This window comes from Crassostrea angulata, unplaced genomic scaffold (genome assembly GCF_025612915.1).
Source record: "Crassostrea angulata isolate pt1a10 unplaced genomic scaffold, ASM2561291v2 HiC_scaffold_140, whole genome shotgun sequence".
NCBI lineage: Eukaryota > Metazoa > Mollusca > Bivalvia > Ostreida > Ostreidae > Magallana > Magallana angulata.
The window spans coordinates 227,160-293,761 of NW_026441695.1; the positions used below are offsets into that span (position 1 = coordinate 227,160).

At 35.1% G+C, this 66,602-nt stretch overlaps 2 protein-coding genes and 2 pseudogenes across 3 annotated transcripts; 3 read left to right on the forward strand and 1 right to left on the reverse strand.

The window, feature by feature from the left end:
* The first annotated feature begins 2,472 nt into the window (after positions 1-2,472).
* Positions 2,473-5,028, forward strand: LOC128169482 (uncharacterized). The gene is made up of 6 exons (XM_052835618.1): positions 2,473-2,533; positions 2,654-3,000; positions 3,053-3,235; positions 3,371-3,553; positions 4,081-4,302; positions 4,987-5,028. The coding sequence occupies exons 1-6, from the start codon at positions 2,473-2,475 to the stop codon at positions 5,026-5,028; spliced, it is 1,038 nt and encodes a 345-aa protein (XP_052691578.1).
* Positions 5,029-16,714: 11,686 nt separating this feature from the next.
* LOC128169471 (uncharacterized) lies at positions 16,715-24,208 on the reverse strand. 2 transcript variants are annotated; one of them, XR_008241542.1, is made up of 3 exons: positions 24,106-24,208; positions 17,057-23,894; positions 16,715-16,829 (listed from the first exon to the last, which is right to left on the reverse strand). XR_008241542.1 is itself a non-coding variant. In XM_052835604.1 (2 exons), exon 2 carries the CDS (start codon positions 22,044-22,046, stop codon positions 17,259-17,261), a length of 4,788 nt encoding a protein of 1,595 aa, XP_052691564.1. In that variant the 5' UTR covers positions 22,047-23,894; positions 24,106-24,208; the 3' UTR covers positions 16,844-17,258. The 2 variants fall into 2 exon arrangements, 1 of the variants encoding a protein (XP_052691564.1); XM_052835604.1 differs by lacking the exon at positions 16,715-16,829 and having other exon boundaries at positions 16,844-23,894.
* Positions 24,209-26,407: 2,199 nt separating this feature from the next.
* On the forward strand, positions 26,408-29,623 carry LOC128169484 (P2X purinoceptor 7-like; annotated as a pseudogene).
* A 193-nt stretch (positions 29,624-29,816) lies between these two features.
* Positions 29,817-37,249, forward strand: LOC128169483 (uncharacterized; annotated as a pseudogene).
* The last annotated feature ends 29,353 nt before the right edge of the window (positions 37,250-66,602 follow it).

Genomic DNA, 66,602 nt, shown 5'->3' on the forward strand with positions numbered 1-66,602 from the left:
TGGGCGCTTATCGTAGTTCAGGGTCAAAAGGTCAAGGTCACGAGGTCAAGGTCACTCTTTAAGCGGATACGACTGCTTCGTAAGCCCAGGAGTCTCTCCGACAAGACAGCGTTCCCCATTTCTGAATGACCTTGACCTGTTCGGCATGCGAAAAGGTAGACAAGGTCATCGCAAGTGGTTCCGTGTCCCTTCAATCAGTATGACACTTTTTTTAACAAGTTTAACACTACACTGAATTTTAAGTTTAATTTCTTGTTATACATTTTTTCATTGTTTGTTTATATAAAATATTCATCAAAGAACTAAGATGTAATCAAACTGTAAATTGCAAATTGCCCCATTTGAAATTAGCGATGACAAATATTTATAATGACTTTTGTTTTAAGATTTGAAAAAAAATCAGGAAATGGTTTTTTTTCGTTCAGTCATTAAATGGCCAAAAAATAAGTACGCACACTAAATTTATAAAATCTGTAAGTTTATGTTAGTACATGTGTATTTAACTTAGAGTGTTAATTCAAATTTATTGATATTTACAGCTGCTGTAGCTCGATATTATGAGTCTGTGGCTCAAAAGGAGCACAAAGAAAAAACGGGAAAAATTTAGCAGCACAAGGCAAAAATGCTCCACTACAGCAGGAGAATGAGGGTAAATATTATGATGTTAATGCATGAATTGATATTCCATAGCATTTTTTTTTATTCAACAATGTTCACATTCAAAGATATTGCTCAGTTTATGCACTTATATATGATGATTTTTTCTCTTTTTTTATGCTTATAGAAATTGCAATGGAGAATGGGAATGGTCGAGAAAAAGACGGGATGGGACGAAGCAAAAAAACGACGCATCTCATATGCTGTAGAGCTAAGTTATATGTCCTCGGAGGAGGAAACTAATTCTGATGATGAAACATTTCTTAAGACCATACCATTGATTTGGAGGTCCGAAGAATATACCAAAATATTAGAATAACTGGACTCAAAATATGAAAGGTCAATGTCCAACAGATCAAAACGACAGATGGAGGTCCGAAGAATATACCAAAATATTAGAGGAACTGGACACAAAATATGAAAGGTCAATGTCCAACAGATCAAAATGACAGATGTTTTTTGCAGTGATTGGGAAGGACCCGCGCCACGCGCCATAGTCGCATTTAAGTGAAAAATGGCGCATTTAATTAATCATCCTATGCGCCGAAGTGCGCATTCAAATTTTTCATCGGTAACATGAGTTATAGCGATGTCCGCTCGAAATATACTTTGTATGACTTACCTAATTGTCGTATTTTCATTCGTTTTAAAACATCAAATCTCATTGGTTAAAATCGAAATAAACAACCAATACAGTCTCCTCTCATTTATGCGTGATCTTAATCTTAAACAAGGTCAGTCGCAACGTTGGTGGACCATGCCCCCAAAGAAAAAGTTAAAAATAGAATTAGATTTGAAAAAGCCACAGCTTAAAAGTTTCTACGCTGTCATAGAAAAGACGAAGCGGAATAGACTCAACATGGAACAGAAAGTAGTAAAGAAAAAAAAAGATACGAAAGAAGAAAGACATTTTCAAGAAAGGTGGCTCAGAATTTGGTCGTGGTTAGAATTTAGAGACAAAAAGATGTTTTGTTCTATGTGCATAAAGTATAAAAAAAATCGAATGCGTTCACGAGTGGATGTCAAACTTTAAAAACGTCTTCTATGTATAGACATGAAGCATCTGACGATCACAAGAACTGCTCCCAAGAACAGTCATTAAATCAAAATATGGCGCATGCCATAAAAAAAGCTACGAGGCACAGGATAATGCAATTATTAAAGCATTGAAAGTTGTTTATTGGCATGATTCTGAAAAAATACCATTATCAAAGTATGATAGATTTCTAAACAGTTGGACATACCTGGTATGGAGCCTTTGTCTATAGGAGGTTCAAACGGAGTAAATTACTGTTTTTACTACGCAGCAAATGAATTGTTAAATGCCCTGTGCACAACAATTGATGAAGAAATTAAGGTAGTCCATCCATAACTATTGTATTTCATATCTAATAGATTGCAAGATCGATTATTAAAATCCTAGTGTGGTTTAAAGAGATTTATGTAATAATAAAGATCTTCAAAATGTTTAAAAATTTCGAATTTTAACAACTTTATGCCATCTTGAAGTTAACATTGAAGTCTATGGAAAAATGCATTATTAAATATATCTTTATAATATATATAATTTTCTCACAAATCTCTTGGTAATTAAATAAAATTTAATTATTTACCATAAATATTTTTGATAATTGAATTTTTTAAATTTTTGCAAGGGCAGACAACTCTTTAAAAAAGTTCCAAGTGCAAAAAGTTCATTTAACCGACTGCATACATATTCCCGAGTTTGGTTTATGTCAGTCTCATAATTATTTTAGAATAGATATTCAAAATAGTTAAAATCTATAAAAATTGTTAAATTCACCTTAGTTATGGATGGACTACCTTAATTCGCTCATTGCCAAGTCCCCATACATTTCAGTACTATGTGATGAGAGTACAGATATATCAAACACAGCTCAAATGACTATTAACTTTTGTCTGATTAATCCCTAAACTGGGGCAGTCAAGAACGTTTTCATTAATGACATTGACTATGAAGATGGTACTGGTGAAGGACTGTGTGGAGAAATCATTAAAGTGCTTGAATCAAGAAACATTAACACAGGGAAAGTAGTAGGTTTGGGTACAGTTGGAGCCTCTGTGATGACTGGAAAGGACAAAGGAGTATATGGCAGACTCAAGGCATTAAACCCACATTTAATTAACATCCACTGCTTGGCCCACATACTACCATTATGCACATCTCAAGCAGCAACTGGCCTTAAACCATTGAAAAATTACCAAGAATGGATGTGCAACCTATTTTATTACATCAAGAGATCTGTCCAGAGAGAAAAACAGTTGCACAAAGTTCAAAGCCTCTTGGACCACCCGACTTTGAAGTACAGGGAGGTACACTCAGTACGTTGAATGTCATTTTATGAAGCATTAGAAGCAGTGTTTAGAACATTAGATCCCTTACTCACTTTACCTTCACAGCAGAGGTCTAGAGGATCCAACCGCAAAGGGTTTGTTAAAGTCCCTGGCCACAACAGAGTTCTTTTACATAACTCACATGATGATGGATGTCATTCCTATTGTCTCAAAACTATACCTTACCTTTCAAAGCGAGCAACTTGATGTGGCAAAAGCAAAGGTATGATGTTGTCTACATTTCGCCAAAATACAGCTATATTTACCAATCAATGTATACTTTTTAAAATACAGATGATTATGAAATGTCATTATAATTTTACATAAAGTTATTTATTTTGATTTCAATATCCTTTAGGTATCACTCAACCTTTGCATCACTGATCTGGAGGCTTACAAGAATGAGCAAGTCTTGTACAAGACACATGTGGAAGAGTACTTCGAGACTGTTGTCCAACATGAGCAGGATGGCCATTACTACTTTAAGGAACACAGACTGCTGAACACCAATGCCAATTTAAAGGCACTGAGGAGTTCCTTTGTTAACAAACGAATTGAAAACATTAAAAGCAGGTAAAGTAACATAAAAAAATAAAAATTACATTTTCACATTTTACTTCATTATAGGGTAAATATAAAAACATCTCATCAAAAAAGATATTTTTTAAATTCTATAAACAAATATGAAATACATTGATCATAATTGTTAATAATATTAAATTTACAAAATGAATATTATTTTATTTTGTTCTATAATTTTTAAAATTTTACATACAGATTTCCTGAAAAGAGTCTCCTTGATTTTTTCTATGTTTTGTCAATGCGAACCATAAACTTTGAAAACCTTAACACTTATGGAATGAGGAAATACTGAAACTGGTGTCTTTCTATGTAGAGAAACAGGTATATGACTGCAATCAATCTTATTTATTAATCTTCTTGGGATTTTAATCAAAATCATAAATTAAATATGAAAAAGGCATTGTAATAAATGCAACTAAAATTAAGTCTATTATTTGTAAATATAATATGAAGTTTTCTTGATCTTCTCTTGAATTTTGTCTTCAGTATCATAAGGGTTCCACATCAGACCTCATTCTCGACAAGGATACTGTCCTACGCCAGTGGTCAGAGGCTAAAACTATTGTTAAGGAGGCTCGATACCCTGTTGACAACATGGAGGCTTTGTGGGGCCTGCTGATAAAGCACCATGCTGAAGATATACCTGAACTGTTAAAGCTTGCACTTATAGCTCTAGTCCTCCCATTACATACAGCTGGTTGTGAGAGGGTCTTTAGTCAGCAAAACATCATAGTTAATAAACTTAGAAACAGACTGTCTCCTGCACAAAGTGAAAAATATCTGAAAATTCGACTGGAAGGGAAAGGGGTTACTGTTCATGACATTCACCGTTCATTGATATCTTTTCACAAACAGAAAAAACAATTGATCAAATCAAGTGTTTAATTTCAATAAAACGTGGTTAAACAGTGTTGTTTATCATATATTTTATAATTTCATATATAATATTAATACACCAGTGATGTCAATAAAGCCAAGCCTACTGATAAAACATTGATTCCTATTCCAGTCTGAAGAATCAGTAGGTAGGGAAAGTTAACAGTTCGGTGGATTGGTAAAACTGAATGTAGGGCCAGTTGTGGACCCTAAGACACTTTTAACCCAATGTAATCTAAGATGAATTAAGGATGACGTTTACTCAGAATGAAAAAAAATAATCCACTGATGATAATGAAAAACCATTGTGTGGTATAGACCTTACATGGTAGTGTAATTCTTCACTTTCAAAAAAGTAGGTCAATGGCCATTGAATATTTTTTGAAAATTTAAGAAAAATCCTTAAAAATTTTACACTATGATTGAGACTACTGGCACAACATATGTTGTTTTATGTACAGTTTTTTACAAACATGTTCTGTATCTTTTTTCTGTATTCTGTACTACCTCTTTTAGGAAATTCAGCCCTTGGAGGCAAATGTATCAGGAACAGTGTAGGCCCTTAGTTTAACAGAAACTTCCTGGGAAGTCTGCCTCAAAGAAGACAACAAAGAACAATAAAGAGACATTGTTATTAAAAAAGACACGATGCAAAATGCATTAAGGTATCCACTTCCTCAATGTTCTTGTATCAAGAATTTCTTGAGAAGTATTCTATTGAAATCTGTAGACAAAACACACTTAAATAATACAAAGATAATGGGAGGTCAGTGTTCATCCCTCTGAGTTATGGTCAATTACATTTGACTTTTTGCACCTAAAATGCGATTTCAGCCTGATTAGGATTTGTTGTCAGAATTTTTGATTAAGCAAACTCTTTTCTCAAAATGTTGTTTTTAATTACATGTGTGTACAATGGTCACACTGAATAGAGGGATTACGAAAAAGAATTTGCATGAAGCTGCATAAATGTTTGTATGACCTTTTTGCACTTAAAATAGACAATTTTTATAATAGTTACAATTTGATTTGAAATAAAAACATTTTGAATATCAAGAATTTGAGAAGATTAATCCATTTTGTTTACATATGTATGCAGTATCATTTTGACAAAATAAAACATGGGGGTCAGTGATTTCAAATTTTAGATCCATGGCTTTAAAGGTAAAATTATTGCAAAATTTGGCTTAAAAAAATTCAGACATTTTCTATATATTTGCATGATTTTATGCTAAACGTCTATCATTCTCTCAAAATTTAGTATAGTACAAGTCATAGAGAACCTATAGAACATGTCACAAACCTATCAAAGGTTAAACATGAGAATAATGAATAAAGTATAATAAAAAGAAAAGTATATTGAACATTCATAGAATTGCTTGTTTCTGTCAATTTCGACTAAAAAACCTTCCGCACGAGAAAATAGTTCCCCACAAAACTTGTTCGTTTCTTGAATTCAAATGGATTTTCTTTTCGAATGTTGTGTAATTATGAAATGATGATTTTTTGTGAGGTTTAAATTAATAAAATCATATTCATTTAAAATATAATGAACATCTGCGCAATGAAATCAAAACATGAGGAGTGATATACCTTAAGCCATATTGACAAAGCCTGCCTTCTGACAGAAGAGGAGTTAGAAAACGTACTTATCAACAGAATTCCATTCAAACTTCTAGCTGTCATGATGGGATCAAGAATTCTTAATCTGCAACTTTGAATTTTACCAGCACAGCAGATTCCACATCCACAATTTGAGAAAATGGAATGAACATCTTTCTATTTGGTTTCAAAATTTTTTGATCAACTGATATTTTATGAAATTCTGACAGATTCAGGTAATTATTGGAAGAAACTGAAAAATTAATTGTTATTTCCTATAACAACTGTAAAAAATAATAAATATGTCACCTTATCATTCACAAAAATCCAAAATTATCATTTCTTAGCTACAGACTCTGTTATAACTTTTCATCTGCATGGCTGAAAATTGAAAGAAAACATATTTTGAACCTATACCTTTCATGTGTAGTTTTTTAAAAATATGTTTACTGACTGTGTGCGCGTTTACAAGTAAAAGTACATTTTCATAGGTAGTATCAAGTCTTCACACTTACTTGTAGTACAGAGCTTTAAACTACTTCCTTTAATAAACATGTATCATAGATATATCTAAAATTATTATACTTTAAACAGGGAAGCTTATGTTTAGTTTACTCTTCATGTTAACAACCAGACAATCTTGCATGTCATTAATTGTCATTGTGATGTTTCTAAATGTAACTTGAGATTTGAAGTATTTGTTATTAATAGTCAACTACTATAGAAAATGGCTATACTTCTAAGTATTGTTGAGTTGATAATATGTGTATTCTTTGTACCAATAATTTGTTGAACTGTACATACCTGTAAATATAGGTTTTGTATACATTTATGTAAATAGTATTTTGTCATTCATTTCTCATTTTCCATTGATATTATCCTTATTTTTTATTATTATTTGGTTATGCAGAAAACAAACTTCTCAGTCTGATATATATCAGAAAAAGTCCAATTTTACTTTCAAAATACCAATAACAAAAAGCCTAAAACTCATTTTGTTGTACACTATGATAAAAAAAATGCATGACAAGGTTATGTCCAAGTCTATTTTAATCATTTTTCAATGTTTAGCATTTCAATTTTACAGTATTGTTAGGTATTTTACTTGCAAGAACACTTTATGTGTACTTTGAATATGTCTTTTGTTGCATTCCCAAATGTGTTAAAATTATGCACAACATAGAAACTGTACAAGTTATTGTTTAAAGAGGAATGATAAAACTCAGCTTGTAAATGCCATGAATATAAACATGCCAACTTCTGTTTACTTTAACTTTAATATATAATTATTGGACACTACTTCTCAGTTTCATAATGTAACATTTATAATTTCCCCTCTTCCGTTGCTGCCAAAATCTCACTTTTCTTTTACATAATTTACCAAGACGTAGTTCTTCTTGTCACTGACTGATGAAAAATCATCTTATGAAGAGATGTATTCTATTAGAATTGTCATTTAAATTCCATATCTGATTTCTAAATTACATAAAAATTACTTTTCACCATTTTTCAAAAAAGTTTTACCACATGTATATGTTGTAAAAAATAACTCATTGTTCAAACAATTTTGATAAGTTAAATTATTACTTCAAAATAATTTGTACAAGGTCTAATTTGAAACATCTGCAAATAAACGTTATCTTTCCTCATTTTGAGTCATTTATTGTTGGATGTATTTGCAAAATTCTACCACACCTTTGGTAATTTTTATATGGTTTTAAGAACTATTTTATTATTGTTGACACTAGTTATTTAGCTTTGCTGCAAAATAACCTTCAATGGCGCCAATAACTGTATAACAAAACAAAATAGAATAGTGTTATTAAAGGTGGTATAACACACCTAAAAAAAATGTCGCTCAAACTGGTAATAATCTAATATAATATGAAGTGAATTATGATGATGAACTGTATGTTACACAAAAAGCAAAAACAATATGCAATTTTGCAAACGTATAACAACAATATAATATGCAAGCATTAGACCCCAAAAAACATTCAAAACGTCGAACACAAGTTCCACATGAGAAATTAAGTTTCATAAAATCAAAGGCTTTTTATATACCATGTTTCAGGCAAGTATCAATGCAAGTCGTGTTCAGCTTTAATTCACATCATCTTCAGAAAGTAACATATATGTAAAGAAATCTTGCCTTCGATACTTTAAACTGACATTCATTAAACATAAACCAAAATTTCAATAAGGCTCATTTCCGCCTACGCTTGCACACAGTAAATTTTCTTAGAACCAAGCTAGGTTAGCGCTTATCAATACTTTCAGTACTTTGATTGATAATGCTATTATTTTGAAAATATTATCTCTGAACTGCAAACTGCAAAGAAAATTGAATTTCCCATTCATTTTGTGATTGGCTGCTATTTATACCTGGGCCCCGGCCTTTTACGGTTTTTTTCGTTTATCGTATCGTGTTAATCGTTGTATGTCTTTTTATCAGCAAGATTACGAGTCAATCAATGCGCCGTATACGGACATTTATCAAACAAAAAATGTTAATTCATATCCAGCATTTTATCCTGATAGTAAATTCTCAATTTTTTTTAGATAAAATTAACCAGTAGTACATGTAAATTATCTCTGTAAGCAGTGAAAATAAAAGTAAACTATCGAAGTTCTTAGGAACAAGGTTACACATTTACCTGTACATCGAATATATTAAATCGTACGCGGACTGTATACCTGTGTAAACATTAACTTGTTTGTAACATAATTCGTTTTGCATGCATCATTGTTTATAGGAACAAAAGTAAATATTATATAATTAATATTTACTTTAAACAAAAGTATTATTTTTTAATTAAACCCGCTATATTTTCCGTGTGATATTTGATCTCGGGTTAAAATGTTCCCGGCGATCGTCTTTGGTGGCAGGGGATAGTTTGGAAGGAAAGACCCGGTCAAAATTTTGAAATAAAGGGAAAACCTGAGGTTTGGCTGGTTATTTGAGGGGTATAAATTGCTAGAATATTTATTGCATTCATTTTGTGGATAGAGGAGCTCATGTCAATTTCATTGATAAATGACACTTTACAAGCTTTTCTTTTAAAACGATTGGTGAGCTAGCGCCGTAGCCAACCTAAAACACAGAAGCAGATTTCTAAAACATTGGTTTACATTCCTGAGTCGATTATTTAAAGCTGAACACCGCTCGTAAATAGGCACTGTCCGCCATATTTCTCTTTAATCACTGCTGTCCCTACAACCCTTATATAAGGGACAGACCTTTAAACAGTTCAAGGTACTTCGCTGTAGAGGTCTCACCTTTGTGGAGGTACATTTTGCCTCGCCGTGTTACCCTGTCGCGATGAAATTATCAAATTTTACGCACTTTTTGAAGCCAGGAGCATACTAACATCAAATAAATTGGTCAATGCATTATTTACAAACAGAAAATGAACATAAGATAAGAAAAAAAATGCATAAAATCTAAAGACCACGAAAGGAATTCTACATGTCGGCCACGAGGTTCAGGTGTGCAATCGGGTGTAACGAAATCGAAGGGTTTATATACCAGGTATATGTGTGACGGTGCGTATTTACGAGCGGTGTTCAGCTTTAACAATAAGAAGGCACAGTGGTGTACTGGAATTGTGCTGGAGTGGGGTCTCAATTTAGAATTGTGAATCTATAGTGGGCTTCAACGATAGTAGCTCATTGACTGCGCCTTAATCATTAAATACAGAAATCTATTTCTGACGTTGTCAAATGTTGCATCGAATTCTCGCAGTAACTCCGTACTTGCGTACGAATTAACAAAGATGTAGCGCCGACAATGTAATGCACTGCGTATAATAATTATTCTTAAATGGTAAAACGTATTAAATTAAATCGATATGTATACTCGAATCTGATTTGCTACAGGATGCAAGGTAGGATAGAACTCAACTTTTATATTTCTATCATGTATCGTGCATCCTATCCTATCCTATCCTTGCCAACTTTCAGGACAGCAGCACTGTATTCCCGTCAAATAGGAAGGCAATAGCCTTATGGCTTTGGTCTCGTTGATAGAATGTAGGGCAATGTATGTCATAAATGTTGTCCACCATTCTAAAACAGGAGTACTGCCATCAAATTTGTCCATTTGTGGCACTAGGGTACTAGGTGCTGGCTCCCAAACCTGCCTTGGTGTAGCTACCGGTTGAGCATGTTGAGGTTTCCTGTCAATTTGCTTCTCCAATTCTCTTCTCCGGCGATATTCTGCGTCCCTGGATGCTTTTAAGGTATCCTGCTGTCTCCGCAGGGCCTCTACTTCATTGACTGAAGCTGTGGCTTCAGTGACCCCTTGTTCTGGTTGTTCCTCCTGTTGTGTGCCTTGCTGAGAAGAACTTCTCAATTCCATGTTTGATGGGCCTGGCATGGTAGCAGTGATGATTTGATATTGATAATGAATCTGGAATCTGGGGAAAAGGCTCGGATAGTATAGCTACCCGGATTCTCCACCAGTCACACCATTTTGTTATTTGTCTTGTTATTTTGATTATAGACAAAGCCTTCGGCAGTTTCTCAACCCAATGGATAATTTAAAAGAAGGCAGGAATAAATCAAACGTCCGGCTTGTTTTATTCAATGATGAAAATTGACATAAAACAAGCTCTAAAGAGCGACTCAAGGCTTTACAAATTTACCAATGTTATTAAAAATTTCATTCCATCATTAATTTAAACATGTTAAAGGCATTTTAATTTATGAAAAGAAATTAAACAACAAATCATAAAATCAATATCTTGATATCACTTTTCTAATTCTTTTTCATGTAACATATGCTCGGCTGTCTCCGTTAATCTTCGACAGGTAAGAGATGACACCAGGTCACGTGCTTTTTCATGTGACAGATGCTCGGCTGTCTCCGTTTATCTCCAACAGTTAAGAGATGATACCAGGTCACGTGATAGCTTGATGATGCGCCCTCTAAATATAGACCGACTCTCTGCTTGTCTGAGCCGATGGTTGAACGAGACTATAATGAACTCTGGCGTAGGAATACATACGACTGCAAAAATCTAAATTGTTTGTACTATTTAAAATCTGACTATTTCTTAGGTATTTATCTGCAGTTGAAACTATCACGCCATGGCGTCAACTATTTAAAATCTGACTATTTCTTAGGTATTTATCTGCAGTTGAAACTATCAGGCCATGGCGTCAACTAAGCAAAGAGATGACGTCACGATACAAATGAAACGCTGCGCGAAAGCGTGCGTACTTGTTCTGTACTCGACCTCGTTAGTATGAAAAATCCCGATAGTTCCGAATGCCAACTCGAAGCGAGTGAAAACGTTGATGGAGAAAGTGTTGAATTCTTCATTAATATAAATTAAATTTTTAGATGAAAGGTATTTCTCCAAAATCGTTTCGGAGCGATTATGCAATTTTTTTGCTGCACTACGGGTATATGATCAAATGATGGGAGGTATTTTAACTGTGGTGTAGGCTTGTCCCGAGCCACAGTTAAATTATTCTAACTAAGCAAAGTGTAGTGAAATTAATAACACTATTGTAGACTTAAAGCTTTATTATGTAAATGGCAACAAACGATGTGTCGATGTACCTATTTCGTAAATGTCCGGTATCATATACAATGTAAATCCGTGCACGCACGGGTCCAAATCTAGTCATTTAAAAATTTTAATTCAAATAAGAGTATGCCCTTGTATTATTGAAATTTTATATGACCTCCAATCGGGAGAATTATCAACACATATCACGTGACCATCAATTCAGGGGACCACACCAAGTGTCATACAAAGTAGAATTTACTGTAATGTTTTATTTGATATCACATTTATATCATAATAAATAACTTTACATAAAGATTTTGTAATAATAGATGCATCGTTTTATGAACGTTGAAATCCGCTGATATTTTCATAGCAATCCTTAACAGTGCTGCGAAGCTTTTCAACCTTACGAAAGATAAAAAATATTCCAACCTAGGTCTTAAGGCAATTCAACATTTAACGAAATGTTTTGCTGATGCTGTCAAGGGGAGCTCAAGTGTCGACTGCTTACCTGGTAAATTGAATATCTAAATTGCAAATTTTTCATGGAAGAAAATGCTTTTAAAAAGCGAATGTAATTTGTAGTTCTATGATTAACCATTTCTGGAGAATGCTGATATAATATGATATAACTTGTATTTTGTTTGATCTTGCAGTTATGTCATTAATCCATCCACTTACAAACCCAAAAGTTTGCCATCTGATCAATACATGACAGGCAAATTTTTCAGAGTTGCTGCTGCCGTTGCTCAGAAAAAATTATTGGTCTTCAAACACTGCCAAGGGTTTGTATATGTTTCCTTGACAGTGATATTTTTTAATTGCACGTCATTAACAACAATAATAACAATACATTCAAACCTTTCTATAACAAATTCAGGTATATAATAAATAATGTTGTCTTTAGCATATATATATATATATATATATATATATATATATATATATATATATATATGCATTAATGATTATCGCCTTATGATTGAGCCTGCTCGTAATTAAATCCTCATTGTCACCAGTGACACAAGTTTGAAAGTGTTAAAGAGTGTCCCACATCCTTTTATTTGTTTAACTATTTAGTACTGTGATTTCATTAATATTCAAGGGTATCAATATTCATTGATATAGTAAAAATCACATTTTCAAGGATATGTAAATTTGTGGCCAATGACCCCATCAATACAAAATGTTATAAGAAATTGCATTTGAATGAACATTTAATTTCGTGGATCAACTTAGAAACAAAATCCACGAAAATTGGTATTCAACGAATATTGATGACACCACAGTAGCTGATTTAAGATGTCCAATATCGCCCTAAAATAAATAATAGTCATAAAACCAGCTCGTGTCAGTATTTTTTATTAAATATTTACAACAAAAAAGGTAAACTATAATTTAAAAAAGAAATTCTTAACAATTCAAAATACATCGTTACACTTACTGTATGTTAACGTTCAATCTACAAGTCCTTTACCAGTAATTATCATTCTACAAACATGTAAACTTGTCTCTTAATTATTTACCGATTTCTGTTCGGAACTTCGGAGTTCGGAGTTTTGATCGTCCCCATTACACTTTGCCTCGTGTCGTTTTGCATTTGTCTTGTAAGCAAATATTTTTTGACATTTGCTACAAGAAAATGACACGTTCTCATGTATCGCCTTGAAGTGAACCTTAAGTTCGTTTTTACGTTTAAATGACTTCGGACAATCCGGTCATTGCAACGAAGACGACTGTACGACAGGCCTCGGTAGTACAGCAAACTCGTTTCTACAATTAAAAGGAAATGCATAACAGATACATAATAGGCTTAAACTGACCATTATTTAAAATAAAAGTTTATGACATCATAAATCCTACTCCGAGTCTCTTGTCGGAATCGTGCTTAACTGCGTTGCTCTCTGCGACTCTTCTTTTCTACACACATACAAAAAAGTGAAACAATACAATAAACTAGTGTACATTTTTCTGTTACTACATGTTATGTAAGGGATTTTGATAACGGTAACAAACTTACCCATCAGATTGTTCTTTTCCCGTATCGACCTCCATTCTTATCACCTCATCATCATTATCAACACTTTAACAACAGAAAATAGAGATAAAATTGAGAGAGAAAGAGAGAGAGAAACACGTGTTCAAATACATATTTTTTATGTAGATAAAATATGAAACACTTACCTAATTTCTACCCTCTCCGCTCTCAGCGCTTTTAATTTTTCTACAATTAGTGGGTGATTGTTCAAACCATTTTTTTCGGACTCCACAGTATCTAGGTCTCATAAGGACATCTTAATAATTTCCTCCTCTGCGTGGAACTAAAAAAAACTGTAAAAAAAAAACCATTTTGATGTAGTCTCTAAACAGAGTAATCGTACCTTCAAACTGTCGTCCTTTTAAATGGTTCTCCCTGTCACATTAAAATTCATCATTGTATATATTTAGTTTCGTATTTTAACTTACCCACATATCCCGTGGTGAGCCCCTTAGTGTTTTAGTCTTTCGTATTAGTAAATACCCTTATTGACCCTCAGTTCACTGGGCCTTAAACCCGCCAGACGTACTTATACATCTCTCGTGACAAACCATCCAGTAATTATGCATGTTGTTACTCTGGGGTGAACCTGGTACCAGCTTTTTTTTAGGTGAGGTTTATTTATTGTCAATTTTATCGACACTTCGTCCATTACTGTTCTGAAACACGCAGTCATGGTATTCCAATTGTTTTTATACTTATTTGTTACGTTTGAATATAAATGTCTATGTTTAGATACGTGTTTGAATCTATTATAAGTATGGTAGACTATTATGGTAATATCCTTTTGTAATAATGAGTAGTATTATGCAACACTGCATTTAAATTTATGAGTTAGTATTTTGTGAGTGTAAAAGCTTATATGCTTTATAGCAAGTCTTCTTAAAGACTGTATATCAGTATTTTGTGTGTAATAAGCGTCTATACTAAGTGTGTCATTCATGACCGTATAGCCTATAAGTAAAACTTTGGTGCGTATTGGTGTAAAAGGCGCAGGTCCCTTTTTCCATCCATTGTGTTAACCACTATCATCGATGGTGATGCGGTGGTGCTCATTGCCGAATATTGGTGAAGTCTTGTGTAGACTAAGTGGTCAGTGGAGAACATCGTCCATTGGAGGACCTTACCAGTCCACTCTTGTTTAGGCCAAATGACAATAGACTACAGTGGAGGACCTTACCAATTTCCATACTTGGACAATTACTTTCTTATTACTTACTTATATGTATTGATTCAAACTATATTAAATATGTAAAAACAATGTAAAAATATTGTCTTATTCTTTGTTTTAAAGCTGACATGAATTCATAAATACGCATTATTTCCCTTTATCTCCAACTACCGCCATATTTGTTGTCGATTTCTATTGTTCTGCTCATCACTACACACCCCCTTTATAAGGCCGAAAGCACTATTCATGCTTCACCGCATTCAGAAATCGTACACCGGACACGTTACCTTGGACTAAAAGACATGGAGAAACGCGTTTTGAAGAAAATTATGACAACCACTGCACTGGCAAGATATATCCAATAAACGGCGAAACAAGACAGAAATCCAGCTAGGCACAGATACTTCAAAATTTCGCTGATAATTGAAGACCGTTTTCCTGTGTATATTATAACATCGCACGTGCTCAAACCTGTGGCAGATCGAGCAATGTCAATTATCGCATGGATTTTAGAAACGGTGCGTTTTTTTAGGAACGGATAGAAACGATGTTACGTTGTTACTTTCTTCGATTTACTATCATTTAGCTACTGTGTTGGATGTAGTACCGCCGGGTTTTTCAAGAAGATGCAGACGCTACGCATCTGTATGAACAACACACGTGTTCGATGTGCATGCGAAGTAATGCAACCCTGTCTGTGCAAAATAATACGGATACCTCGGAAATCCTTTCAAAAAGTCAATATATTTGGATTTTATTGATTGTTGTTTTCTACAATCTTTATTACAACATTTAACTCCAATGTGTAGTTCATGCATTTAGGAGTCCGTGCAACCTGAATGCCTCCATCGGAAAGCAATCGACCGTAACTCTCTCAACCTGTATATATACCCAAGTGGCAGTAGAGGAGCGATCGAACTAATATGGCGACCGAATACTTTTATGAACTCATGTCAGCTTTCAAGTAAATATAAATTTTAATTAATTCCGCTCGAAAATCTGTGGCACTCCCCCCTTAATCAGTAATGACATGTTCTTACTTAATTACGCCTTTGATATGTCAAAACTATTTTTAACTCATTTACACAGTTAATTATAATTAATGCATGTCGATTTCCTATTCATATTATTTCTTCCCATAATTGGTAAATAACTCTCACGCACCTGTTCGGACCCGACCGATTCACATGTTCGGCCCTTGAACAAATCGCAGTAAGGATCCTGATTATTTCAGATCTTCTCATGCTAGCCCTTTAAATCACCTGTATGATCAGCTATATTACAGATGTACAAACGTATGCGAGAGCTCGTGCAACGTATGAGAGAGCTCGAGCGAATCTAAAAAATTCCGATCACAAAGTGTTGTAAAGTGCTCGTGCGCCAATTGTGAAAGATGCTTTAAGAATATCTGTCTCTTTTGTTTCTTTCTTGCATTACTCCTTTTGTTCGTGTTACTCTTCTGCAAATGTTGTTTTTTACTTTTACTTTATTTTTATAATCTTCGTTTTCGAGGTTTTGCATTAAGGTGTTATCCTTCAGAGCATAACCAATTCACTGCTCATGATGTGGCGAAAGGCATAATCATCTGTCTGGTTTTCGACATACATTGCTTCCAACTCGGGCTTCTTCGCAGCTATCAAAGCATCTATATCTTCGGGACTCCACATGTACATATACTGGCTGAGCCGAGACATAAAAGCGACATACAGTGCATGGGCATCTGTTGTGCAGCCAAAAGACAGACGTCTCATGAGGTGCCAGATGTCGAACAGTATAGACAGTACGAAAACATTATTCTTAGTTGATGATTCCCACAGCAGTCCCCGTCAACATAGAGGAGATGAGGGGTGGAACTTCTGCCTCTTTATAACGTTTGATCAATCCATGAATCGTCGGACTTACTCTAAAGCCTTCTGTGCTGTCCTGAATATGGACTTTTTAAATATAACCCTTGCCTCGCCAGGTCCAAAAAACTCACAATAAACAGTTTACTTGTTTATTTAATGACGAGACATTAAAGGGTAAAAAACTGAAAAAACAAATAAAAACAACAATCACAATATGCTCGGTACAAAATAGATGAATAAATTTCACAATAAATTTCGCAATTACAGATTTAGATTTGACAACATTTTGCATTCGAATTTCCTCTTCACCATGATCACAACGAAAAAATAGTAAACATTAGAAAATTTCACTGAAACATTTCTGAATTTAAGCAGAGCATACATTCACACAATATTATGATAAACTTACTCCATGGGGCCACAAAATCAAGTTGCAATTGAGCAATAACATAGGACGACCGAGTCGTGAGCCACCAGGCTGACGTTGGCTAAACGTAAACAAAACATAAAACATGAAACCGTCCCGAAACGGCACAAAATGTTCCGGAAAGTGTCAGCACACTCCCCGCCTGACGCCAGTCACTACATAATCACTTCATAATAACAAAAGTCTAACGGTGTGGCACTAAAAGAACTACTTCTGTAACTGGTCGTACGTAATGGACAAGCTGTCCGCCTCTGCTTGTGCGAACTTCTATCTTGCGGACCTTGCTGTCGTCATCAGGAAATGTTCGATTGATAACACCCATACTCCAATCGTTGCGATGAGCTTCTTTCTCTCGAAGAAGAACAACATCATCAATCCGTAGATTGTCCTTAGAATCTGTCCACTTTCGTCGTTGCTGGAGAAGTTGGAGATACTCATTGTGCCAGCGCTTCCAAAACTGCTGAGCAAGGACTTGTACCTGTTTCCAGCTAGACACATACATGTCTCTTACATCAAGTTCATGAAACGGTGGAAGATCAGCTTCTGTCTTCTGAGTTAGCAGCATATTCGGGGTAAGTATTAATGGATTGCTAGGGTCAGTGGAAACAGGAACCAATGGTCGGTTGTTGAGTATTGCTGTAACCTCTGCCATCAACGTTACAAGGACATCATGGGTAAGTTGGCGCTTAGGTTGCTTCAGGAGAATGGCATCTAAAATTCGTCTAGCAAGTCCAATAACTCTTTCCCATACACCACCCATATGGGAAGAGTATGGAGTGTTAAATATCCAACAGCAACCATTTTTGCTCAAGAACTTCCTGAGGGGTTGGTCCTCTACATTCACAGCATCAATACCCAATGCATCCGTGCTTCCGACAAAGTTTGTGCCCCTATCAGACCTAAACTCTGCAACTTTTCCCCGAATAGATATGAATCGGCGAAGGGCATTGATAAAGGCCGAGGACGACATATCTTCCACCACTTCAATATGGGAAGCTCTGGAAGAGAGGCATGTGAACATTATATCCCACCGCTTGCTATTTGCACTTCCTCCACGCGTCTTCCGGGTCACTATCTCCCAGTGACCAAACATGTCAACACCCACATAGGTAAATGGTGGAGACTGTCTAACTCGGACAGATGGCAGGTCTGCCATTTTCTGTTGTTCTAATCGTCCACGCAACTTGCGGCATGTAACGCAGTTAAAGATGACAGAGGACACTAGCTTCTTGCAACCGACAATCCAGTAACCCGCACTTCGTACTGCTCCTTCTGTATAGTGCCTTCCCTGATGATGTACCAAGTCATGATGATGGCTAATGAGGAGTCTACCTATGTGCGAACGAGGGATGATGCAGGGGTTCTTAAGGTTATGTTCTATGTCAGCAGCTTGCAGTCGTCCACCCACTCGCAGAATGGAATCATCATCTAGGTAAGGGTCGAGGTTGATAATAGAACTGTCCTTTGAAATGGTCCTTCCAGATTGAAAACATGATATTTCCTGATGAAAGGTCTCCTGCTGAATTGTCCGAACAATGAACACTTCTGCAAACCGACGGAAACTTGAGGAAAATCTATCACTCTCAACTCCATGCTTCTTCAATATTCTATATCTTAGTGCGCTCAAGGCATTGACCAATGAGTTCCATGTTGAAAATCTATCAAATCGTTCTACTCCAAATGGCTTCTTTGTAACAGTCTTTAAGCTTGATAGTTGTGGTCTTACATTACTATCATTCTCAGCATCCACTAAAGGAAACACTTCATTGCAGTCTTGAGTCTTAAGGAGACTGTCAGGTCCCTTAATCCACTTACTTCCTTGGAGATCTCTTGCAGCAATTGATCTTGATCCAATATCTGCTGGATTCTTTTCTGACTGCACATAAGACCAATGATTGGCTGGAGCAACCTTAAGTATCTTCTGTACTCTGTTAGACACATAGGTATAAAACCTTCTTGAAGTATTGTAAAGGTAACCTAACACTATGCGACTGTCGGAGTAGAACTGAGTATGGTCCACTTTGTGGTCTAAGTTGTCTGTCACAATGGTAGCAATTTCACTTGCAAGTACAGCTGCACAAAGTTCCAGTCGGGGAACTGTGTGTCCATGTGTAGGTGCCAACTTCGATTTTCCAAGCAAGAATCCAGTTTCTGCATGTTCCGTGTACAGTACTTTTAGATAGGCAACCGCAGAGATGGCCAACTCGGAGGCATCACAAAATACATGAACTTCTACTCTAGAAGAGTTTTGCAAACCTGAAGACGTGTAAGATCGAGGAACACTAATATGAGATAAATCTTGAAGTGAATCACACCAATTTCTCCATTCATTCTCAAACTCAGTAAGAGGATCATCCCAATCAGATGACAAATCCAAGGCCTTACGAAACAGCATTTTTCCTCTGAGTGTCACAGGACCGATGAATCCAAAGGGATCATAGAGACTGTTTAACGTGGACAGCATACCACGTTTCGTGAAGGGTTTGGACTCCATAGTCACATCTACCTTAAAGGAATCCGCCTGTAAGTCCCAAGTAAGTCCTAGACTTTTCTGTAAGGGTGCCTCATCTAGTCTCAAGTCAATGCACTTCAAGTCCTTGGCTCTTACTTCTTCTTCAAATGCACTCATTACTTCTTGAGAATTGGAGGCTACTTTGTGTAATCTCAACTTCCCGCCTTCCATCAATGCCTTCTGAGTCTTCTTGATGAGCTCAACAGTTTGCTTATCATGCGGCATTGACACCAACAAATCATCAACATAGAAGTTTCTCTGTACTATTTCTCTGATTTCAGGATCCGGATGGTCAGCAACAGATTGTCTCAAGCCATATGTCGCAACAGAAGGCGAGGGCGTGTTACCGAAAACATGCACCGTCATTCTATATTCGATAAGTCTATCCGATGGGTCATTGTTCCTGTACCATAGGAAGCGCAAGTAATTTCTATGTTCTCTGGACACACGGAAACAATAAAACATTTGTTCAATGTCCGCCATTAGTGCAGTTCTCTCCTTGCGAAAACGAAGAAGCACACCGAGTAGGTTATTGGTTAAGTCTGGTCCTGAGAGCAGCACCGAGTTCAACGAAATTCCCTCATACGAGGCAGAAGAGTCAAAGACCATTCTAATTTTGTTTGGCTTCTTTGGGTGGTAAATGGCAAATATTGGCAAATACCAACACTCATCGTCTGATTCTAAAGATGGGGCTACTTCGGCATGCCCTTTAGACAATATCCCTTCCATAAAGGTTAGGGCATGGTCCATTTTGGTAGGATTCTTCCTAAGATTGGTGTCGAGAGATCTGGCTCTCTTGATAGCTTGAGAATAATTGTTTGGAAGTCTGGGTCGTCCAGGCTTAAACGGCAGGGGAGCCGTCCATTCCCCTAAAGAGTTGCGATGGAACTTACTTTCCATGATTCCTAGGAATATATTATCTTCCTGTGAAGGCCCTGGCTTATCATCATTTGGTGTTCTTTCAAATATGGAAGACATATCATCTTCGTCAACAGGAGGAGCCTTAACTGTGAGTGAGCTGTTACAAGGCAACAAGATAGAAGGTCTCCCATCATTATGAAGGTATACCTTGTTAACTGATATTGTCGCAGGTAAATGAGCCTTGTTCAAGCATGTCTCACCTATGATTGTCCAACCTAGACTCAACTTCTGAGCATATGGAGCATCATGGCTGATTCTCTGATCGAGAACATGATGTGCTATGATCATATCCCGTCCAATAAGAAGCAGTATCTTTGCTTGAGGGTCTAGCTCCGGAATGTGACTAGCAATGTTTGCAAGATGTGGGAATCGTTTAGCTATATCAGGTGTTGCTATCTCATTACGATTATCCGGAACGGCGTCACACTCTATGACAGGCGGTAATTGATGAGTTGTACTGTCATCCAATGATGTAACTAAAAGGTTTTTGGCAACCCTGCTGGTCATGTTCCTGACACCAGAACATGTTTCTAATTTAAAGTTCTTTGTCTCAGTCTTGATTCCGAGCAAGTCAAACAATTCACTCTTTGCTAGGGAGCAATTACTTTGGTCGTCAATCAAGGCATATGTTCGCACAAAATTGTCTGGATTTTCTCTATCATACACCTTGACAAGAATTGTCTTGGAACATGATTTACCTCCAGGAATAACACCGCAAATCTGGGCGCACTTGTTGTTGACAGTTTTCTTGGTCTCTGAATTCTCCTTTTGCTCCCCGCCTTGAGGTCTGCCATAATCAATGTGTAATGCTGAAGGATGCGAGTTACTAGCACATACAGAACATGCCACTTTCTCATAACAGTTCTTAGAAAAATGTTCTGCTGAATTGCAACACTTGAAGCAAATTCCGTGTTTCACTAACACGTCTGTGCGTTCCTTCATGGGTTTTGTGCGAAAGGTTCTACACTTGTTTAAGGCATGAAAGTCATTAGGATGAATAGGGCATCTTTTAGATGGGTCTAAGCTTTCCTTTCTTCTCTCTCTACTGTCAACCTCTACATCTGTCTTTCGATTTATTACCGGTACCCTGCGTTGAATGTTTTCCTTATTTCTTTCCCGTACACAAAGTCCAGGGTCATTTCTTATCTGACTCATTTCAACGATGAATTCCACAAAAAACTTGAATGGAGGATGTGGTAGTCCACTGTGTCTCTTATAGGCTGCAGCTCTTGTAATCCACTTCTCTTGAAGGTTCATCGGTAACTTTTTCACAACAGGTAGGATTCCACTGGATGAGTCGAAGTACGACAAAAGAGTTGCATAGGTAGGATCCTCTTTAATTGCAGCAATTTCTGTTAGCAGATCCGCTAAGTCATAAAGCTTTTTGCCATCATTAATAGAAACCAATGGAAATCTGTCTAGTTTTGATTTCAAGGCTGCTTCTACAAGTTCTGGACTGCCATAACGTTCTTGTAGACGTTGCCATATCAAATCAACTGCCTTCTCAGGATCCTTTGGATTAGCTGTTCTCATTGTCATGGCAAATTTTTTAGACTGTCCCCAGCCACTTAATGAGAAGATCCAACTCTTCGCCAGGTGAAGCTTGTAGTTCTCGAAGAATTCCTTGGAAGCTGGTTTTCCAAGCTGTAAATGCTTCTGGTTGATCAGTGAAGGACATAAACCTTGAGGTAAGTAGATCCTTTTTAAGCAAAAATGAGGTAAAGTCAGCTACGTTAGGATTTGGTTGAGCTGTTTCCTTGGCATCTGAGGTTCAGGGGATTTTACCTTAGGCCCATGCTCATAGGGAGTTGAAATGAACTTAGGTGGTGGTAACTGCGCAAAGGTTGCTGATGACTGACCCTCTAATGATGACAGGAAATGGGACATAATATCCTCCTTTGGCATTTGGGAATGATGCTCTTCCTTCAGTACTGCATGAAAATCTAATGGCTCTATATGGTCTCTTGCAGCTTTCATTTCTGCCTCTGCCACAGCGGTTTCCTTTTCCTGTTTAAGTAGACGCAAGTCCATTTCGAGCTGAGATTTTCTTTTTTCTAAGGTCAGTTCATGTTTTAAAAATTCTAGGCGAGTCTTTTGTTTCTCAACGTTTATTTCCTTTTTAAGAAGAATAGCTGATCGGCTCTGTGATGATGTTGACTTCTTGCTGCTGCGACTAGTATACGTGGATTCCGAAGCCATCCGTTGGGAAATATCATCTGCGGTCTGAAGAATGCGATCAGCAATAGCTGCCAGGAACCGATCCACAACACCCTTCCTCTTAGAAAATACTTCAAGGTGTCTTGATCTTTCGGCTGAACTTTCTGCAGTGTTTGTTCTGATCAGGAATTCCACCAAATTATCAGACGACGCCACAAATTCCTGACGGAGACATGAAACATCATCTTGATATCGCTGCATCACATGTGGTTCAATATCTGTGGCCTTCGAGTTAAATTCAAAAATTTCTGTTTCAATATCTTTCCATATGCGATCAAATGCAGTTGTCAATTTTTGTACACAAGATTCGTATAAAGAATTTCCCTTCTCTGTTAAGATTTTTTGACGACTAGGGTAGCGAGGAACATTTTCTTCCTGTTTGATAATTTTTTCCATTGGGTCACACATGGTTGATATTAAAAATGTGCACAATGTGTAATTCTAATCACAGAACTGTTTTTACAACATAAACATACATAGAACTGTTAATATCAGCAAAGTTCATGAGTCAAATTTGTTGAAAATGTACTTGAAATATCACTGAATTGTTACCACAATTGTGATATGCCCATGTAATCACAAAAAAAGCCTGCGTTTTATATATCTCAACAATGCACTATGCAAAAATTACACTGCATGAAAAACCCGTTTCGTTTTATCAAATTGACTTACTGTAACATGATAAATGCCCAATAAAATCACATGCAAATGATGGGCAATAATAATGATGGTGCAATGATATCTGATTTAGATGTATGTTAAATGTACATACAATGTTCCTAAAAGTTTGCTAACAAAATGTTGACAATAAAAGTATGTCAAATATACACAAACATCACACATCTACTGTTAAATGTTGTACTTCAAGTCAATACAAAAAATCATAATGTGGGAAGCCTACAATGTTAATGTCTATAAGCAAAGAGGAAATAGCTGACTAATGGAGGGGTGCTGTTTTGATGATCACACTGCCCTGTAATTCTGCTCGGTGGACACAATGTGTCAAACATCAGGAATGGAACCGCAACTAGTTGTGGTGATGATGGATTTTTTACTGTGCTGTCCTGAATATGGACTTTTTAAATATAACCCTTGCCTCGCCAGGTCCAAAAAACTCACAATAAACAGTTTACTTGTTTATTTAATGACGAGACATTAAAGGGTAAAAAACTGAAAAAACAAATAAAAACAACAATCACAATATGCTCATTACAAAATAAATGAATAAATTTCACAATAAATTTCGCAATTGACAACATTTTGCATTCGAATTTCCTCTTCACCATGATCACAACGAAAAAATAGTAAACATTAGAAATTCACTGAAACATTTCTGAATTTAAGCAGAGCATACATTCACACAATATTATGATAAACTTACTCCATGGGGCCACAAAATCAAGTTGCAATTGAGCAATAACATAGGACGACCGAGTCGTGAGCCACCAGGCTGACGTTGGCTAAACGTAAACAAAACATAAAACATGAAACCGTCCCGAAACGGCACAAAATGATCCGGAAAGTGTCAGCACACCTTCACCAGTTGTAAGTACCGACAAAATTACTTGACCATACTCATTCCCAACATTAGTGGCCCACATAGCTGTCTTTGAACTTTCGCCTGCCAGTTTCTTAACGACCCTCTTGGTGGAATCCATTTTCAGAATGCATCCAAGCAAAGAGGTGATGTTTGATTACCGTCTTCCTTGGAAGACGGTATGAAGAGTTGAAATAATTTACAGTCTCCGGGCTGTGCACTTCCTCTCCTTTGTAATTGGTAGAAAATACATGATGTGAAAATTTACAATTATTTCATTGGTTGATATACTGTTCGGCACAAGGGAGATAATTTTCAGATGATAGTTTTTACGTACGACTTAACAATTTTGATAGATTTCAAATCTTAAAAAGAGAGAAAACGAAAGAACATTAAAAATGACTCTTAGTGAAATTCAGGCTTTCATTTTTCTGTTAACTAGTTAAAAGCAATATTCTGTAACATCGCTTGAAATAATTTGTTCTTTTCTTTTTGTTTTGATTGTACAAATATATACAAAAAATGAAATTTCAAAAGGTATGGCTAATATCAGTAAACAAGTCTGTATATTAGAAACGGTGAAACTAATATCAGTAAAACTGAATGATACCGAATGCAGTTGTATTAACTTTGATTTTACTACAGTGATACAACCCTTCCTAAGATCTCTTTTTACCTACTACAATTGATTTCAAATAAAAAATTGTTATAGATAGTTTTTAAATCTCTGAATTTTAAAACTTTGATGTAACAAATTACACGCTGTAAATAATTTTCAATTTTAAGCACGCACGCTTAAAAGGCACATATTTAAAAAAAAGTTCGGCACGCTATTGCATGGAGAAGAAGGCGACATTCATATAAAACTAATTAAATTGTCTTTGATATCTTATTGCTGTTAAGAGTTTGTTCTAAAGACGGTAAGCTTTTTTAAAAAGCTTAACTTGTTTCACTTCTTCAATCCGAAGCATTACATCCTGGGCATGTACTTGCATCAGCCAGCGACACTGAGGTACAGGAGCTAGGGTGGGTGGCTCCTCATGTCTTGGCGGCAAGATAAGTCCAGTTGCAGCTGCAAGTGAAAATCCTTGGCAGTCTGGCATGTACTGGATACATTTCTGTAACCAGACTTCACTGTGTTGCTCCTGAATATTTGCTCTTATCTTGCTGGCACTATTGCCGACCCCACGCTGTCTTAGAAGGCGAAAAATTTTAAGGTCACAAGCGTAACAGTAAAGATGCATAAATGAATGAAAACAAATACATCAAAAAATAAAAAAAATAAAAATGAAATCTTTATTTTTTCCTTTTTCTTATTTACCTTTTCCAGTTTGTCTACACACATACAGACATTAAGTCACTTGTCTGGAACCCCTATGGGTAACCACATATTGGTTCTTCTGTTCTTTGCCTCTATGATTTCCCTTTGACGCGGTACCAGACACACTGTTGAACTCATTGTCTTCAAGAAACTTTCTAAGTTTGTCGGGACATTGAATACGAAGAAAGGAGTCTCTAATATATGTCTCAATATATATCGGCATGTTAAAGCCAACGAAGAGGGGCGAAAACTTTGTTTTTGGTGGCATTGATAGCACGTGAATTGTTTCGTCTGACCCCGGCTCTGAATACATGGAGGGCGAGGCAATAAATAAAAACTACCTCAGACATAAATTTGTAGTTAGGGTAACGAACACCAAAGTACCACTGGTACAAGGCAAGTAATGAGGGAGGAAATGATTCTCTAGTGGCTTTTACATATGACACTAATGATTCTGATGTCATAGCTTCCATGAATACGGAAAGAGTTTGACAGCTTTTATGATGATCTAAACATTGAATAATAATAGCAATTGCAGGTATAATGTTAGAAATACTCATAATTTAAGTGAAGTGTGGCAATGATATATATCTTATCTTATGCAGTTTGTACCTTAAATAAAGTGCATACAAGTTTCCAGCGCGGTATCTTGACTACATGCTGTATAAATTACCTGTAAAAACTCGAAAGGTATCCAAAAATTGAAAGAGGTGTGCCTGATTTGGATCGATCTGATTGGTCGTTTAACCTGTGACGTCATATCTACCATAAACTAAACTAGACAATCGTGAACAAAGGCGAAACAGCGTTAATTTTATCGTAATCATGACTGGAATCGACTTGAACCCCTACGAATTCCAATTTATAGTTCGACCTACAAGTTTGAGCCACATCGAGGACCAAACTAACCCCTGTCATCGTCAGAATCTTCAAGTGAGAGCGAGATTCTTACATCGACACTGTTGCGACTGATGAATGGTATGTATTGTTTCTTATTTATTCGGCAATGAAACTTAAGAATAATACATTTACAAAAACCTCTCACTGACTTAAACAAAAAAAAAATGGTTAAATGAATCAATGTAAAGGAGCTATTCTATATCCCAGTTTTAGCCCACATTTCGCAAAAATTCCCAATTGGAAGTTAAATTTAATTTCAAAGTACAATTAAAGATCTATTTAATATTTAATAAGTTCATGGTTGTATTTGTTTTGACAGTTATAAAACTGATCATTTACATGCTCAAGCGAGTTAATTACTTTAATTATACCAACCATGTGCGTAAAATAGATACCCTGATTGTATACTTATGGACTAATTATACCCCCCGCAAACGAAGTTTGGGGGGGTATATAGGAATCACCTTGTCCGTCCGTCCGTCTGTCTGTTCGATTCGTGTCCGGTCCATATCTTTCTTATGGAGAAACCTTAGAAGTTCTTACTTCACACAAAGATTGCTTATGACCTAAGGGTGTGTCATTACCTTGAACCAAGGTCATTCGGGCAAGGTCACTGGCAGAAAAAGTGCACAACTCGTGTCCGGTCCATATCTTTCTTATGGAGAAACATTAGAAGTTCTTACTTCACCCAAAGAATGCTTATGACCTAAGGGTGTGTCATGACCTTGAACCAAGGTCATTCGGGCAAGGTCAAGATCACCAACAGAAAAAGCCCAAAATTCGTGTCCGGTCCATATCTTTCTTATGGAGAAACATTGGAAGTTTTAACTTCACACAAAGATTGCTTATGACCTAAGGGTGTGTCATGACCTTAACCCAAGGTTATTCGGGCAAGGTAAAGGTCACTGACAGAAAAAATTGCAAAATTCGTGTCCGGTCCATATCTTTTTAATGGAGAAACATTCGAAGTTCTTACTTCACACAAAAATTGCGTATGACCTAAGGGTGTGTCATGACCTTGACCTTAGGTCATATGGACAAGGTCAAGGTCAATGGCAGAAAAAAGTGCAAAATTCTTGTCCGGTCCATATCTTTCTTATGGAGAAACATTAGAAGTTCTCAGTTCACACAAAGATTGCTTATAAGCTAAGGGTTTGTCATGACCTTAACCCAAGGTCGTTTGGGCAAGGCCAAGGTCACATGCAGAAAAGTATAAAACTCGTGTCCAGGCCATATCTTTCTAATGGACAAATATTGGAAGTTCTTTGTTCACGTCTAGAATGCTTATAACCTGAGAGTATGTCATGACCTTGACCAAAGGTCAATTGAGGAAGTTCAAGGTCATTGTTAAAAAAAATTGGGCTCAGTATACCAAAAATTCAAAAATGTTTATATTAAGTGGCTGCTTGACATGTGGAATTCCGTTTGATTCGAGTCATATTTGTTAACATAAGGATGCAAATATCCTCATGCTTTAACAGTTAACTTGAACTAAAATGGAATTTAAAGAATAGAAATTGGTTTGTGTACTCATATAAGCATTAACAGTTTTAAAAAATAGAACAGTTGTTATTTATAGAAAATGGACGATGAAATAAATTCATTCAATATTTTCTATAATAGAAAAAATACATGAGTTATGATTTTTCTTAGCGGGGGGTATCAATTGTGAGCTTGCTCACAGTACCTCTAGTTATATTTGATTAAACAAAAACGGGCAAGAAAATGAGCAGTTGGAAGTGGCTACAAAGAAATAAAATTATTACATTCCGCCTTTATTGTTTGTATGTGTTTTGAATATTGTTAATTGCTTTTATATAGTTAGGAATTAGTTGCAAAATTGGACAGAAAAAATAATTACCGAACTTTAACAACTGTAACGCAAAGTCAAACCAAGTCTTACAAATTGTTTAAAGAACATTGCAATTTGTTTAAAAAATAATAACATTTTGTGTAATATTTTGTCTCAACCATTTTACTGTTTTCTTAATTTTTTTTTTACAATTTTTATTTTCAGGTGCACCTGTAATAACTGCGTTGCTTTGCCTACTGCAACAGAGAAAAGATGCTGCCAGAGCTTTGCAGTTTGCCAGCCAGAACTGGATGAAGCCAGGATAACCTGCATCACAATGCATGAAGCCTTACAAGTCAACTGCTTGAACCACCACGTCCTTGAGCTCTCCTTCTACGAGTACCTAGATTACAATGGACCTATTGGAGATGAAGAACCAGTCCATGAGTAAGTTTGATATTTACTGATTGTCAGTATACAAGATATCTCTGTATAATTAATTGGTAAATGATAAGTAATATTTCCAAGAAAAATGTTCTATAATGATTTTACAACAAGAATCTATATTTGTTAAACTTATTCAATGTCATTGTGTTTTTTCAGACCCTATCGGTACATCGCTTATCGCAGATACACCAGATGGTTGTGGCATTGCCTGGGGAAAAAGACTAGGAAGATTATTTCCTCATGTGTAGTGAGTGCCATTCGCACCAGATTTCCATCTGACGAGTACACAGGATTTATGTATCTTAGAGACTACTGAGAAAAAAGAATTCATCGTAAAATACCACGAACGAAGAAATGTGACATGTCTCAATGGATTTATTTTGTTCTGAACAATATTAACAATTGACTACAATATGTTTGTGCATAAAAGTATAAAAGTATATCAGGACATTCAAAATGTCTATATGCATCAGTTGTTAATTTAAATAAATATGGAAAACATTAATCTTGTTGTAGTTTTATACATGTAAATACATAATATTGATTTATATATAAATATATATAGACAATTAAAGGAAAAATACCCGGTACTGCATCTTATTGAACCAGATGGCATTTATAGACATATACAATGTATGACATACATGTACAAGTTTGCAAACAGGTCAATGGTTTATAAAACTGCAGATATTTACATCACTTAAGTATCACTCGTCAATGTTTTCACTGTTTCTGATGTCAGCGGTTGAAACGTGTCCGGTATCTCCTCACTGCTTCACCTTTGTCCACTCGATTCCCAAAATCAGCCATAGGTGGTGGGCATTCCTGACGGAAGGTCTCTTGTGCAACTTCATATGAAGGATATCTTGTCCTAAATCCAAAGATTTCCTCCATCAATCTGTCCACATGCTCTAAAAAAAACATAAAAAAAATTACAGAAAATATTTATTACGCAAAACTTTTTTTTATCTTTTTGTCACAGATTACCTTTTCAGTGTCTATGTGAGAATTACATGGAATTTTTTTATATGAATGATTTTTTTTCATAATGAAACAACTATTATTATAATTCAATGCAACATTAATTACCATATGAGCAGGTATCCATTACAGCTTTTAGGGTGTGGTTCCCTTCTTTGCCTTTGGATAAGCCACCTTCCAACGTAGATCACCACCTTTTGTAATTGCCTGCCTTCTTTCGGTGTTTTCATTTTGATGAATAGCAGCAAGTAGTACTATAAAAATAATATAAGTTAAGATTGAGGATACAAAACACTTTTCTTCTGGATAATAGAGTATAGACTAAGATATGAGACCAATGAGACAATGTGTAATGGTTCAACTTACAATAACTAAGAGCAGCTTTGTAATTTTTATAAGAATATAGATGGAAGAGTTTACCTTGCAACAGGACAACCGATTATCACTGTATTTTCCAAAAGATTTCTCCGAAATTTTTGGTTTAATCTATATTTGTGGGTAACGAACCCGATGATATATTGTGAATCTTAAAATTTCGTTCGTTTTTAACATAAACATACGCACACACACAAGAATAGTAATAAGTATATCTTTGTACAAATATTCATCTTATCATTGATAACAAGCTGGCGAGATATTAATTATATATGCTTAAAACTTCAGAAAAAATATTTCTCCGAGATTTTTTTAGCTCAGTCTGTATTTGTGGGTAACGAACCCGATGATATTGCAAAGTAAATATTTTCCCACAAATAAATTATACACAGTCAATAGTTAAAATTTTCAAAATCGTACTGAAAAGTTGCTTACCACAAAGTAGGTCCAGAGGTTTGCTTGGGTGAATTCGCACGGCGCTCGGATCGCCGATTATTGTCACTTTCTGGAGGTGACACGCAGTTACGTAAACGTCTCTCACCTCAGCAGAACGAACCTCTATTTCTCTGCAGGGGAGAATGCATCTTCTTATTGGGATGGAACACGTTAAACATACCGTGGAAAGGCAGATAAAACCTATGAACATAACTTTGGCCATGTTTGACTTCATCATCTGGGGTTCACAATCTCCTAATTTGTGGCGTGAGGTTTGACCAATAAAAATCACGATTTTATCATCGTGATGCTGAGGACTATGTTAGGTAATAATAATAAAGCGGTGGATCAAGGGGTTTTTTTTGTAAAGGGAGGGCCCGGGTTCCAGTATTAATATTTTCTGGTTTTCAAGGAGGGTGTGGAGGGCTTTACTCTCAAAATACTTTATTTTTATCCTGTTTTGGTAAAATTTTGTGTATAAATGTAGACACTAAATCTGTGTTTAATTAATAGCTTTGGACATGTTCAGAGAGTAATAATAAATACAGTTGTTATAAAACAGTATTTATCTGGTCACATTGTACTTCTGCGCAGGTATGTCGTGACAGAGCGGTGTTTTTGAAGTCAGAATAAATTTACCGGGTTAAATTAAAATGAAACCTAAGTCATATGAACATGATTAATTAGGTTAATTACATATGCATTGTACATGGTGTACCGTCACTTAATTAATGTCACCTCTTAAACTCTAAGGATATTTTATTTTTAACATATCAAATTTAAAGGTTACCAAAATGAAAAACTCATGCAAGTTATTTATTACCACCTCCCGGAAAACCCTTTTCCTCCAACCACCACCTCGAGATTTTCCTCTTTGGAGGGTATAAAGAGGTCAATACACATCAATGACCGAGATTAAAATCAACATGGGTGATGAGTACCTTGCGTTTTCGTGAGTTTCTTTACTTATTTCTAACAATCGTTTTCTGTTTTTAAAAGCAAAATTAGTACAAAATCTGAATTCCTTTATTTTGTTTTGTTGTAAACGCATTACATGTAGTTTGATGCATAGCAGATATCCGTAGGTTAATATGTGCACAGAAATGCAAAAACCTGTCGTTCTTATAGCCCTAGCGTCCAGAGCTGTCATTCCAATCAAATGTATTTTAAAACAATTTGACTAGTTTTATTAGCTTCGCAGGGTAAAATATTTTGTTTATCTAAATTTCATTTAGGGGAAATTTAAACACGTTCAATCGAACGTCTATTCAAAAAAAAAAAAAAAAAAAAATGAGCGCCCATTACGAAAATTTATCGGTTACATTATTCAATTGGTGAATAATGTAAAGTAAAGTTAAGTTAGGACAGAAGTCTCAGTTCTATAGGAAAATCAAAGGCCTGAAGGGCCACAATGGCGTCGAGTTGAAGTTAATTTGAAGAGTACAAACCTGAACAACTTTTTTAAAAAGTCAAAATAATTCATAGTATTCCATCATTGATCACACATACACTTGATTAAAAAAAATCCTTAAACAAATTATGAATCTGTAACTCTTAAGAAATGTATGTACAATAACATGAGACCAACTTTTCTTGTTGTTTTGCTGGAGATTGATTTTTTTTTTAAATTGAGTCGGGCGGTCAATTAACACAAATAAAATTTAATATAGATTTTATGCAGTCAACTAAAATAATAAAAATATCAAAATAAACTGCGATTTCTTTTATTATCAAAAACCATTTTAATTTGGTTATTGACCATTCATTTAAAAATTGGTATCAATTATACTTCCTTTTTAAAAACAAATAAATTAGACAAAAAACATCTGTCGACTACTTTCTGATAAGTAAAAATTATGTTTTTATCACAAAATTAATCAAATTTCAATTCATTACAAATTGACTCACCTTATTCCTAAAAAGTTTTGAATGTTACTTTAAAGTTTTAATAGAAATATCCTTGGAGTTAAAACATTGTAGATATTTTTTTTTCTATTCAAATAGAATTAATAAGTATTAAAAGTATGATTGTATTTAATTCTATATATTGTACATTGCTGATAAAAACTCTGTCTCTTATTATCAATTGATTTAAAAATCACATGGGTCCAAATTACCGGACCGAAAAGATCAGGGGTAGATATAAGAAGGCACCCATTCATATCGTTTACAGTTAAAACTGAAAGTAGACTAGTTGGTTTAAAGTTACTTTTTGTTGTAGATATAGTTCTGTGCAGGAAGTTTTTTGTTTCTAAAAGATCAAGCATTTGTACATAGTCAACATTCGATATGGAATCAAAATATTCTGTTTGGCAGGCAGGTATATTTTATAAACAAATTGAGTACGTAGGCCTAACTATCGCAAGTGTGTGAAGTATTCATCCGCTGAAACCAAGACATATTGTTTACAATAAAATATGAACATTGTCAAAGACATCAACTATTTTTTTGTCTGCAAACTTGTTATATTGACGTACAGTTCTGTTCTAAATGGGAGCAAGTCTTCTTTTATTCCTCAAATACGAAAGAAAACGTTGCACTAATTTTTCGCGGATTCATTGATAGCATGCGTTGTTCAGCTCCTTACACTTCCGATGGACGTACGATCCCTAGATGCCTCGACGCCATAAAAACCATGAATTCAAGGTTTTTTTAGAGATTAAAAGAAATAAAAATATAATATTGTTATGATGATAACAGGATAGTTCTTTTTTACATGAAATAAAATAGTTATTTTTATTTTATTTTGCTTTGATAATAGTGATGAAACAGATTTTGAGCAGCTATTGGGCAGTTTTGATGAATTTACAGCACAGTAAGTATTTTGTAATTGCATACCTACTAGTATGTTGTAAGATCTCACTTAATTTGTGTGTGTTTAAAACGTTCTTTTTTATACACTGTTTTCAAATCACTTTTTTTCTTCAGTAGAAAAAAAAAGTTAAGTTATTGTAATTTTATTATTAACCTTTTATCCTTTATATTTTTTTTATCTTAAAGGTCTTCCTCTACTCTTTTTAAAAAAGAAACACCATCTGAGGCAACAGGGTCTTCTCTTTTAAAGACTCTACTAACGCAGAATGTAAATGCAAAACCTACATTAAAATTGGAGACTTTACCCACACCTTCCCTCACTAAAAATAATAGCGAGGGAATAAAAAAAGAACTACCTTTCAAAAGGTTAGGATATCTTTACTCTTTGTTCATATTTTGCTTAAAGAGTATCAATGATAAAAATATTTATTATTTGAGGTAATATATCTTTGAATATATTTAATATTTAGTTACGCAACAACTACATGTACCTTTAGTGGCTCAACATCGGGACCGGTGTATGATGAAAATTACCCCCCTCCTCAACCAGAAAAAGACACAGTGATTAATGTAGAGGACTCCATTCTTACATGTACTACACTTCGGTAAATTATATATATATATATATATATATATATATATATATATATATATATATATATATATATATATATATATAAAGGATATACTAATGCTTTCACTCCCATATATTCCTGTTTTGTTATTATTTTTTAACCAGTCTTCTTTTGAATTTCTTTTTTTTTAAGACAGAAAAATGATCAGAAGTTAAGAGCATTGGAAAAAGATTATTTGAACCAAACATGGTTCAGGCAGTTGCGTCCAGGGAGTTTGTCCTACAAAAGTTGCAGAGGAGGATGGCTGATGATATGGAACAGAGTGAGATAATAATGAATTATCTGGCAGACAAGTATGCAATAAGGAAAAACTATTCATGAAAACAGCGCCTTGGAAAAATAAATTTACCCAACGATAAATCGTTTGAGAGTACTGGAGAATGACTTACATCACGTTTGCTGGTTTAATAATACAATAAATTTCGTAAAGAGCTTTGTAGTATTTTGTTAGTTTCTCTGTATTTTAAGAATTTTGAATGACTGATATGAAACCGCCTTATATCAATCTGTACAGTATTGTTGACACATATTCGTGCGTAAATCTCGTTGGACTGCGGGTGTTTATCCACATATAGACAGGTTATAGGGCTATCTGAGTTGACGTTAGGTCTCAACATGCATTCCATTTGATCATTTTTCTGTTTCTCATGCAAAACACTCACCACAATACACAGAGAGGCTATGAGTGTCTTTTAAATATAATAATTTAAAGATAATAAATCAGATACCTTAACAGTATGGTTTTCTCCAAGTCTCCTTTGGATCTCGGATGTACTTACCTCGGTTATATATGTATGAGACTAATAATGACCTTATACTGTCATTGGTACCCTCAGACTGTGACCTCAAACGGTTTGCCCTTGTTGTATTGACCTTGACGATTAGCCCTCAGACTGTTTTGACCTCAAACGGTTTTGACCTCAGATGTTTGTGACGTGACATTGTATTGAGTACATGACCTACTTTATGACCTGACCTTGACCTGATTTTGACCTTGACCATGCCCTGACCTTGTGGGGGTCTGACCTTGACTTGACCTTGTGGGGGTGTGGTCCATATGACGTCACTGCCCCTATAGCCCACAGACTATACCCCTTACTACTTTTATCGCCCATCGTATTTTCTATTAACTGTTCTGTGAATACCAGTTTAGGATATTCACCGTACGAAATTGTGTTTTTAAGAAGACCAAAGTTTCCCTTAGTAAACTACCACAGTGAACCAGGACTTGACAGTTTTCCAAAGCAATAAACTCCGGGAAATAAACATAATTCGTACGGAAATACTCCACAATGCTCAGAGAGCAAAAGACACTATGGTTGAAAATGCGAATTCAACTCTACGACCGTTGACGTTACAGAAACATGATTATGTTTTCGTTCATAATGAAAATGTGCATAAGTTGCAGAATAAATATTCTGGACCATTTGCTGTACACAACATTCCCAGTGCACATACAGTTCTTTTGATGGATCCAGTGACTAACAAAATATTTGACAGCAGTGTCCACATCAACCGAGTGAAGAAAGCTATTGTTAGAGAACCGACCCCATCGGATTTCTTTAACGTGGTGTCATCGCGCCAGATAGCCCAAAAAGACCAAAATTGTCAAACCGAATCCGTTCAAATGCAAAATCAAACATGTGACTCAAAAACACGACCTCAAAGACACAGACAACCGCCGATTCGGTACCGAGATGGTAATCATGTAAATCCAACAGATGTTATTGTGTGTGATCGATCATCAGACTCTGACGATTGTCACAAAATTAAAAAGGTGATAGGACAAAAATATTCACCCCAGGGATTGCAGTATCTAATACAGGTTGTCGATGAACCTGCAGATAATGCGTTTTGGGTTACCCCTGCATACCTAAATACCAAAGCTCGCGAATCCATTAGGATCAGACCCCCTCCATTTATTGATAGGTAATTAATTGAGTCGTATCCCAGATGTAGATAATTATCTTTTCTGTAAATATACCTGTTTAATTTTTTTTTATTTGCGCATATTATTATTTTTTTATGTGGTGATTTTTAATTTGTGGCTGGTTTTATGATTATCTTTTGCGGCAAAAGGTGTTTAACATGCAATGTTTAGTGTGTTTAACATGCAATGTTTAGTGCAGCTGTTAATTGCGAGATAATTTCAAGACCTGTTTAATTAGCGACAGTAAGCCTCGTTCGCTGAATACTAAATACGTGGTCAGTCTGTAATCTGAGAATCTGTCTGTTTACACTTTGTGCGGCTTATTCTTCAGTAATTATCTTTTGATAGCATCTATGCAATGCTGAAAGCTGCTGTGTATCAACAATTTTTTTAATGCATTATATGGTATGATGCAATATAGGGGAAACTAGTTCCGAGATAGTAACTGTGTGATTACTTAGTTCATGTTTTGTTTCAATATGTATTGCTTTTGTAAGCACATTAATACGGAAACCGTATGTCTCAGTTTTTATCTGATGAGTATTTTGTAACTAGATACGATCTCGTACGAGTAACGAGTAGGTCTTCCGTTCAATTTTTAAACGATACGATTAAAATATCAATGGAATTTCTAAATTCCACCTCAAACACTCCCTTTCAGATAATGTACATGTATGCGATTGTCAATATCCTTTAAAATGCATAACAAAGTGTTTTGCTTTTTCACATTTTGTATATTAAAGATTTAAGAGTTTAGTCCCCTAAAATCAATAATTACGTCATCAATGGGTGTGGCAATGAGTTTTACAAACTGATATTGTGATGATCAACAACTTTGTTTCTGTAATGCATTACGAAATCTTTATCATTTTTAAGATATCTGTAATAGAGTTTACGAGTGTCTAGGCCCCTAATTGAAGGGGCCAGCCCCTTTTTCTTGAATTCAATCGAAAGGTCTCACACATTCTAACATTTTTTGGTCTTACATCTATTTATAATTGTTTATCATTTTTGAGATACAAATGTTTGAATATTTTAGGGGCAAACCCTCTAGATCCTTAATGGGGACAGACATTGGTGTTTTGATTAATGTAATCGATGAGAATCATCAATGCAAGCATTTTCTCTTCTACTATGCTTAACAAAATATGTCTCCTTCTCTAGATATATTGCGTCAAAGTGTAAATACTTTGGCCCCTTAAAATCCCTAATGACGTAATAAATGGGAGTAGCCATGATTTTTCCTGACAGATATTGTGACGATCAACACCGATGTTAACACCAAGACAAACAATTCCTGCAACAAGAAGACAAATGACATCAGTACCTACATGGCTAACACAGACATCAACATCTGAATGGAGCATGTCCAAACAAACAGCAACTGGTCTAACAACACCAACAACAGAACCTCAATTAATTACACCTGGTAAAAAATATTTACATAGTTCTTTGTATTTGTCTATATAATTTACATAGTTCTTTGTATTTGTCTATATGATTTACATAGTTCTTTGTATTTGTCTATATACTTGACCTTCTCACAAAAAAAGAAAGAAAAAAGGTGAATCATGAGTATACTTATTTATTTATATTTTTTTTGTAGAAGTTATGCTGATCCTAGAATGTATTTCACCATTTATGATCATCATCCTCATAATAATTATCATCTGTAAGAAGTGTTGCACACCATGTCTGTCCACCCTGCTACAGACACTACAACTACCACTTGTCCAACTACAACAACTACATGTACAACAAGTGTGTATATATATATATATATATATATATATATATATATATATATATGTGTGTGTGTGTGTGTGTGTGTGGACAAGTGTGCTATTAATCATAGTTAGTTCCCCTTTATATGTTAATTACGTTTTAGTATTTTCCGGAAATGTTTGATTTTCCGTATCTGGATCCGAAATTACATATAGTGTATGTTTAGTGCTGCCATGCGAATGGTGTAACTTCGTATTTGCGGTACATTGTCTGCATATTCTCATTACTGTTCTTCTGTGCAACTACATTGTTACAGGTATGTTTGCGACTACAACTTTTGTATAATTGCATAATATCTAGGTTTGAATGGCCACCACATTCACCTTATCTCAACCCTTTAGTTTTTTTTATGGGGTTTATCAATGTAAACATCTTAAACGTGAAATCAGGTTGTGTTTCCTGTTCGTTTCTATGATTTACATGCTACGGTTCTTTTTAGAAACAAACAGCTCTACTTTTAGGTCCGCTCCACACAACAAAGAAAACTGTTTGTAAAAGAAAAAAATATACAGTAAATGATACCTTCATATTCTCAACGAATGTTTCTATTCTCCCCGTCAACCATTCAAATCAAAAGTACAAAGCTGGTCCTTTAAGTAAGTGGTGTTGTCCTTCGTAGCAGAAAAATATTCCAAGTCGTTTATCCACTTGTCTGGAAACGCTGGGAAACTGCCTTACTCTATGATAATTTAAAAAATCTTATTACAATGACAAGCTAATGCAAATGTTTAAATTCGGTATAACCGGTATATGTTGAATCTAATTTATATGAGCAAAGTGTACATCCTATTTTTAGCAAAATGGATTCGATAAAGTATCAAAGCCAATCTGTCCAAAGTTATTGCTTACATCGCTTTTTGATGATTTTTATTAAAAATAAACATACCTGTGAAAGAAGTACAGTTGAAATCGATCGATGAAATGGAAAATATCCAAGACAACTTCATTGACAAATTATTCTTTTCACTCATAAAAGTTTACAGGAACGAAAGCAAATTTCTTACAAAGATTTATAATGGGAAATGTTTACATCTGTTCTCCAGTCGGAAGTACTAGAGACACTTCGTGCAATTTAACATTATCATCCGGGCTTATTTATGGCTGATGCAATTCAAAATCTCAGTAGTCTTTCAATTTTGGGATGTGTATTGAAACCTGCAGCGGTAGAGGGGCGTTTAAAACAGATAATATGCACATCTCTCATATAAGTTGATTAACTTTGTTTGTGCATAAAGGTATTTATTATTATCGAAATATCAAGCAAAAAGTGGTGGAAGCAAAATCCCGAGACAAAGTATGGTATATATTTTGAAAAATTGTGGCTTTTTTTTTCATCATGAAAAATTAATATTTTTAGGTTTCAAAATTTAATTTGATTTAACACATACCTTGGTTAGACAGTCACACACTTACCTGCATAAAAAATAATTCCTTTCAAATGTGCCAAAACGTTTTCTTTTGATTAAAGCAAATGAAGTAATTCGTTCTATTCCACAATGCTTTAGATTGGTATTACTGTAATAAATTAACATCAATAAATATTATGTTTCTTTCTTTTGCTCACCGAGGCGAACTCGGCAAGAGCTTATGCTGTACCCCCCGGCGTTGGCGTCCGGACCTGGTTAAAGTTTTTGTTGGAGGTCCCGTATCTTAATCTTTGTCTTGTCTTCACCACACTTGCATGGATGATGTATCTGGACCTACTTATGAACTTGAAAGAATTTGATGCTGAATCTGGGCCATGAATTTCAGATGCTGGAGGAGGTTAAAGTTTTTGAAGCAGGTGCCCTTTGATAGCAGTTTCTAATCTAATACTGGTTCTAACTTTACCAAACTAGCATCAATTGTGTGTCGTATGATACTGATGCACCAAACAAGCTTGAATGTTTAATCTAAGACACAAGTGTCGGCTGCTGGATGAGGTTTAGTTTTTTGGAACAGGTCACATGAATAATATATTTTAGTACTATTTTCATTTATTATACCCCTGTAAAACAGTTCCTATATAACTCTTTACGAAAAAAGTTCTATGCGTTTTCTTTTAATGGCATATCAAACGTGCATTCGCAATTATTATTTTAAAGATGATAATTTGCAATCTAAGCTATTGTGCACAATACAGAAGATAGCAGACTTAGATAATATCATACGGTCTCAAAATGGTTCGTACGACCTTTTCGCACAAACGGTTTCTACATAATATAAATCGAACTAGTTAATAAATAAAAATAAACTTTTTCAACAATAATAAATTAAAATAAATTAGATCTTATCTCTCCATAAATATACATTTTTTTAAGACTAGGAGATAAATTTGAGAACTATTACTCTCAACTGTTTATATTCAAAGTCAATTTCCTGAAGAGGTAGTAGGTCTTCTCCCGTGTCTATGTTCTCATGTTGAATTCTAAAAATGTTAGCAAAATTGTGTGCATTTAAATGGCAAACTTATTCTTTGCAACTGATAAAAAATGTGACATTAATATCATGATGGGAATATACCTTGTTTTCCTTATACACTGATACTGAAAATTTGTTTTGTTCTAATTTCTATTATTATTTCCTTTCTATGCCTTTATATACGTACAATACTACAGAGTGCTGTAAAACTATTTACCCAGTGAAGTCAATATTTAACTCTCGCAAACTATTAAGCCCTGTCTGGCTTTTTTCTTTAAAACTGCCTCAGTTTATTTCTCTTCAAATTTCTTTTTTCTTGGTTCATCTTGTGATTTTTTCTTGTCAGTTGGATTTCCTTGTTCTGGTTTCTTCTTAGTTGCTCCTTTGACTTCATACTCTTTATTAATCTCAGCTGATTTTTCCTGAGGTTTGCTGTAATATAAATAGAAAATTTACAATATTGCTCAGAGCTAAAATCATTATGTACAACAGATTTTGGGAACTATTACTCACAACTGTGAATATTCAAAGTCAATGTCCTTAAAAGGTAGTAGGTATTCTCCAGTTTCTATGTTTGAATCTTTGCAACACGCTTTCCGGAAGCAGTGGCATTGTTTGGCATAGAGACTGAGCGAGAAGCAGAAGCTCTAGTTGACGTATTCAGTCGTGTTGGAGTACCAATAGAAATCTTAACAGACCAGGCAACACAGTTTACATCAGATGTAATGAAAGAAGTCAGCAGGCTACTGCCATTGAAACGAATTACGACAACTCCCTACCACCCTATGTGTAATGGTCTGATGGAACAATTCAACGGCACTCTTAAACAAATGCTGGCAGGTGCCAATGAAAAGACAAAGTAAACAGCTCATGGCATTTACAACACCAGTCGGTTTATTCCAGTTTACAACCATACTGTTTGGGTCAGTAAATGCCCCAGCAACATTCAGCAGAATATTAGTTTTTAATATTCACCTTCCTTTATTTAAACAGAAATTCTCAAAATGACCTACATGAATCCTCTTTATCTAAAAAGAGGAAGATTGAGGATACTGAAGATTCTCTTATTTTAAATAAGAGAAAATATGGGAAAAGTAATTGTATTACAGCAGGGATGTTCACACAGCAGGTGAAACAAGAGGACCCAAAGTTGAAGCAGTTCAGGTATTGAATCAATGTACATGTACAAGTGTAGAGTTTTTTATACAACATAAATTCAGTGTCTTGAGCAGATTTTTTAAAAATTATTAAATGTAAACCCTTATATTTTTTATTATTTTCCTTGTTAATCTATTAAAAAGTTAAATTCTATGATATGGTTGTTTATATAAAAACCATTACATGTACTTTCTTTGAAACAGAGAGGAAAACCCTACACAATACAAAAGATTGGAAAAGCGCACGTCATTTTCCAAGAATCTTCATTGACATAGAAACGCACATCTACAACGATGTGCCAAGAGACATAAGCAACAACCCAATCCATGCCGGTTTACAGCCTAGCATCTCCACTGCACATCTCTCTGCCCACCCAAACACTGCAGGATTACAGCCAAGCATCTCCACTGGACATCCCTCTAACCACCCGAACTCAAACGTCGGGACTCCCGCAGATCGAAGCACCAGGGTTTTGTAAAATATCCACCCAGTTTCCTCTTAAAGAGGAACTGAACGCCCTTAATGAGCTTGTGGACAGTGTCCAAATGGACCTGTTACAAACTTCGATGATAGCTAATCATATTCAGGACTTTATGAAAAAATTTTAATACCGTCATAACCGTTGAATCACAAAAATTAGCTCTAGTTTATACATTAATATGTTAATTTAGACTTGATAATTGATACATGTAAACTTATGTCTCTGAAATATCCGCAAGTTTGTGTTCATATTTTGAGATAAAATGATAATAAAATAATATTTACTAACTCAGTTGACTTGAATCTTTTAATTGCATGTGATGGTTGTAAACAGGGTCTCAAAACTAGGCCTTTTATAGCAAAAAGGATGCCGGTAATTTTTTTTTAGTATCATCCTTTAACTGTTGCTATGCAAACTAAGGTGACCTCACGTGTACTTGTCCCAAAACCGTTTTCTTAATTTAGGTATGATAATGCATTGTTGCTATGCAAATCTACTGTCTATAGCCACGGTTTCTTGAATGTGTTATAGTACAGGGTGTTTCAGCAAACGTGTCCCAACTTTATAGTTTAGAATAAAAGTTATGCTTCATGTATGAACTGAAATGTTGCAAAAATGTTATGAGCAATTGCATAAAATTTTATCAAATCAAAAGTTTTATTAAAGCTTTAAATTTACCGACAGACATTTTAAAACTATGTCAACTTAGACGCACAGTACTCAATTTAACGTCATTTTAGCACGTGTTCCAAATGTCCGCCTTGTTTCTCAGTCACTAGTCTTATTCTATCTCTGAAGTTCCTGATACCATTTTTACAAGAGTCTACGGTTATACGTCGGATTTCTCTTCGTATAGACATTTTCAAAGCACTCGTGTCCTGTTGGGGTATGAGTAAACACGGTCCTTTAAATAACCCCATAAAAAGAAATCTAAAGGGTTGAGATAAGGTGAATGTGGTGGCCATTCATTGTTTGAACGTAAGGATATGACATGTTCTCTAAACTTTTCAGCCAGCCATTCAAGTACAATTTTTGCAGTGTGTGGGGTGGCGCCATCCTGCTGAAACCATACGTTGTTCATTTCTATATATCTTCTCCTTAGCTCAGGTAACGTTGCGACGTAACTGATGGGTTTCACCATCTTCTTCATAGAAAAAGGGGCCTATGATACCAGTAATACTCAGTGCTGCCCATACTGTAACTTTTTGACTATGAAGTGGTCTTTCTGCATAAAAGTCTGGTTTTGAAGTTCCCCAGAAACGCATGTTCTGCTTGTTGACATGTCTGTCCAGAGTGAAATGTGCTTCATCAGAAAACCAAATGACGTCAGTTAAATCATTGTTTCTCAACATCCATTGTGCAAAACTTAACCGGGATAAAATGTCCGTATCTTTTAGATGTTGCATTATAGAAATTTTATATGGTGTGAATTTTAAATCGTATTTTAAAATTCAATAAACAGATGACGAACTTATATTGGAGTCCACTTCTCTAAATACATTCCTTACTGATTTCGTTGGAGTCTCCTGTATAATTGTCTTCACCTTTTCAATATTTTCATCCGATCGGCCAGTCCTCTTTCTTATACGCGTATCTTTTCGTCTGTCACCGATAGTCCCGTGCTGCTCAAACTTAGTAACAATACGAAAATTTGTTTCCTTGAAAGATGTTTCACATCTTGCTACTTCTTTTTCAAAACCTTTTTCACTAGGGTTGGCGATTTTCCATTCTCAAAGTACAGTTTTACAATATCAATATAGAGATCATTTTCATCATCCATTTTCAAATTACCTGAATACTTGACTTTTGATTATGTCATCAAATATTAATTATGACATCATAGTACATTGTATTTGCACTCTTATACATTTTGCCGGAATAAACGCTGTCAGGTGCAGTTATTGTAAAGAAAATATGTAATGTTTGTGCAAAGGTATATACATCCAAAGTTGGGACATGTTTATTGAAACACCCTGTATCATGCTCTGACTGTTGGTATGGATAATAGGGTGACCCAGGTGCTGCAATAGTGTCTGTATAGCCCCTAGGATTACAGGGGCGGGGCCAATTTTACGTCATCAAGATGAAAGGAAGGGAAGTGTTATCAGATATAGCCCCAGACGATGGTTGGTAAAGGGGGAGGGTTATTAGATATAGCCCCAGACGATGATTGGTGTCAATATGACCCACAATGTGCATAGAGATGAGATATGAATTAAAGATGAGGTGTCTTATAATAAAATTTGCTTTTCCTGTGTTTAAATATAAATATTTATTCCTGATATGAAATACATGGTACTGTTTTGACTGGTTTTGAAATATCATTAACATTTACGATGACAGCTTCAATATATAATTGAAATGTATGAGACTAAATGCATCCACACGACAAAGCACTTTATTGTACTAACTGTATTATCTGTGCTGTGGTTTTTTATGACTTCGAAGTAATTAAAAACATTTCTGAGATTAAGTGCATTCAAATAATGGAGTACGACTTGGGTTATATAGAAATCGACTCGTCTTACAGAAGTTTTACAGGCAGTAGCTGAAAGCGGAATGTTTTATAATAGTGTCAGTTAAATTAAGTACACGGACAAATAAAAAAAAGGAATCAAAATGGTCATTAATGTTATTAGCTTAATGTTTTAAATTAATGACGCAGACCGATATTACAGTGTTAGTGTTGCACAGTGTTATTGCTATGAGTTAAAGGGAGGGGGTGGGGGTAGTTTAAAGTTGTTTCAGTATAGAAAAAAGAGGGAAGTAAGGCAGATAAATCACCCTACAACAAATGATATATGAGGGGGGGGGGATTCACAAATAACAGCACAGTGTCAATAGAAATCAGTAGGAGGGAACATATTCGACTTGTGGTTATATATATATATATATATAAAGTCCCAGGAAATTCGTCTTAACGTATGTTTGATTGTTTCTAAATAAAAACAACATATGGAGATTATATACGAAGACCCTGAACCTAACGAAACTTTTTTTTTTCACGGAAAAGTTTTCCGAAGTCAATTTTTTATAAAACAATGTTGACAATATTATTTCTAACATGTTCTTCAGAAGAAGTTATCAGCAACGGAATATTGTTTAAAAAAAAGGAGATGCATGCCATGTGACTATGACCGTCCGTCCGAGAGAAGACCACACATAGAAGGGATAGGCGAATGTGATCTGTCGACTATCGTGTCTGTGTATTATCATGATCTACTTGTTAAACATATAAAAATGCAGAGGAAAAATTGTTTAAAAACTTTATCAAAATTTGCGATCAGAGAAATATCCCACAAAGTGTTATGATAGATTTTGTAGATTGGTTAAACTATAATTATAGGACCAATGCAAATAGAGTGAACGGAGCTATAAACGATTATGTTTGTCTATTATTATTATTATTAGAGTGAAAAAGAAGAGTAGTTTTTGGGAGGTGGCAAGGGGGGGGGGGGGGTATGCCTTGCAACAGGATGGATGTTAAGAATGAATTTTTTACTGTCAGAACTTCATTACTACAATAAAAATAAATATATGAAGTGATGATGGGGGGGGGGGGATAAATTTAAAATGACCAATCAAATATAGGAAATTTAGCAATGTCGAAAAAGATTTATAATTGATGAATTTGAAGCAAGAACTCACGAAATACATACAGAAAAAAAGGTTATATACAAAAAATGTATTATTAAAAAAATAATAACTTTACAGAAATAGACAGAACATCAATCTTTTTTAAAACATTTAAATGAAATGTCATAGAAGATTTATAAGTAATAAAACGTATGAAAAAACTCACGATTTCAAATGCATATCAAATGATAGATATAGGAATATGTTATTACCATAAGAATCTCGTTAAATTTACAAAAAAAGGTTGGAAAAGTCACGGAAATGAATGTACTTGTCAGTAATTAGTTACATAAGTTATCCCTCACTGTATAAAAGAGAAGAAAAAAAAAGAGACCAGATCAAGCAGGCAAGATTCATTGGATAAACGATTGAAAAGTAAGTCACATTTCATTTTGTTATTTAACAAGATTGAACATTTAGTTCTAAACATTTTACATAGATGTCTCCTTCCAAGACTTCTAAATTGCTCGACAAAAGTTATATCTCCCTATTCAGAGCATCCATTTGTTTGTTTAGGTCCCCTATTTGTTTTTTTAAGGTTTCTTTGGCACCTTGTTTTGATGCAAGCTCTGTGGTCAGTCGCCTTTTTTCGTTTTTCATATGGTAAATAGTGATGTTGGTAGGTCCGAGATCTACACTACTAAATTCATCATCGTCTGTTTGCGAAAAATTGGGATTGAAAAAAAGGTCATAAAATCAAAATTGATGGTAAAAAAAAAAACGATTGTTTAAATAAAAGCGGGAAAAATTATAAAATTAAAATACCTCTTAGGGGGAGATGTTATTTCCGGCGAAGTAGATCGCGATGAGACAGTGGAAGGAGATCTGGAAAAAAAAAATAATACGATTTCATGCCGAAACACAGAAAATTTGTTCGTATCATCATGTATAAAAAAAAGAAAGATTGTAGTTTATTCTTAATTCAAAACTTAAGAAAAGCTATACCTTGTTATTGTCTAAAATGAAGTAGACAGGTGACTTAAGGATGATGATGAAAAACACTCAGACGATGTTGATCTTAAATAGAAAGTAATAATAAGAAGGAAAAGTAGATTAAAAACAAAAGAAGAGAAGTTTTGTAGTAAAATGAGTAGTACAGGAAAAAAGAAATATATACCCTATAGAAGGTGTAGCATTAGACCCGGAGTCGATATAAATTGTTTTTTTCGCCGATGCTGTAAGACAGAACAACTAAACATTTAGCATTAAAAAAATCGAACAGCCCACTCCCATCCCCCCTTTCCAAAAAAACCCACTAACATACTCCTTTAAATCATTTTAGGGAGTCCGGAGGTCGCTATTCTTTTTTAACCCGATAAAGACAAAAAAAACATAATAAATGAAAGAAAGAAAGAAAGCAAATATAACCGGATATCTAGGAAATCCTGGAGAGAGAGAGATAGACTTACATTTCTGTGATCAGTCGTTGGGCGATATTGCAAAGGGGGATGACAAGTCTTTTATAAATGCTACAATTACTGATATATATCACGATTTTTAAAACATCTTGAGCTCCAGTTTAATAATTAAGTAATAAAAGGAAAAATATGATAATATATGTAAAAATTTCTGAGAACTGTTGAGAATTTCACATAGTGATTTGATATAATAACTCTATATCAAGATCTCCATTATTTCGATCACTACACCTCCTCTCAAAGATATCGACATACCATCAACCTAAGACTGGGATGCGGAAATTGAGGTAGATCCAAACCCCCCAGGAAGGCTGCGATTAATAAACGAGCAGTATGTGTGCATGAAAGATCATGAATACGAGGCCATGTTGGAGGCAAAAGAGAAGGATCAATCAAAATGAGCATCTAGACCTACAAAAAGAAATAAAACGAATCGATTCTGTGTGTACATGTTTCTCTCTGTTTATAAAAGAAAAGATGTAAATACTTAGCATTTAGTACATGCCGAGATTATGGTACATAGAGTTTAGAACACAAGTACATGTAAGTGATTTAATGAATGACATTATTATTATACTGCTACCCAAAAAGTTGACTTCATTTTCTTGTAGTATGATATAAAAACTATCTCTTTTATTATTCACGGAGAGTGACCATAAAAATAAACTCTACTTAAAAACAATATGACGATCCATTCAAACTAATGAAACACAACATTTATTAATTTAAACTATTTTACATTCAACATAAAAGTAAATACATGATACATAAAATAGCTACAACACAGATAAGAGAAAAAAATATATATAAATACACATAACAAAGAAAATTAATGGCGTCTGAGCACCCGTGTGCTTGCACAGGTGGGCAACCTTGGGTTTCGGTAGGGACGCCTCCCTACCTCCACCACCTCCTCGGCCTCCTCCTCCTGCTCCTCAGACGCGGGACAACATAAACAAAACACGGACAAAAACAGGACAACAACTATAAAGGAAAAAATATGTACAAAAAGAGAGAAGAAAATTAAGACATTTAATTACCCCTAGGACGATGGAACACCACATCAGACAAATTAGAGACGACAGAGTCGCCGCCCCCCTCTCCAGACAAGGGCAGGTGATGGTAATTCATTTCAATATCACGAGGGGGAGGAGGGGAACCGCGACCACGACGACATAAAATAACAAACAGAGACATAAACCAAACACAGCGACGAATGACAAAACACCTACAAAAAGGTCGTATATACGAATGAATGAATTAAGTTAAACTGTAGTTGATTTATATATAGTCTCTAATGTTATTGAAAAAAAATTAATTAAAAAAAATATAATTATAAAAAAAAGACAGAATAAATAATAAATAGATATGTGTTAAAATACTTACTAGAAATAATTTAAACCGTCGTAGGAGTCAACGTAATCTCTCCTGAAGAAAAACCCACATCATTTTAAAAATTAAATAAAAAAAAGAAACGATAACAACAACCCGGTGGGGGTGGACACACTTACCTCTAGCGGGGTGGACATCGCCGATGTCCGTCACAGTTCCTGAAAACTAAATTCAATCCGGCGCACCCCTTCGCCAAATCGAATGTGGAGAGTATCCACACCCCCGGTCATCCCCACCGTAAACAAAATGCACTCGCATTCCTCCACACGAGGCGAAGTCTTCTTCACAACAAATTGTTGAGGACAGGCATTGTAAAGATGCGCCATGAAGAACAAAGATGGGCAGCTATGCTGTTCGGAAGAACGCCATATTTGTACTGATCCTGTTTTTTTTTTTTTTGGTCGGCAATATCTAAAAGATGCAGGCTCCCGCGAAAAGAGAGAGGCGTGACACAGAGCGAGAGAGAGAGAATGAGAGAGAGAGAGTGAGTAAAAAAAACCCAATCCCCCCACCCATTCATCCAATATGGCCACTACAACATGATTTCCATTCCAACAGGGGGGAGGGGGCGGCGCCGCTTTTAAAAAAACAAACACACACATCACAGAGAGAATATACCCCCATTCATCCAATATGCTACCCCCATCTCCTTTTAAAAAAAAAAAATACAACACAGTAATATAACCCCCTCCCATTGTATATAAAACATATTTAATTATTTTTTTTCTGTTTTATTTTTTTTCCTCAACAGGATATGGTATATCAATGCCCTTATTGTACGAGCAGTTTTGAGAATGAAGATTTTTTTTGATTTCATAAATATACTCATGAAAGAACAGAAGAATTGAATATCCTTATTCCATCTAAATCCTGGACCAAGAAGAAGAAAAATCCACAGATGAGGAAGAACATGATAACTCAGTACATCAATTTCAAACCTGTAATGAATGTGGTCATGATTTAACGACAATGACGAATTTTTCCGATTTCACCAAGAAATGCATCAAAGTGGTGGGGGTAACACATCAAAAATGTCTTATACCTTTCATTAAGTAAATGAAAGAACCTACCAAAAAAACAAGGCAATAGATCGTAATTATATCGTGAAATTGAATTCGGACCTTGTCCGAGAAAACAAAGAGTTCTAGATGTACAGGGAGAACTTTCTCAAATGTTTGGTGCAGCATTACAAGATGCCACGGAGAATCTGAGTGACAGTGATTTTATTCGTGTAGTCATGCATTCGGATTCTTTAATTAGGGTCTTCCGTTTTCAACGGAAGACCCTCTTGTTATTCTTCGGTTTCTTTCTATTATTATACTTTTTCTTTTTTTTTTCTGACTCCTTTTCGGCTTCATAACTCAAAAAGTTTTTAACTGATTTTTCTGAAACTTTCAGAGATAATGTGCTATTATAATGCTTCAAAGATGTTAAAGTTTCTATAGTAAAGTCATTTCCGTTTTTACGTTACGTCATTTTAAAAAATTTCAAAAAGTCATTTTGTCCGCGGCTTTTTTCAAAAATGCTTAAAGATAAAAAGTTGAAATTTTTTGAGCTTATTTATTGATCATTTTGCCTCTGTAATTAGGCTGGAAATGAAAATCCGTCACTTCTGGTCGAAACCGTAAGTAAATCAAATTTTTCGAAAATTTGAATATTTAGATCAAATAAAAAACGTATATGTGTTTTGTAGAACTTAATAAGCTGAATCTAACACTGAAAACCGTTTTGTAATTGGATGACGCATTACAGAGATATTGGGGTTTAAAAATTGATTTATCCGGAAATTTCGATTCCACGTTCTTGGTTTAAAAAATAGCATAAAGTTAATAGTTAAATTAACTCGTACCAAAAATAATTGTTAAGTCGTACTTGAACACATTCGGATTTTTTTGTTAAGTCGTTCTTGAAATCGGCAAAGGTTTTTGTTAAGTCGTACTTAAAATCATTCGTATTTTGTTAAGTCTTACCAGGAATAATTCGATTTCTTTCATCTTGTTATTTTAGTTACTCTTGTTATCGGTTTAAAAGCTCTGCTACTTACTGGAACTTCCAGCTTTACTTCCGACATCAACGGAAGACCCACTCGTTGCTTTGCAACGAGCTTTACTCTAGTTACCAATATTGTTGTAGCTCTGCGGAAAATCGAGCATATTACACCGCAGGTCATACTGGACCACGTTAACCACGTTCTGACCAGTCATGAAGACATGCCCTTAGATGAAAGTTTTTTTATGTAGACATCGGTACGGTTTATAGGAATATATAAGTAATATGATTTCCATATCTCTTTTTAGCTAAACAAAGACATATAACTGTAAATACATTTTTTATTTAATATTATAGGCGGTCGGGGAAACCAAGTGCAATCAGTGACTGGGAATGATTCATCGATTAAGAGTAAAATGTCCATAATTACCATTGTCAATCAGGACTATGCCTGCATGGCTTGCGCTGTAACTATGACATTTGCCAAAGTGAATTCAGTCACCACCGCTAAATGGCGCGAGCTCTCTGACGACGACGACAGGAATACTGAACAATTAATCTGGAGAAACAAAAAGGTTCTAGACTGGTAGTATACCAAACTGCGAGACGAGACCCTTTCGACCGCCAGACAAAACTAACTACAGAACTTTGTAAGTTAGAAGAGGCACATACTCATCACCCATTAGCTTTTTCAGATTTAGATGTTTTCGAACAGTTTCTTGATGTCGATATTTTAGGAATTAAGGCTTCCGGGAGAAACATGTTTATTAAAACCCCTCTCACAGGCAGCAAAAGTTATTTCGTTATTTCTATCGTCATGATGTAGAAGATAAAGACACAGGATTTAAAGTTCCGCATTTCGATATTATTGCAAATATCTGTGAGTTTTTTGGCAACTCAAAGTTTTGTGAGCATTGTTTTATTCTTTACAGAAATTTAAACCAATGCGAACTTGCGTGTTATGTTTGTAAAAGAAAGAAGTGTAATTTCTCGGAAGTGAAATTAATTTGCAAGTTATGTCACATGACCTGTAGATCGCTCTCCTGTTACAAAAATCATTTGATTCCGCTAGGCAGACGAAAACAATCGTCGTGCGCTAGGTGGTTGAAATGTGTTATATGTACGAAAGTGGTGGATCGAAAGGTGCGTGGTCCCGAACAGCATGTGTGTGGCGAATGGTTGCATAGAACCTGTGATAAATACGTCGTCTAGTCATTTATGTTATATCAGTCCAAATGAAAACAAGAAATCAGTCCCGAAATTTATTATGCGACCTCCGGACTCCGTCAAATGATTTAAAGGAGTATGTTTTGGTTTTTTGGGGAAGGGGGGGGGGGGGGGGTTGGGTTGTTCTTTTTTTTAATGCTAAATGTTTTATCGTGCTCTGTCTTACAGCATCGGCGAAGAAACAATTTATATCGACTCCGGGTCTGATGCTACACCTTCTATATGGTATTTTTTTTTCTGTCATACTCATTTAAAAAAAAATGAAAATTTTCTAAAGCAGATGAGGAAGTGCTACAGTTTGTATTGAAAGATAATGGGAGTTACCAGGATGGGCAGTTTTCAGTGCAACTGTCATATTTCAGAGAAAAGGTTAACTGTCATCTTCAAAATAAGAAAAATAGCATATGGCGTAATCATGTATTTTGATGAAAGTAAGTATTCCCAAATTTTGGTTGAATACATCATAATGCTTATTATTAGCATTAACTCACATCTACAGGGAGTGTCATATTAAAGCTGTAGGGCTTCTTCTTTATACTACATGACATATCAAAATATACTTCATAAAGAAATATATTTCCATAAGGCAATTAAGAATAAAAAAAATAATATTGAAATCAAAGACAGGGACAATGATATTGAGGAATATGTACAACCAAATGCTAGAAAGGAGAATGATGACGAAAGCAATGAAGACTGTACCAAAAGACTGAAAGGTACGTGAACAAATTTTTATTTCACAATTCTCTTAAATTAATGTGCTAAACTATCTTTTGCAGACAAAGTGTGCTACAGAGGCCTTTGTGGAAATTGGGCGGATGTTTTGTCAGGGCCTTTTAACAAGGATCAACATATGTGTGTTTTGGTATTGAAATACGATCGATTAGCAAGAAGCCACAAGGCCGCAAACTAGGTTGAAACAACTTTAAAGAGTAAGCTTCTAGACCCGGGCCTTAACCGACGTTATAATACAATTAATATTATAAATGTTAACGGATGCTATACCATAACAAACCAGTGTTCGGTTTCGTCGTGAACCGATTGTAAAAAAAAAAATCCAAATGTTTTAAATTTTGGTTTCAATCATGTTTGTTTTGTCCTTCTAAACTGTGGTATCAAACTTCCGAAAATGTGAAGGATAAATAACGGAGATGTCATTACCTTGATGAACCTTGATGGTGAACTTGAGTGACAGACTGTCCTTTTTATCATGCTGGTGACCTCAGACGGTTCTTATTATTAAGTTCGTCGTTGACATCAAACAGTGAAAGTGACCTCGGACAAAGTTGATGTTTTTTTTATTAGGATGATCGATGTGACCTCATTAATCGAGGTGACTTGGATATCAAGGTGACCCTTGACTCCGCATTACTATTTAAAGCTGACATGAACTCATAAAAGCATTTGGTCGCCATATTAGTTTCGATCGCTCCTCTACTACCACTGGGGTATATATATCGGTTGAGAAAGTTACGGTCGGTTGCTTTCCGATCGAGGCATTCAGGTTGCACGGACTTCTAAATGCATGAACTACACATTGTAGTAAAATGTTTGTAGTAAAGAATAAAGAAAACAATAATCAGTGAAATACAAAATATGTTTATTCTGTGAAAGGATTTTCCAGATATCTTTATTATGTTGCACATACAGTGCTGCCTCACTACGCATTCACATCGAACACGTGTGCCGTTCATACAGAGTGAATAACGTCTGCGTCTTTTTGAAAACCCCGGTGGCACTACATCGAACACAGTAGATACATGATAGTAAATCCAAGAAAATGACAATGTAACATCGTTTCAATCCGTTCCACCGTTTCTAAAATCCATGCGATCATTAACATTGCTCGATCTGCCACAGTGTGTTGTTTGCGCATGTGCGATGTTATAACATACGCAGGAAAACGGTCCACAATTATCGAGGAATTTTATAAGTATCTGCGTCTGGATTTCAGTCTGTCTTGTTTCATCGTGTATTGGATATATCTTGCCAGTGCAGTGGTTGTCATTTTATTTTTCTTCAAAACGCGTTTCTACACGTCTTTTCGTCCAAGGCAACGTGTTCGGGTGCATGAAATACCTGAATGCGGTGAAGCATGAATAGTGCTCTCAACTTATATAGGGGGTGTGTAGCGATGAGCAGAACAATAGAAATCGACAACTAATATGGCGGTTGTCGGAGATAAAAGGGAAATAATGCGTATTTATGAATTCATGTCAGCTTTAACCAGTTGCTTTCTATACTGATATGTTCCTCGCGTTTGACTGTATGTAAATCACATCAATCTACAAGCATCCACTTTTACTGCAAAATCTTCTAAATAACAATGAACATTGACCAAAACGCCATTGAAATGAATAATATTTTGTTAGAATTGCATGCTATATTTGATAATCGTATCTGTCCGCAGACTGATATTGACTTTATAGTTTGAACATTTGCATTGCCGATGAATTATGAAGCAAATGAATGAGTGTGCATAGGAAGTAATTGTTTGAAAGCCTTCTAAGGAAAATTGGAGCCTTATATAAGAAGATTAAATCCCTTTGTGTAAGATTTAAATAGTAGGTCGAATGCTTTGATAATTCTCTGATAACTTATTAACATAGATAATTATTCACTACATAAAATACTTTCTGTTGAGATGTCAATCATTTCATGCCTACTGTTCGAATTACACAAAACAGTATAGTACAGTTTATGTATTTACCAGCTGTAGATGTTATTGTCTTTCATGTTGAAAAACACATAAACCTATGTATTTATATATTTTTCCATTCTTGTGTTTTAAACATTAATCTACACATTAGGTAAAATATAAATTGAGATATAACTTGTTGAAGACGTGTAATGGTTGGCAACAGTTCTCTCTGTTACGCGTGTTATTCCTTGTCGACGTGGCGTAAACTAGTGAACAAACAACAGGTAACCTTATTAACATAGGACGGTCATTGACATTGGTAATTATTTATCAAAGGAGGCTCACTAAAGGTGAAATACATTCGATTGCACGCATTGATAGTTATATGTATGCTTTTATCTATTAATAAATTATTCATATTATTTTTCTTATCTTTTTCAAATAATAAATCATTGAGTTTTTTTTAGCAATTCCTGTTGATATTTTAAGCATTTCGTATTAAGGTCCGCCATATTTCGGAAATTACAAAGTTCTCCAGCTTATTATTCTTTTTTAGTTTTTCGACATGCGCTAAAACATTTCTTACTAAATTCATTCGATTGAAAAATATGATCCCATGAATGGGTTATCAAATCTGCGAAACTCTGCTTAATGTTAAATCAGCACATATGTAAAGTGTCTGTTTTCTTCAATATAAACGTACACACAATTTAAGGTGGATCTCTACACCAAATAAGTGTAGGAGATTTTTGTTGCATGCATTTGTTACCAATACTAGACCAAGATTCAACAATAATAGACCTCAAAATACAATACACTATTTTCTAGAGAATTTTTAAAATATCAGTCTAGTTCCAGATAACCCCATATTTATCAAATTTTTAAACATTTCTGTTTTTAAAATTCTTATGAAAGTGAAATGTTATTTAGTTAAGAAATGAAAAACAAAAAATTCATGAATGAAGTTTGTATGATTTTTATTGGAATCCACATAAATATGAAACTAAAATAAAAAAAAAAATTCTTTTAAGGCAGACTGCTGGACAAAATCCCACAAAAGCCTGAAAATATAAACAATATTCGTTGGTTAATGGGATGAAGAAAAGAAATTGAATGAAATTGAAAAGTTAAAGGAAATAATTATTGCAAAAATCTTGGTATAAAAGATCCTGTTTAAGAGTTGTCTTTCTTTATTTTACATGGTCTCAAATATCTTGGGATCAATTTTTTAATTAATAAAAATCACGAAGAAAAATTTAAAAAAAAAGAACAAGTCTATGCTAAATATGTAGATATAAAATTAGTAGTGCTTATAATAATGTTTGAAGCTGAAAAATTATATTTTTGATGAATGCATTATATATATTTAACTCTTTAAAACAAAATATTAGTAGTTAAATTGCCTTTTACTTTTTTATATACAATAGCAATTATGAAAACAACCATACGCATATTAATACATACATTAGATGTCCATAGTGTTACACATGCACGTGTGGAAATGAAAAACATGCTTCTTTTAAGAATTCTGTCTTTCCCTCACTGGGCTTGCAAATCCGGGCCTCCTGTGCTATTGCTACCTAGCTGTATTTATTTTGACCAAAATACATTATTTTAATGTCAAAGTTTCAATGAAAGTCTTTTACTGCAAAGGTTTTTTATGGCTTACGGCCATCTAGTTGCCGAATAATCTTTACGGCAAAGAGTTCAGTTATCTGAACATGCGCGACAAAAAATAGTTCTATTCGAATGTTGCAAAGTTAACTGTTTGTTGTTCATAATAAATATCTTTAAGCAAGATTATACTTTCCATATGTTATTGTAACCAATATTGACTTTATTTAAATAAACTCGAAATCTAACGCGAATGAATATTAACTACAGTGTTTTCCCTAGGCCGTTTTTGTATAGAGGTATAGGCCCCCGCCATGCATCACAAATTGTCGCCATGCTTTCCGCTATGCATACTTACATGTATTGTAAGCAAACAATCTTTTCCTAATTATTTCAGATCCTAACAGTGATAAGTAAATGTAAAGTTGTCGTTATTTCGTTCAATCTTCATAAAAACGTTTGCACCCGCAGAGAGCGTCGCTAACTTCGATCGACATCGATCTCAGCAACGGGGGAAAGTGTTTAACGGTTAAAGAACTGAACTTATGATTGAGGTATATTGAAACTGGGAGTATAAATCGGTAATAAATGCATAAATAGAGGGGCAATTACTACTTGTTTTAATATAATATGCCTTCTTCGACACCTCCGCCATTATCGAATGTTGGGGATTTTCCAAGATCTAAAAATAGCACAATGTTCCCTCAATGGTGTTACCTTGGTTGTGCTATGATTGAAGTGTTTATTTGTCGTAAAAATATTGGAAACGTGAGACCAAATGTACTCAAATAAGAAAACAATATACAGTTAAGCTTGATTGCAAGTCATATACGGAAGCGATGTCGCATTACTATAACATAGAGACATCGTATAGTATGCCTCTGAAAATGACTGTGTATACATGTCATGTGAAGAGAGAATGACTGCAAATTTTAGTTATAGTGCAGAAATTAATTTTAATTAAATTTGGTGTCAAAACAAGTTTGCTGTAATTGCATAGTTCTGCCTATCACCCCCCTCCAAATAGTTTATCTCTGTACAAAGGGAAAAAAAATAAAACAGAAGGTGTTAGAACTGCCTTGTGAATCTATATTTCTTATAAAAGCTTGTGAAGGTCAGCCTCTTAAAAAAGTAGAGAAAAATCTAGAAAAATATGAACAATTATACATTTATGAAATACAAATAAAATGGAATAATACTTGTTTGTGTAGATTTCATGAGAATTCATTAATTATAGTACATAACATGCAGTACATTTCATCATTTGGTTATATTATTTTTACACGCAATGATTTCGCGCTGGCTGTGGCGCTGTTACGTTGCACGGTGCACCAACTCTCGCGCAAGTTCATAGTGCGTAGGAATACAACGTATACTGATATTTGAGAGCATGTTGGTTTTAAGTGTTTTTGTGTCCTATATAAAGTTGAATGAACAAATGTGTCCTACATTCCTTTGTTGTTAAGGTCTTCCGTTTCCAACGGAAGACCTTTCTATTATTGTGCTGGTTAAGATTATTCTTATTTTTTTTTTTTTTTTTTTCTTCCTAGACGCGAACTTTGAGGCTTCATATCGTGCTCATTTGTGAACGGTTTTTGCTCAAATTTTCAGGGCTAATGGACTTTACAAAACACTATCTTCCTCAATTCATAAAAGTTAGAATTCCCTTTCAGGTAACGAGTTATTCCCCTTTTAAAATTTTTTAGGGCCTTTGGTTTCCAGACAAAGGCTCCGAGACTATGATAGCAGGGAATAGGAATCCAACGAATTTGAATAGCAGAGACATTGTAGTGGTGCACATTAGTTTTTGTTTTTAGATTACGTTTTTTATTAAGGAAAAGGTAGGGGGTCAAAAAACAGGATTCCAAAAAGTGCAAAAATTTAGACATATTTTCCTTTATATCTTTTTAACGAAAAATATTTTGTTAAGACATGTTGAATAAAAGTTGTGCAGAATATCAAGGGCTTTCATTTAACACCAATAAAAAAGGGCTGGCTCCTTAAATTAAGGGCCAATAGCCCCTAAAAGTTTTTGCTTAATAACTCAAAAACGGTTAGGATTTTGATATGGCTGTCGCTGGAAAAGTTGTTTGTTGGGATCTCATAAAGGTCGTAACAATGTTATTTTATAAGTGATTTGTGTAGTATGAGTGTAAAAAGCTTTACATGTTGACATGTACCTGTTGTCATTTGACAAGTTAACGAGGAGTTAAAGTCATTGTTGTTAAGTTCTTATAGTGCACAATCATTAAAAACGGCAATTGGAAAACAAAACATTCTTTTTCTTTTCTAGTAAACCACAAAATATGGAATTAAAAAACTCTATGCATTATATTTTAGTTATTAACTCCATGCATTTAAAATCTACTTTGAATCAGAGCTGCATGTGTGTGTACCATTATGTAAGCTCTCCCTTGCCCTCGGCCGAGAAAATCGGTTACCATGCTCGCGGCTGGACTACCTAGCGGTCAGCGGTTATCTAATACACGAGAATTGCGTCTCTCATATATGAGTTTATTTAGCCGCGAACTCAAGAATTGTTTTAGTTTTGATTACACAAAATCTTTTGTGGATTAAACGATTGGATGTCAAGTAAGAAATAGTTCATTTAATTAATAAAAGCAATGTCATTCTCTAAAGCAATAATAGACATAGATCAATTGTGGGGTTTAAGTTTAAAATATATAACTTCTATTTGATAGAGTAAGGTCATTATACTGCAAACTTTTCAAATCTTCCTTGGTTCTGAGCTGTGCGTTTCTGTGCGTTGTACCTTTACGTAATCTATTCTTCGCCCACGGCCGAGGAGATCAGCCACGGCTGCATTACTTAGCGGTAAGCGGTTATTTAATACACAAGATTCGCACAGCGCAACTTACACTTACATGCATATGAACGTGTTTGAGTTAATATAGCCGTATACACAAGAACTGTTTTAATTTTATGTTATAAAAGTTTGTCCTACTTGTATATATATTTAATTAAATATTTGAGTGTAAATGAATATTAACGAACGATATTACTCCAAATCGGAAAAATCGTTAGACAACTAATGGTTGGTTTATTTAGGTAAAGTACTTTAAAAACTGTACAATTAATGTTTTAAATCAACAACCCCCCTCAAATATTAAACCTTTAAATGATGATCATCCCTCGCACATGGCTGAGGAGATCCGGCGCGAGTGGATAAGTGATCCGCGGTCGGTTCGTGTTTTTGTACATGTTCCTTATGACGCGTTTATGTTTCATATTTTGCACGGACACAACTATATTTTATTATGTTTTCAACTATTATATTGGTTTAAGATGAAAAGATAAATTTATTTCACTTGTACAGTTGATTAAGCATTGATTTATACGATAGCGTACAAGATAGTTTAAAAATGAAATCAAATTATAATCAAAGTTCCATGTTTGCGGTAGGTGCTAGCACGATAAAGGAATGCCCTGAATTGAGGCATTCGATGATTATTTAAAAAAATATTCACATGAGTTTAAACAACTTTAGATTAGGTTCTACGGGTCACATATTAATCACTTCTGTAGTTTCATTGTGGAAACGAACTCATTGCTGCCCCCCCCCCCCCCCCAGCTCCACCCGCCCCGCTGACAGGTGCTCGCGTTGAATTTTTTTTTTTTTATGAATTGGAGAAAAGATAGCAAGATCTGTCGAAAATCATTTTTGGTGGTTTCTTCTTATGTGTAACATTTTGTTTCACTTTCCCACCCCTTTGTTTATTCGGCCAGTCTGTGTTAATTTAATTGCCGCATGCGACCGAGAATCTTGTGTCGCTTCAGCGCACACAGCTCAGAACATTTATAGCCCCATGTCATCAATTGTTATGTAATTGAGTAACAGTTGGAAGGGTGATTTTACTACATAAAATAATTAAATCATAATATAATCTATTTGAATTGAGTATCATGCGTATAGATTCCCATAATAATTAATTTTTTTATTTCCTTTCTATGTTTACATTTAATTTTCTTCAAATAATTAATAAATTTTCTATCATTTAAATTGTGTGCTTCATCAAATCCTGATTCCGATGACCTTGAAGTCATTAATTTTCCATTGGCTTTTGACAAAAGAGAGACGCCTGATCATCCAATGAAAACAAATACACAGAGTTTGATTGACAGGTTCAGCCAGGTGCAGGTCTCACCCGATGTCCGAGGTTATGTGTGCTGCTTGTACACAGCCGAATGGTCTCAGTAAGAGTTATCAGTAAGAGTTATCGATGTAAATAAATAATAAAAATACATGCCTATCAAAACATGATCGTGCAAGTTAAAGTTGATTTAGGTTTGTTCCAATAGAAATCATGTTTCACTAACTGTATTTAATATTTTTTATGTATAGCGAATTTTAATATTGTTTCAGTACTGAAACATCGCATGAAAACGTTAAATATACATGTACTCTGTAACTAGTCGTCTTTTAATACATATACCTTTCTTTTGTTTGTTAAAAATTCGTTCAATTTTGTTAAAGTAATGTAAAACACGGGCGCCATTTTGAAACAATTAACTTGTCAGGGAGTTCCGAATGAAATCTGAAGAACGTTTCACACGGTTCTCGCACGCTTTGTCCGAAACTCTAAACGGTTTACACGAAACTCTGAAAGGTTTACACGAAACGTTTCTCGCACGTAGGTCGCACGCTTTTTGGTGTAGTAGTACGTTTTAGGGTCTGTAAATTTTGTCAGCACGCAATCCTAAACTTGCACATAGTCTTCAAAAATTTAGAAATATTTTAATATAGAAGTTATCTTTGTGAAAAGTTTACGTGTTTTGTAGGCACGTTTAGTTTAAAAAAGAAATACAATTCCTGACATGAATCACGAGTACATACTGTTTATAACAATGCTTGCTACCCTTTGAAAATTTAACTAGCCATTAAACATCTCATTTTTTAAAAAATGTTTGAAACGATTACATAAACTCTGCTCGACAAAAAGTTTTCCTAAAATATTTTCTTCCTTTCTTTTTTCAAAACACGTTTTATATACAGGCTTTCAATCACAACACGTTTTTATAACAAAAGCAGAACAGAAAATATAGTCATTATAATCGTTTGACACCATATAACATATATTTTCAACTCGCAGCAACAACGGAAGACCTACTCGGGGCTTTGCCACGAGCTCTGCTCTAGTTTGGAATGACCTTTGTTGTTCGTGGACGTGTACGATGAGTGGCCCGGTCTTGTAGGTTGGTTATGCAACGACAGAAGTTTTTAACTGTGTTCTTGTAGCTCAGTCGTGTGCTTTGCCGTTATGGTTTTGACAGCCTTTCTTTTTTTCAGTGGCAAAGGTATAACCGTCGGTTTCAACTTGCAGACTTTTTAAATGTTCTGCCCCGGTTACTTTTTACTTTCTTTTTCACTGATCAAGTGCTCTAGGTAGCTTAGGATAGAGTTTCCGAACGCCGATGTAGTTTCTTTTTGTAATCCATGGAGAAAAGTGTCAAAGTTTTCGTTATCCTCTCTAGGGAGATTTAACTCACAATGGAGTTTGCTTCCGAACCACGATGGGAAGCGGCCCGTCCTTAATCCATGAGAAATACTCGTTTTACGGTTGGCGTGAGTTAGGCAGGTAGATAAGATGGCTTCGGTAGACTCCAAACCTCTTAATTTCGTCATTGCCGATGTTCCATCAATATCTGGTAGATTAATAGACATGTCCAAGTCCTGTATAGCGATTTCTTGGTTTGAAGGAACCTGGTCTTTCATGATGTCCATATAGTCACATTCTGACATGTTTGTAGAAGATTTCTTGAGGGAGAGCTTGCAAAGGTGCTGGTACATAGTAACAGAATGAGGGCTGATGCTGGAGGTGTGCATTTTTGAATAAACCAATGTGTTTGATTTATAAAAGAAGTATAATAAACAAACTTTGAAGAAGCAATGCAGTCCTTTGTATATTTAAGCTCATTTGGCAAAGTAAGGCTGGTTGTAAAATGTCTTAGAAGACAATGAAAACAGGTGTGGATGGAGATGTTGTACGACCAAATAAACCACACAAGTCGATCGGTGTCCAATGGAGGGCGAAACACGGGATGATGCTAGAGGGACATTGTCCCTGGTAAAAGTGTCAACAATAGCGACATCAATCAACCAGACTTGATATTGAATTATTAGGACCCGACATTTTAAACCACCCTGATTGTTGCATCATGATAATATTGAAGAGATACATGTAGTTATAATGGTAGTGGTAGAGTGTTTCGACGGTGAAGTAAGCCTCATAAGGGGTCCAAATCGATAACTCCCTGGCTGCTGCAGAAAGCTAAAGTGCGTCACGTGATTATCTGTCGCTCACCAAAAGTACCAGTTTATAGGTATAAAATCCATTACAACACTCACAATTTGAAGTTCATGTGCCTTGCAAGCCCTAGTCTCCATATACATGCTCAGTGAATACTAAAGTGTTGGTACAGAAACAACCAAATCTTCATCTTACGGATCAGAATCTATGGAAGAACACTAGTATTAAAATTACTGTTTTTGTAACCCTATAGGTTTTTCAAATAATTTGTCTATTAAAGAAGGCAAGGAATTTATTATGTATATTGAAGTAAGATAATAAAATATCTATTTATTTTCCATAATTTCACGAAAATAACGATAGTTTTGCAATAACCCCCTCCCCCCAATTTTCTTAATTTTTACTTACTATATTAAAACGTAATTAAAAGAAAGTATAATACAAGCGGTTATAGTATGAAATAGAATGCTAAAGTAAATCCGGGAAAAAACAACAATGGTCAAAAGAAGAGGGGCACAGTCAGAAGTGGGCCCGCATGCAATACGTATATAGAAGACGCCAAAAAACGACATGACTCCGTGTACAAGAGAAAAAATACACTGTTGAAAAAGGTATGAATATTTTATATACCTTCGTCCTTCATAACGTCTAGCAAACTTTCTACAACTTCAAGTAATTCTTTGTAGATATTGCCATATTGCCGCCCCCCCCCCCCCCCCCCTCATGTCCTGAACCCCTGACCCAAGGGCCATGAATTTCACAATTTAGGTAAAGGAGATTGTGGATATCAAAACCATGTATTCAGTTTTTTGCCCACATGTGTGGGAGTAGAGAAAAAGATTTTTTATGATTTAATACATTTTTACTATATGGCCATATATATATATATATATATATATATATATATATATATATATATATATATATATATATATATATATATATATATATATATAAAGGCCATGGATTTCGTGTTTGTATACCGGAATGATGTTTCGACTTAAAGTAATGGAGCTTATACATGACGGAATAGAGAATTGGCCTAATGTAAAGACCTATTCACATCACGGAATGAAGTTTAAACAAAAAGTCAAGACATTTTCGTATCAAGTAATGTACTTTCGACATTAAATGATACAGTGTTGACATAATGAAAGGATGTGTTAACACCATGTATTAAGGTGTTGATCAAATGTAAAAATATATTAATGACATGTTATAAAATGTTGACATAATGTAAAGATAGAATCGCGATACGTAATGCAGTGTTGATATAATGTAAGGATATATTGAAAGCATGTAATAAAATGTTGGATACATTTGCCCTATGTAATACAGTGTCGAAGTAATGTAATGATGTATTGACCTTTGGTTGTACAATGTTGGCATAACGTACGGATGATTTTACATCACAACGTAAAAAGTTGGCATCATGTTAAGACATGTTAACTTCACCTAACGTGCCTTTGACATCACGTAATAACGATTTGACCAAATGTAAAGATATATTCACACCACGTAATGGACTTTGACATAAAGTAATGATAATTTGACATAATGTACCTATAGTTTTATGCTATATGACAGCGATGGCGTTCCATATTTTACTATGTCCTTGTAGCTCAGTCGTGTGCTTTGCCGTTATGGCTGTGATAGCCTTTCTTCTTTTTTCAGTGGCAGAGGTATAACCGTCGGTTTCAACTTGCAGACTTTTTAAATGTTCTGCCCCGGTTACTTTTTACTTTCTTGTTCACTGATCAAGTGCTCTAGGTAGCTTAAGATAGAGTTTCCGAACGCCGATGTAGTTTCTTTTTGTAATCCATGGAGAAAAGTGTCAAAGTTGTCGTTATCCTCTCTAGGGAGATTTAACTCACAATGGAGTTTGCTTCCGAACCACGATGGGAAGCGGCCCGTCCTTAATCCATGAGAAATACTCTCTTTATGTTTGGCGTGAGTTAGGCAGGTAGATAAGATGGCTTCGGTATTGCCGATGTTCCATCAATATCTGGTAGATTAATAGACATGTCCAAGTCCTGTATAGCGATTTCTTGGTTTGAAGGAACCTGGTCTTTCATGATGTCCATATAGTCACATTCTGACATGTTTGTAGAAGATTTCTTGAGGGAGAGCTTGCAAAGGTGCTGGTACATAGTAACAGAATGAGGGCTGATGCTGGAGGTGTGCATTTTTGAATAAACCAATGTGTTTGATTTATAAAAGAAGTATAATAAACACACTTTGAAGAAGCAATGCAGTCCTTTGTATATTTAAGCTCATTTGGCAAAGTAAGGCTGGTTGTAAAATGTCTTAGAAGACAATGAAAACAGGTGTGGATGGAGATGTTGTACGACCAAATAAACCACACAAGTCGATCGGTGTCCAATGGAGGGCGAAACACGGGATGATGCTAGAGGGACATTGTCCCTGGTAAAAGTGTCAACAATAGCGACATCAATCAACCAGACTTGATATTGAATTATTAGGACCCGACATTTTAAACCACCCTGATTGTTGCATCATGATAATATTGAAGAGATACATGTAGTTATAATGGTAGTGGTAGAGTGTTTCGACGGTGAAGTAAGCCTCATAAGGGGTCCAAATCGATAACTCCCTGGCTGCTGCAGAAAGCTAAAGTGCGTCACGTGATTATCTGTCGCTCACCAAAAGTACCAGTTTATAGGTATAAAATCCATTACAACACTCACAATTTGAAGTTCATGTGCCTTGCAAGCCCTAGTCTCCATATACATGCTCAGTGAATACTAAAGTGTTGGTACAGAAACAACCAAATCTTCATCTTCCGGATCAGAATCTATGGAAGAACACTAGTATTAAAATTACTGTTTTTGTAACCCTATAGGTTTTTCAAATAATTTGTCTATTAAAGAAGGCAAGGAATTTATTATGTATATTGAAGTAAGATAATAAAATATCTATTTATTTTCCATAATTTCACGAAAATAACGATAGTTTTGCAATAACCCCCTCCCCCTAATTTTCTTAATTTTTACTTACTATATTAAAACGTAATTAAAAGAAAGTATAATACAAGCGGTTATAATATGAAATAGAATGCTAAAGTAAATCCGGGAAAAAACAACAATGGTCAAAAGAAGAGGGGCACAGTCAGAAGTGGGCCCGCATGCAATACGTATATAGAAGACGCCAAAAAACGACATGACTCCGTGTACAAGAGAAAAAATACACTGTTGAAAAAGGTATGAATATTTTATATACCTTCGTCCTTCATAACGTCTAGCAAACTTTCTACAACTTCAAGTAATTCTTTGTAGATATTGCCATATTGCCGCCCCCCCCCCCCCTCATGTCCTGAACCCCTGACCCAAGGGCCATGAATTTCACAATTTAGGTAAAGGAGATTGTGGATATCAAAACCATGTATTCAGTTTTTTGCCCACATGTGTGGGAGTAGAGGAAAAGATTTTTTTATGATTTAATACGTTTTTACTATATGGCCATATATATATATATATATATATATATATATATATATATATATATATATATATATATATATATATAAAGGGGGGGGGGAGGGTCCGAGACATAAATGCAAATCCCCGACCCTAAATTCTGCTACATGTATGTTAATAATTATTAAACCAACCAATAAGTGGGTGGTTTAAAGTGTCGGGTCCTAATAATTCAATATCAAGTCTGGTTGATTGATGTCGCTATTGTTGACACTTTTACCAGGGACAATGTCCCTCTAGCATCATCCCGTGTTTCGCCCTCCATTGGACACCGATCGACTTGTGTGGTTTATTTGGTCGTACAACATCTCCATCCACACCTGTTTTCATTGTCTTCTAAGACATTTTACAACCAGCCTTACTTTGCCAAATGAGCTTAAATATACAAAGGACTGCATTGCTTCTTCAAAGTTTGTTTATTATACTTCTTTTATAAATCAAACACATTGGTTTATTCAAAAATGCACACCTCCAGCATCAGCCCTCATTCTGTTACTATGTACCAGCACCTTTGCAAGCTCTCCCTCAAGAAATCTTCTACAAACATGTCAGAATGTGACTATATGGACATCATGAAAGACCAGGTTCCTTCAAACCAAGAAATCGCTATACAGGACTTGGACATGTCTATTAATCTACCAGATATTGATGGAACATCGGCAATGACGCAATTAAGAGGTTTGGAGTCTACCGAAGCCATCTTATCTACCTGCCTAACTCACGCCAAACATAAAGAGAGTATTTCTCATGGATTAAGGACGGGCCGCTTCCCATCGTGGTTCGGAAGCAAACTCCATTGTGAGTTAAATCTCCCTAGAGAGGATAACGACAACTTTGACACTTTTCTCCATGGATTACAAAAAGAAACTACATCGGCGTTCGGAAACTCTATCTTAAGCTACCTAGAGCACTTGATCAGTGAACAAGAAAGTAAAAAGTAACCGGGGCAGAACATTTAAAAAGTCTGCAAGTTGAAACCGACGGTTATACCTCTGCCACTGAAAAAAGAAGAAAGGCTATCACAGCCATAACGGCAAAGCACACGACTGAGCTCCCCCGGGGGAAAAATTTTGTGGAACCGCGCATAACTTTTGATATAAAATAATTTTATTTAAAGCAATTTACTTAAAGCTGCTTGGTCCGATTTTATATCAAATTTTATGCACGCTTTTAAACGATGGCTATGTTTAATATATGTATAATA

Excerpts from the sequence above, each read along its gene's own strand:
- LOC128169482 (XM_052835618.1), top strand. The coding sequence starts at position 2,473 with ATGGACTACCTTAATTCGCTCATTGCCAAGTCCCCATACATTTCAGTA. Across the intron at positions 2,534-2,653 it reads TTCAGTACTATGTGATGAGA|GACTGTGTGGAGAAATCATT; the intron begins GTACAGATATAT and ends GTACTGGTGAAG. Across the intron at positions 4,303-4,986 it reads ATACAGCTGGTTGTGAGAGG|GAAATTCAGCCCTTGGAGGC; the intron begins GTCTTTAGTCAG and ends TACCTCTTTTAG.
- LOC128169471 (XM_052835604.1), bottom strand. The coding sequence starts at position 22,046 with ATGACAATGAGAACAGCTAATCCAAAGGATCCTGAGAAGGCAGTTGAT.